Source organism: Haemaphysalis longicornis, unplaced genomic scaffold, assembly GCF_048455015.1.
Source record: "Haemaphysalis longicornis isolate Haplotype H1 unplaced genomic scaffold, Haemaphysalis longicornis Haplotype H1 scaffold_12, whole genome shotgun sequence".
In the NCBI taxonomy this organism is placed as follows: domain Eukaryota; kingdom Metazoa; phylum Arthropoda; class Arachnida; order Ixodida; family Ixodidae; genus Haemaphysalis; species Haemaphysalis longicornis.
The window spans coordinates 87,024,218-87,094,364 of NW_027526225.1; the positions used below are offsets into that span (position 1 = coordinate 87,024,218).

General features: G+C 48.4%; 2 protein-coding genes across 3 annotated transcripts in view; both read right to left on the reverse strand.

Annotated features, from left to right (window-relative positions):
• The window catches only part of Pur-alpha (Purine-rich binding protein-alpha), a 138,845-nt gene extending 122,113 nt beyond the window's left edge, over nucleotides 1-16,732 (reverse strand). Inside the window, exon 1 of the mRNA XM_077693659.1 lies at nucleotides 16,430-16,732. Coding sequence (XP_077549785.1) covers nucleotides 16,430-16,472 — 43 coding nt within the window. The 5' untranslated portion in view covers nucleotides 16,473-16,732. The remainder of the gene's footprint in view (nucleotides 1-16,429) is intronic.
• Nucleotides 16,733-18,137: 1,405 nt separating this feature from the next.
• On the reverse strand, nucleotides 18,138-44,252 carry LOC144162932 (large ribosomal subunit protein eL32-like). Of its 2 annotated transcripts, XM_077693662.1 has the most exons (5): nucleotides 44,088-44,252; nucleotides 43,860-44,017; nucleotides 31,353-31,453; nucleotides 27,361-27,513; nucleotides 18,138-18,312 (listed from the first exon to the last, which is right to left on the reverse strand). In XM_077693662.1, exons 4-5 carry the CDS (start codon nucleotides 27,364-27,366, stop codon nucleotides 18,154-18,156), a joined length of 165 nt encoding a protein of 54 aa, XP_077549788.1. In that variant the 5' UTR covers nucleotides 27,367-27,513; nucleotides 31,353-31,453; nucleotides 43,860-44,017; nucleotides 44,088-44,252; the 3' UTR covers nucleotides 18,138-18,153. The 2 variants fall into 2 exon arrangements, with proteins under 2 accessions (XP_077549788.1, XP_077549787.1); XM_077693661.1 differs by lacking the exons at nucleotides 43,860-44,017; nucleotides 44,088-44,252 and adding an exon at nucleotides 37,148-37,334.
• Nucleotides 44,253-70,147: the final 25,895 nt, after the last annotated feature.

Consider the following 70,147-nt stretch of genomic DNA (forward strand, 5'->3'; position numbering starts at 1 on the left):
TTTCGGCTTCCTCGTAGCTCGTAGACGTGTGAATACATAGTGAAGAAAGCAAATCCTTAAAACCGCTTCCGAATCCAATTGTCATGCCAAGCCCAAGCCAAAAAGGGGGGGTCTTCCCATAAACCCCCACGATGACATGGATTACCAGGCGCAGTTTCCTCTCTACTATACTTACTAAGATTCCTGCCTGCGGCCGCTGCGAGGAGCCGGCGCTGCGAGCCCACTCTGTTGATGCGCGCGCCTCCCACTCCGCGGGTAGAGTGTCTAGAAGCCTACCGCGGGCAAGCTATGCGCTGCTGCTGCTGCTCTTGTTTCCTTTTTCGCTACAATGCTGGCTATACGGGCCTACGCAAAAGAGGGGGAAGTGGGGCGGGGCAGGAAGCAACCGGCGAAGACAACAACTCCATGCTCATCAACGAATAATGACTTCCGATAATTATTTTTGTGTCGCACGCTACGCACCGGCCATACGCGGCTTGGATTCATGTATGTAATTTCTCTGAAGAAATTATTGAAACAACTGGAAAATGAAACAGCACGGAATCACTCGTATAAATTGTTGCCTTCGGCTCTTTCTGTCAATCTAGAAACGTTGCTTTCTGTTGTCTTGATTTATATTAATTGGTCAGATTTAGGGGAAAAAACGAAGGCGGAGTAAGTTTCCGGGAAGAAAAATTTGACATCCACCTCACTGCAGCAATAAAATTTTCCTTCGCTTGTTTTGTTTTATTTACTTTCGTGGTCCTTCAGGTCCCCCCTCCCTCCGAACTGAAAGAATCAACTTTCAGTTCGCCATGTCAGCGCCTCCTCGCCCTTCCGCGCGCGCAGGCGCAGACCGGTCCCGGCAACCCGGTAACAACGGAACGGACGGACTGCTACAACTCTCTAATGACGGTCTTCCGTAAAAAGTCGCTCCCCGGCCGAATTCGGCCTCCCTTCCGCAAACCTGTTTAAGCGGGATTCACACGACGGAGAAACCCTCTCACGGAGGCGGACGGATATGTGACGTCAACAGCACGTGACCGGATTATCCGGCCTGGCGGCGCATCCACACGTGCGGAGCTGCGCGGAGTGACTAGCAGACGACAGCGCCGAGGAACAGGTTCCATTCCCCGCCGAGGGCCACCGCCGTCGAGCGAAAACATGCGGAGGCATTTTCTTTCGCGGAGCCACCGCGGGCTATCCCCACCGAGGGGCGGAGCCTAAAACCGGTCACGTGAGCGGGTCCCGCGGGCCAAAACGAGAGGGTTTCTCCGTCGTGTGAATCCCGCTTTAGGGGGTTACGGAGATCCGTCCGTTGGAGAACCTTCCGTTGGAGCTGCGCACGCGGCAGTCGAACTGTCGAAGGCAGACGAACAAGACTAACCGCACATGCAGAGCTCCCCCAACAGAGGCATTTTTATAACGTGGAGGCGCCGTCGGCCTTAATCCGAGCTTCGCAACCGCCGATGCCTCATCCGACGGCGCAGCAGTCACCAGCGTCGCAGGGAGCACCGCGCGGCGCGCTCCTGTGCTTCCTGCGCGACGCTGCGGCCGCCGAGGTTTTGGCAGACAGTGTTAGGATCGGCCAACACGGGCCTGGGAAAAATTCATCGCAAGATCTCTAGCGAGGTGTACGTGGATGAATCACCCAGAGGCACGAGGCGGCAAGAAACGCTGGCGCCAACGGCGGCGGCGGTTTCAAGTGGCGGCTTCTGCCCTCGGTTCGCTAGACGCTGCGGGCCACTTTCCTTCATACTCGTATGATAGAAGGGTCCACCAAAAGGAAGCTGCGGTTTCAAGTGCCCAAGCTCTTCGGTTTCCAACCGTCGGCGAGAGCAGGAGGTCACTCGTCTTCACGTGCTGGGAGCCGAGTTGAAATTTCGTTCTCACGGGGCCTCCAAAATGAAGACTTGCGCGAAATGGTGCAACTCCGGCACAACACATGATCGATGACGTGGTCATTCACCCTTTCCATCGACCGAGTGGCCGTGTGCATCAGTCCCGCCTCATGTCGTGGGCGGTAAGTCAAGTGTCATCCACTGCCCACCTGATAGGACAACTTGTGTGAAGCTAAATTCCCTAGTCAGGGATCTGGGGAATACGAACTCTATTTAAACGAATGTATTTGTGTCATTCTTGTTCTCCTGTCTCGACTGTCATCATGTAGAATAAACCTCCTGTACAGTTTCCTCCTAAGCAGTCATCTCTAGTCTCTAGTCCGACACCATGCCGAACTGGGACCTGCGGGCCTGAACGAGTCAGACAACCCAAGGGCCCCTCATCTCTAAAAACAGAAAGATGGGACGCCCACAATACCCGTAGAAACAACTTTCATACATCTAGTAACATTCGGCGAAAACATTTCGCCCACGAGACTATAATGCTTTCAGATTCTTTTTTTTTTTTTTTTTTTTCAAATTAGAGCATCTCAAAACGCCCTGCATGCTGAGAGCCTGAAGTCCCCCCCACCACCACCAAAAAAAAAAAAAAAAATGAAACACACCAAACACCACAATGACTCCAGAGCCCACCTGGCTCCTCCTTCCTGGTCTGAGTAACCATGCACTGATTCAATGGCAAACGAACGGCCCCAGATAAATGTCCTCGACTATGTCTTCCAGTATGCCAGTGCCAAAAAGTATTGGAAGACTCTGCCCATGCTAAGGATCTGTTTCGCAGCCAGCTATTTAACACTACTTGCAGTAGACTTCATATCTGTCTCTAAGTATGTTGCTCGCTCTGCGCCAACCACACAACTTTTTGCTCGCTGTCATCTGCAGGATCAGTTAACGCAAAGCATCACTAGCAAATCTCGAGCTTCCTAAATACTCCTCACTAATTAATATCCTAAGATTTTTCGTTCTAGTTTCCAAAAAATGCCTTTCAGGTGCTAATTAACCCTGTAATGCCCAAACAATGAAAACAAGAGATAAAAATTCTAATGCTTTATTACATTGTAGTTTGTGACTAAAAACAAGAAGCACGAATAAAATTTTTTTTCTCCCAGGGTTATGAAATTACATGCATATAACTTACATATATATTGTAGCATATACCCATTTATATGCAGGTATATGTTGATTTGATTTGATTGATTGTAGGGTTTAATGCGCCGACGGCAGGCAATGAGGCGCGCCGTAGTGGAGAGCTCCGGATTAATTTTGACCACCTGGGGATGTTTAACGTGCGCCAAAATCTCGTACACACGGGCGTTTTTGCTTTTCGCCTCCGTCAGAAAAGCGGCCACTGCGGCCGGGAATCGAACCCGCGACCTCGTGCTCAGCATATGCAGGTATATGTATGCCTACATATAAAGTAGGTATTAATGTATCATATACCCCATAAAAAAGTATAACATACACCCTCTGAGGTACGTGTAGACCCGCCGGGTGCGCTTACGGTGGACGAATACATCTTTCAAACTGTATTTGGAACTCCATGCGGCCAGTTATCGAGCTAGAGTTTTTTGAAAAAAGGCTTAGAAGGTGTCCGAAACTATAAAGTGGGCATTTCTCGGCGGTCAAAAGGCCCAGGTGCAAGTTAAAAAATGCGAAAGATGGCGTATCTTATAAGATGCGTTGCGCATTCCAAGGTTAAGCCTCTCCATGAAAGCTAAATACAGATTTGTTGCACTGCTCACGTCTTTTATTACTGCATTGAAGATATCCATTGCGGTATATCTACAAGTGACCATTTCTCAACCATCCACTATGTTATTCATGTTGATCAGAGTCTAAATGGCTTATTATATTTTTGGTACCTTAAATGACTTGTGCGCAGCGAACAAAATATTTCTGTGCATGTAATTCTTTGCTTTTTCAGATTTGAACCTTGTCTCCGTACCGAAATGATGTTGGAAGTTTTCTAGGCCACTAGTTAAAAAAGCCATGAAGACAAAATACAAGTTTGGTTTATTAGAAAGACTGCTTACTCCCGATAACAAGGATAGCAATATCATCGCAACCCTCGAACAAATAACGGAGATATGAAAGAAAACGTGTGCAGCAGTCGCGACCCCCAAGCCGATTTCCCGCAACTTTTCTATGACGTCATGGAACCTTGTTTGTGCGATTGGCGGCCGCCTAACTGACCGGTTGCGACGAAACATGACTGGACCTCTGTAATGGGGCCTCTAGTTCCATTTGACCGCATCACCTGAACGCTAACGTGCAGTTATCGCACTGAAAATGACGTCTTATTGTTGGCCCGTATGACGTCATTCTTGCTCATAACACGTCACTGTGGCGCAAAATTTGAAAGTTTTTAAATACTTCTTGCTTTTTCGTTAAAAAACATCTTTTGTGGCTGTAATGAAGCTGAGTGAGATACTGAATCCTTGTTCTTTCAAATTAAACGAAGATGTATTTTCTCTTCATGGCTCCTTTAAGGTACGTGGGCATTCGGGGCACAGTTTTGCAAGATCATCTTCTCGTACTTGTGAAAAGTGTTCAAACTGAGATTTTCTAATTGCATTGAATACAAATATGCTAAAAAGGAAAGATGGCTTCGAATATCAAATGTTTTTCCCCCCGCTATATTGTTGCACGCATCAGAAAACACAACACCAGTTGCAAGTGTAGGTACTTTCGAGTTGCAGCAAATGTGAGCTAAAAAACACCTAAGACTACTCGTAAAGCATCATAGTTAACGTGACCACATTCATCTGACCCCAAAGTGGGACATGGGGGGGGGGAAGAATATGGCACATAGCGTGACAAATTGTATTTTGTATTACAGCATTCCACAATGTGACCTTCCTGGTATTCCAGGTTTTTTCCTGGCCAGTAACTGCCACTTCTTGCTTGAATGCATTGCACTTAACGATTCTTTATTTTTTCTGTTGTGTCTGTGGTGCCGCTCACGTCATGCACAAATTCGCCTTATGTACAACACCGTTGATTTGAGTGTGGCTAAATGAAGCTGTGTCTTATCTGCAGTCCACATCTTATTCATAAAAAAAACACCCTTTCCACTGGTGCATCTGTGACAAACAAGCACACGTTGTACTTGACGATTGTGTTGATATGGTTGCAAGGCACGTCATTTGTTTCAAAGTCCTGAAGCACACCCGCCCACCACTCTTCAAACGCAAAAGGGTGCGCTGAGCGGCTTGTTGGTACACCCCAACTTCCAAGAAAGCAGTCATGTTGAGTTTAGGCAAGAAGCACAAACCACAGGCGCTGTGTTGTGCATTCCTTGCTATGTCCTGTTGTTTGCTGCGCTGTTTTCTTCAAGTTCCTCGAACGGTTTCTTTTGGCTCTTCCAATCCTCGAGCTTTTTAACCACCACACAGGGCCTGACACACGTCTTCCACACTTTTGGCCAAAGTCGGGACCCACGGTCCCGCATGCAGGCTGCCGGTACAGCGGGACCGGTACCACAGCAGCAAAACTGAAACATGTCCCGCCTAAATTGATATGTCTGGTCACTTTAATATACATAGTTCATGGGGAAGTGTTCCTACATGTATTACCTGCTATCTGAGGCTGCAACTGCAGTGCCATGCTTCGCAAGTGGCACACCTAGTGCTCTAATGTTATCTCCAAAGCCAACCTGCCCAGACCAAACTGATTTACCCCCCCCTCCCCCTCCTTTCACAGGGCTACGTGCAAGCCCAGGCATACCAGGCAACGAAACGCCCACTTCTTTTGCGCTTTACTTCTGAGGCGTGGCGCGTGTTTGTAGATGCAATTTTATGACCGGGCACCGCCACCGCTTTTCATAACAAGACAAGGAAATTTGCTTTCACCTTAAAACTGAAAATGTGTATTTGCATTTCAACGGCCACCGGTTTGAGACACTGTCGTAATACATCATCTGACTATGGGTCCGGTAGACGTGCCTGCACTTGACAACAACCTGACCGCGACAACAACAATCATCAGTAGCTGCAGAAGAAAGTTAAAAGTCAGTTGAAGGCAGAGAAACTTTTTTTTTCTTCCAGAAAACAAGAAGACTCACTCATAAAATGTAGGAATATGAAAGTGTAAAGCATGAGGGCGCTCATGGAGATCGTAGAGGTGTCGAAATTGATGGAAAGAAGCAAAGATAGTGACACTGATGCCCACAAAAAGTCGAACGATTGGAAAACAACAAAAAGGGAGGAAGTTAGGAAGAAACTAAGTTGTTATTGGCAGACATAGAATATACGCACAAACACATCAAACTGCAGCGTAACGAACAACACGGACAATATAGGGGAAAGGTTATCCATGGATTTGTGCGCTGGTAGTGATGGGGCAGGGAACCGAACTTGACACGAGGTGCAAAAGGCTCTCAGGTAGCTGAAGACTGGGCAAGCTGCAGGAGATGGCGATAACCACAGATCCACCAAGGATGGAGGAAATATTGAACTACGGAGCGCACTAAATTACTCTCGTATTTCTAGACTTCAAAGATGTGACTAGCCTAGAAAAATGCCAACCTATGTACAAGTCATTAAGCCACAGAGACTAAGAATTACACATCCAGAAACCTAATCTTCCTTGTACACCGATACCTTATCAAGATGATAATGAGAGACACGCTAAATTCCTATCAACCAAGGGAAGAGGCTGCATTTAGAGAAGCTGACCGATCAACCATACCAGGTAATCAAGATATCCACAGAATATGACAAGTGGAAACCCAGCTATAATGGAAGCGTAGAGAGACCAGGAAGTTCAGTTGACTAAAATGGTTTTTGGAGGACATACAGATGGGAAGTAAAGGCACAATAACCCTCAGTATAGTAGAACCCTGCTTGTAAATTCATCATTACATTTTCCCAGCTACTACGTCACGGTAGCATGGTCTCACTAAAATTTCCATTGCATGGTTCGTACAGGCTTGAAAAGCAAAAATTCAAGGGTTTTCAAGGACTTTCAAGGACCAGAAAACACATTTTCAAGGTCCCCATCTAACATTTTATATGGGATTATTTATAACTTTTCCAACACAATGCAAAAGTTTTTTATTGCACAATACCTAAGCACATTAGTGCACAATTAGATAGTTGCTAACGGGTTCGTAAATGCTTCCCCAGCTTTATTTTTTATTTCATGGCTGGTATTTAGAGGTTTTTCTTTTTTCCTTTGTGTTTGCTGAGGCTGTTCGATTTTAAAACTTAGTTAATGTTGCCTGCATCTCCTCCTTTGTCAGCAAAAGTATCAGCTAAAATTAAATCCGCAAGTATTGCTGCAAGGCAGGATGAACAATGTACACGTCCACCATTTGCACGAAAAAGCAAACGCAGATGGAGCGTATGAGGCACAGGAAACATGCAACGAGCATGCGTCCACAGACTATATGGAAGATGCAAGACAGAGAACAGAAGCTGGCTTTCACTGGATTGTATCGTGACATGGATTGGATTGACAAGTGTCTGCTCCCACCAAACTTGTAATTTTACGCAATACACTGAAACTTGATTGTTACGATGTTTCTTTACATTTGTTAGCACCTAAAATCCACGACAAACACTTTGAATTCTTGTGAAAAGGCAGGGCCATTGATTCTCTCCGGAAAAATCAAGGGTTTTCAAGGACCATTTAAAAATTCCAGGACTTTCCAGGCCTTGAAATTGACACTTCTAAATACAAGGGTTTTCAAGGTTTTCAAGGACCTGTGCGAACCCTGCATTGACAACAATCCAACTTAATACGTCGTGATACCATACCATGACATTCAGGCTTTATACGTTGCAATTACAAAGCATAAATAATGAAAAAACATCGCCAAAGTGATAAAAGTGATCATTATTCTCACCACCACAGCTGTCGCTACCCTATTCGCACAGGAACGTGCGAATAGGGTACAAAACGTGCAAAACACCCCCTTGCAAGATAAACTTAATATTCTCTGGGTAGTCAACAAGGGACCGGCACGGGAGAAAATACTTATCGCGAATGAGTTTGGACTGCCACTGTTGACTCTGAACTCAATTTTCGAACCTAATTGAACTGGACATTACACAAAGCTACTTGAGCCACTTCGGCAATGAGGACAAAGACAAGGCAATCTAACAATTGGTGAAGGGCAATGTCATTCCACAGGACCAGAAGAAGCGCCAAGCTTGTGTCACAGATATTTTTAAAACTTGAAAATGTTAACTTCACTTTTTTTGTGTCTGAACCATGGCTTATGTCATTTTTATCATGTTTAACAGCACGTTCTTGCAATACTCACGGCACGTTTATGTGATACGTCTCTCAGCCACTACGTTTTTTCCCTCCCCCTCTCTGTCTCCTCCCTTTCTTCATTCCCCACACACCCACACCAGCAGGCGTTCCGGTGTCCACCCCAAGGTGAGACAAACTACGCCTGCTGGTGGTCTCTCCTTTACATTTTGACAATAAATTCATTCAAAACATATAAGTGAGGTTCTACTGGAACAGTGAGAAGTTCACGATCACAAAGGGCACCTCTCAAACAATGTACGATTTGTATAGGGAGCATCTAGGAGGCTGAATTGGGAGAAGTCAAAAATACGAGTTAACAGTGAGTATTCGACCAACTTGAGGTTTGCGGGCGACCTCGTCTTGTTCAATGAATCGGGAGAACGTTGCTTCAAGAATGCCTCAGGACCTGCACTCGGAAAGCCACGCGCAGCAAATTATGTGCAGATAAATGTGCAGAAATCAAGATGAGCCTGCCTTTAGACCAAGTAATGAAAATCTACCAAGGATGGATGAACGCAAATATCTTCGATACGTTATTAGTGCTAACCTAAGTCATAAGATGAAAAAAAATCAAAGCCTCTTTCTTATGAGAAAGACAGTTGCAGGGTTCGTACGGGCTTCAAAAGCAAAAATTCAAGGGTTTTCAAGGACTTTCAAGGACCAGAAAACACATTTTCAAGGTCCCCAGCTTATGTTTTATCTGGGATTATTTATAACTTTTTCAACACAATGCAAAAGTTTGTTATTGCCCAATACCTAAGAACATTAATGCACATTTAGATAGGTGCTATGGGTTCATGAAAAGATAGGGCCATTGGTTCTCTCCAGAAAAATCAGGGGTTTTCAAGGACCCTTAAAAAATTCCAGGACTTTCCAGGCCTTGAAATTGACACGTCTAAATTCAAGGGTTTTCAAGGTTTTCAAGGACCTGTGCGAACCCTGCAGTTGAAACGCGATGCTCTCTCCCATGCGAACGGAGTCAAAGTCAGTCAAAGTCCAAAATCCAAACTGCTTCAGCCATTTTGGAATGGCGCAATCGTATAGACCTGGGCTTCATAACGCGAGGGACCCAGGCTCGATTTCAACCGCAGGAAGTGTTTTTCTTGAGGCGCTTGACGTGCCTTTGTGAAACCCATCGTGCGAGTTGGCTTTCCTGCCGCGCATTTTCGGCGCAACGATTCGGATTTTCGACCTTGAAGACCTTAGCTTTCAACCAGAGAAAGCTTCGCGTTTAAACCATCTTTCCCTTCTTCACCCATGATCCTTACCATCACCAAAGAAAATTGGCTTTCCTGCAGTGCGTTTGGTGTCGACAGGTGCTATCAGAGGCAAAAAAATCTTCACTTTAAAAATCAGGTGCAGAGTTATACGGGCTGGGTCGCATTCGGGAAGCGCTTGGAAAGGTCTACAACCAATGCAAATTTCCAAAGATGATTTATGGGGCAGACAAGACACTGGAGGCCTTCCTTGACACCCCGAACGGCCAAACCAACGTGCCAAAAAAAGATGAAGGATGGTGAAATTAACGCTTATGGATGAGGAACAAACTCGAGCAGAAGACATCCTAGCTGTAAGTTAAAGAAAGAAGTGGAGTTTGACTGACCACTCATGACTGGACACATGCCAATCGCCAAGGAATATCATTATAAGATCATCTTCACACGGAGGACAGGTAGGTGGTGGACGGTTGCCAGCAAGAAACCGCTTCCCTTTTCGCTGATGACAACAGGTTGTTACAAGTTCGGGTAAGAGTACCAAACAATTTCTACGGAGAACAGCTCTACACACAGGCAGGGCCTACATGGAGGAGTATGAGACCCCCTGACCCAAGTTTGCGAGAGGTCCTGTATACCACGCTTTCATAAAACAGTAAAAAAAAGACATGCAATGTCGTTTCCTCTGCCAAAGACTGCGCTCAAAGCCCACAGCTCGAGAAACACCTTTGTTACCCAAAGACCAACAACCAAGCATTTCCCTTCTCTGTAAGCGGAGTTGGTTTTGCCGGGCTCTTGTACTTTGACGTGAAAAGAAGAGGCCAAGGATGGGCGTGCGTTGTGCTATTCTGTTGCACAGTTATAAGAACTGTTCATTCGGAGCTAGTCAAAGACCTAGCAACGGAAAACTTGATTTGCACACTGCATAGGTTTGTGTCCCGGCATGGGCTGTGGAATTTGATTGATTGATTGTAGGGTTTAACGCACCGACACAACGCAGGCGATGAAGCATGCCATAGTGGATGGCTCCGGATTAATTTTCACAACCTGGTGATCTTTAATGTGCGCTGAAATCTTGTACACACAGGCTACGTAAAACCATCTACACAGCAACGATGCAAGAACTTATGTGCGGGTTTCAAAAGTACTTCAAAGGCTGTGGAAGACTATCAAGCACCCCAACGTCCTCACCTTTCTTATGACATCAAGCATACAGTGGATGTGTATCTACCCATGTTCTCCCTGGTAGGGAGGCTTTTACGACAGACTGATACGGTATACCAAAATGTGCTTAAATACGTCGTTAGGAATGCCCCTAGTTCATCACACAGAGTTACACTTTAACAGAAGTTGAGGCTTTTTTAAACTCTCAGCCCCTGACCCACGCCTTTAATAACATAAATGAACCTTGACCACTGCCTCCTGCGAGCTCTTTTGTAGGGAAGAGATTTACAGTATTGCCATGATACAAAGCAGCAGATGGCACAAAAACTGAATCCTTGGGAGAAAGAGAGAAGACGATACAGAAATGCTTTGGGCCCGCTGCTCTAAGCAATATTTGAGTGAGCTCCAAAGCTTTTCCACCAACCAGGTAGTGAGGGTTGATTCATTGCGGAAAAAAGCTTGTCCTCAAAAGCAATCGATATTCAAGACAGACATCGCCTGAGGTGAGAAGTTTTTAAAACTGAAAAATCAGTGGAGGGATGAGAAAATTCGGCGGAAAGGAATGGATTCAGACAGCGCACGACAGGAGTAGTTTGAAGCTATTGGAGAGCCCTTAATTCGTCTTGCAGTGGACTTACAAAATCGGTCAATGATGGCGGTGGTGATGATTGATTAATTTACAGTTTTAAAATCAACATCCGTTCTTAGACAGAAAACTACGGTTCTGGGAATTAAGATACATGCAATGAAACTGCCTTTGATGCAAATTTTCGCATGCAAATTATGGCACAGCTGTATGCTAGGATAAAGCAGTACACTTCACCCCGGTTTTCTGAACTACATTACAATTATGCTAATTACGATTACGCCAAGTGACGACACGTTTCAAAACGTAAGCACCTATCCCGACAGGAAGGACGGGGTTTGGAAAACGGCTATGGAATCAAACTATACGTGCATTTCAAACGTAAGCACCGGCCCTGCTGGGAAGGACGGCGTTTGGAAAACGTGTAACGAATCAAGCTATGCAAGCGTCAACATAGGTTCGAGCAGTCGGCCCATAACACAACTCCCCCCCCGCCTCTGCTTCGTTGTATCCTGCATGGGATGTAGACTATGTTGGTATGCAGACTATGCAGACTATGTTGATATAAATACCGAATTATCCATATTTCTTGACGACTTTATGGACAACTTTCCCACGCGGTCGTTAGAGCGCAACTGGTGTCTATTCAGAGACACTGAATTATCCGTATTTCTTGACGAATTCATGGACAACTTTTCCACGCGGACGTTAGAGAACAACTGGTGTCTTTTCAGAGAAAAAGTAGTCAATCTAACTAGTAAATATATCCCGCTCTGTTTCATTAAAACTAACCGATTCCCTTGGTTCAACAAATATCTTCAGCGACTAGCCAACAAAAAGAAGCGTGCATACCGAAACGCGAAGCGCTCTAATCTTCCAGAAAAATGGCGCACTCATCATGCTGCAAATCGAAGCTATCTTCACGCGCTCCGTGAGGCCAAACACATACAACACACAAACTTTGCCCACTATGTTTAAAAACAAACCACGCTAATTCTGGAAACTTGTGAATGGTCATAAGGAAGACACTATCACCATTCATTCATGTGATGGCGTCGTGCTATCGGATGAACGATGTGCTTCAGTGTTTAACTATTTTTTTGTAACCTCTTTTTCGAAATGCCAGCAAGCACCTCATCCATCAGTTGATAGCAGTGACTTTTCTAACATGCCTCCCGTATTTATTAATCCATGTGGCGTCGCTAAAATTATTGATACACTTAATCTTTCCTCAGCCTCTGGTATTGATAATATAAATTCCAAGTTTTTGAAAAACACTAAAGAGTACTCAATTATTTTGTATAAAATTTTCGAGCAGTCCTTGCTCACAGGCACCCTGCCGAGTGACTGGAAGGTAGGCAAGGTGGTTCCCGTCCATAAAAGTGTTGATAAACGTACTGCCAGTAACTACCGCCCCATTTCATTGACTTGCATTTTATGCAAAATTTTGGAACATATTTTATCATTGGAAATATCTCACCACTTGGATTCTAACACCTTTTTCCACGATTCACAACACGGCTTCCGTAAAAACTTTTTGTGTGAGACTCAACTAGCATGCTTTACGAACTCCCTTCACAGAAAAATTGACCACGGTTCCACAGTCGACTGCATATTTCTTGATTTCGACAAAGCTTTCCACAAGGTATCACATGAACTATTATTATTAAAACTAAGTAAACTCAACCTTGATCCTACCGTCCTTGCCTGGTTACATAAATTCCTCTTAAATCTCTCTCAGTTTGTCACTGTTAACCAAACCACATCGTCTTTTTCTCCAGTATATTCAGGTGTTCCCCAAGGCTCTGTCCTCGGGCCCCTGCTCTTCTTAATTTACATTAATGACCTGCCTAGTAAAGTTCAGTTTCTATTAACCTATTCGCTGATGATTGCATTCTTTACACTGAGATTACATCTGATAATGATTCCACCATACTTCAGTCCAATATTAACATGATCTCTGCATGGTGTAACGACTGGTTGATGACACTTAGTACAAATAAATGTTAAGTAATGCAAGTAACTTGAAAAATGCCCCACAGCACTAATTAGACCCTTAATGGGAATATTCTTGAGACCGTAACTTCCTATAAATACTTAGGCGTCTATATATCATCCAATCTGTCCTGGAAACTGCATATAAACTACATAACAATGCTAACCACACATTGGGCTATTTAAAACGGAACTTTTCTGGTCTAACATCTTCGCTGAAACTACAACTGTTCAAAACTCTTATACGCTTGAAACTGGAATACACCGCTTCTATATGGGACCCTGGCCTTGCATATTTAGCTTCATCTGTCGAGTCCATCCAAAACCGCCCCGCCCGCTTCATCCTTTCCAATATCATCGCACAGCTAGTGTAACGACCATGAAATCACAGTTGCTACTACTTGATTTGTCTTTACACCGCCAGATACGTTTGTGTTTATTTCATAAAATTTTTTACTTAGACCCTTAATGGGAATATTCTTGAGACCGTAACTTCCTATAAATACTTAGGCGTCTATATATCATCCAATCTGTCCTGGAAACTGCATATAAACTACATAACAATGCTAACCACACATTGGGCTATTTAAAACGGAACTTTTCTGGTCTAACATCTTCGCTGAAACTACAACTGTTCAAAACTCTTATACGCTTGAAACTGGAATACACCGCTTCTATATGGGACCCTGGCCTTGCATATTTAGCTTCATCTGTCGAGTCCATCCAAAACCGCCCCGCCCGCTTCATCCTTTCCAATATCATCGCACAGCTAGTGTAACGACCATGAAATCACAGTTGCTACTACTTGATTTGTCTTTACACCGCCAGATACGTTTGTGTTTATTTCATAAAATTTTTTACACGATACGCTTTATGATTTGTTCCTATCAAGTCCCTTTTTCATATCTCATCGCTTAGATCATCGCCATAAAATTGAACCTATTCATTGTCATGCAAATTTATTCTATTACTCTTTTCTACACCAAGCAATCACCTATTGGAACCGCCTTCCCGAACCGCTTGTATTAATCCGTAAAAATAAGTTGTTTAGATCAGCTTTGACTACCCACATTTGTAATAATACTTGATTCTGAAATTTTCTTTAGCGCTGTTGTGCCTTGTCATTTTCTCGTTGGTTTCTAACTGTTCACCGACCTCGCTATTTCTGCCTCTGCATATAAGTAGCCAAATCTTTGCCAAATATGTATCGCATCATGAACAGTTTTATGGTGCCTTTTTCCCTTTTATGTCCCTTAGGTATCGTTTTTCAAATGCTATCTCGCTATTCTACACAGGCTACATTATTGTGATTTTTTTGCGCCTTATGTCTTCATTTTGTTGTTTTCTTGTTCCTTCTTTATTTTGCCTTGTATGCTTATTATTTTGTTGTATATCTGTACCTGTTATGCCCACTCCCCTCTGTAACGCCCTGCCCGGGCCTTGAGGGTAACCTTAAATAAAACAAATAAAAGGAAGAGCTGCGGTCTACGAGTATTTATAATACAGCCGAGAAATCACGCCGTGTTTGCAGACGACCGAAGGAATTCCGGCGTGCAGCATCAGCTGTTTACTGCGACAGGTGGTGGCACCTTGTGGGTATTACGCAAACTACGAGGCCAACAAAAAGAACTTGCGCTGTGGCCCGCTCCGTCAGCTGCTGTCATATCTCGTTCACAAAAGGGATAAAACGGCCCACGCCGGGACCTTGAAAACGGGGACGACATCGTACCCCAGCCAGCGCTGGACAGAGCGGCACCTTCAGCGAGTGCATATGCAAAGACGAGAGCTTTTTCGAGAGCTAGCACCCGAGACTCGTTCTCCGGCATTCGCCGACGCGATAGCGCGCGGCTCTGAAGGCCGCCGCAAGCTTCGCATATGTTGCTCAAGATTGCGTCCGGCGTGAACGCGATACGGGGAAGCAGGACTGCAGGAAGAAGCGATACTAGCAAGCGTACCAGGGGCCGAGGAAAATAAACGAGAAGTAAAAAAAGAAACGACCCCACTTCCGGCATGCGAAGTATTTCACTCAACGCAGCGGGACATTTTCAAAACCGGCAAGAGAAAGCGCAGGCGGCTTTCCAAGAACAAGCAAAGGCTCAGTAGTACCACAGAACAGTAGTACCAGAGTTACCTGGATAAATAGGAAGTTAAGTTAGTGCACTCGGAACGCGACACGAAATTCCGCGCCGGTGGCGCAACGATCGATCTCCGGCGAGACGGCGTCCGGAGCAGCGTATGAATGGATGCTGCGCGCGAACGCGTGTTGCTATGCGAGCAGTGTGCGAGCAGCTGTGAGCGCGGCGCCAGTCGCGTGCCCAAACTCTGAGCCAAGTCGCGGGGCCATGTGCAGTGACCGCATCCGTCGAGCAAGCAAGACGCCTAGGAGAACGAACCGCAACCCGAGACGATTTTGAGCGAGAAGGACAAGGGGGGAGGTGCCGTGCCATTCAAACGCAGCCGGTGCGAGCTAGCTCTGCACGACTACGATGAGTCGTGCTACCCTGAACGCCCGTATACAAATCATGAAATGCACGTTCTTTACACAGTTTTAGTCAGAATAAAGCAGCCAGATCTGGGCGTCGACTCCTCATCACGACGATGTGCACAGAACGACATACAGCTACACGTACGAAAAAAGTAAGTTGCACCGGAGCTCCCACAGAGACATTTTCTGAAGTTCAGGTCAAGTGCTCAGGATGTCAAGGCAAAGCTTAGTTACTGCATCGGTCACAAAAAAAGCTAACACTGCATTCGAATCGCGAGCGTGCAAGACGCAGCCTGAGAGCGATTGTAAACGAACGCAAGCCGTAGTTTTCACTACCGGCATAGGCATTATTGAAGTGGTTCCCAGCACTTAACCGCCCTTGGTAGCAGTAATAAGAGCGCTCGGGAACATTTAATACACTCGTCAAAGACTTGATACGGCCAGGAGCAAAAATAAGACAGCACGCGGTGAGACGCCGATGGACGCGAACCTCAACTCTGGTGAGAAACAGTAGTTTTTTTTAGGCTTAACGACGTCAGCTCTCGCCACAACTCCGCAGCTTTGTGACAATCACAGCGTGGAAGTCACAGGTCGGTGCATTTGCGGATCCCGAAGCCCGGGCAAGCAGCGGAACCTGTCAAAATGACACCGTCCAAGACTGCGTCGCTACCCGTGCGCCGACTTGACACGGCCATCTTACCGCGGCGAGCTCGGGAGACACTCGCGAAAAAAAAAAAGAAACGCACTTCGCACTCGGCACGGGAGTTTCGAAGCGGCCCTGCCACGATGTCATGCAGACAAGCGCACAGACACAAAAGAAATGCGTGCGAGTTGGGCTACGTACTTGTGGACTGATGTTGCTCATCGACGCTTTCTCGATCCGACATGATGCCCTTGCAAACTACTGGCGCTCCCCCCCGGCGGCGCTGGGGCACGGGCCTCGTGTGAGCCTTATGAATAATTAAAGCCTTTCGGCCAATCGGAGACCAAGGTAACGGTGTCCGGTCTCTCGGTGTCGTCTGCTAGCAGCACAACGTGCAGACATTCAAAGCTGCTCTTCAGACGCGCAGTAAAGTGGGCCTGTCCGGCAAGAGATTGCTCCCGCGGTCAAAAAGAGCAAGAAAACTGCCGACACGCTCGAACCTTGGCCAGGGAGCGTCGCTGCCGACCGCTTGCGCCGCGTAGAAAGAAAAAAGAAGCTCGAGCACGGAGCGATGTTGCAGACGACAGCCGCTCACTGCTCTTCGGCGACCGTTTGCGGAAATAAGAAAAGGTGCAGGCTGTCTCCAAACGACCGTACCTGCTATTTTTAAACGATAGCGCCTCTACTTTGCGTAAATTCGGCGCGTGTATTCTCAGTTTTGTCGCGAGTTAGACATAACCAGAGAATCACTAAAAAGAAATTCCTTCCGTTGTATACCAGCGCCGTCACCAGCTGTCATGAGGTTTGAACATCTAGTCGTCCTTGAATGCAGACACACAATACTCCGAGCAACTGCCTTCTTTAGGAAGTTTGATAGAATTAATTGATTGATTAATTGTAGGGATTAACGCGCCGACGCAACACAGGCGATGAGGCGCGCCGGAGTGGAGGACTCCGGATTAGTTTTGACCACCTGGGGATCTTTAACGTGCGCCGAAATCTTACACACGGGAGTTTTAGCTTTTCGCCTCCATCAGAAAAGCTACCGCCGCGGCCGGGAATCGAGCCCGCGACCTCGTGTTCAGCAGCGCAACGCCTTAGCCACTAAGCCACCGCGGCGGGTAAGTTTGATACGCGCTACGACATTTACATGCGAACTGCCTGGCAAGTCAAAACGCGCACCCGATACCATATACCAGCGATTCTGATGTACCTTTGAAGCAGAGGTGTAAATGTGGGCTCTACCATTGGAAGTAATAGAAATTCCATGTAGCAGGGCACCTCTCCAGCACAAGCATTTGTCATAATTGCCACGAAAAAAAAAGCTAATTTCATGCAACACTTCGTCGTAACCAATTTAAGAGCTACATCTGACGTTGTAAATCACGGGGCAAGCATTTTCAATCCACTGCTGTTTAACCTAGCCATCATCCTTGGCTAGAAAAGCAACGTTTGTCAAAATGCCCCGGGCACTACTTTAAAGCTAGCCGACCCCCTTGAATTAGGGAGGCCAAGAGTCATTTTTTAAGTTTGGGGGTTCCAGGATATTGTTTAACGAGCCATCAGCAAATACATTACATTCAGATCATGCGGTTTAACCCACCTCGACTTAGGCGCAGCACAGAGGAGGGCTCCAGAATCCCAGCGTGCATTTTCACCTAAATCTGAAAAGCAGCCGATCTGCCCTGCGACTTAGGGCTCAACAGCACACCTCAGCCACAGTATCAGGTATTTTGATATACTGAAGCTTTTGCTTCCAAAAATTTAAGTATCTAGAAGTTCAAATTATGATTGGCAATCATTCCCACTGCATGCACTAGCTCTGACCAAAGCCATCATCCCAACAATGAACAGTCATTCCCATTGCCCACACAACTGCACCAGCAGAGAGCCAGAAGACACCAGAAGGGAAGCGGGTGAATAGTTTATTCGTTCTCTTCCGAACGGAGCCGCGCGTTTGCGTTTGTCACTCTGATGGAGAGCTGCTGTGCCCTTTTGACGAGAGTCTTGCGCTTCTTGGAGGACACGCCATGCGCCATCTCCGCACAGAACCTCCGGTTCATCATCATCAGCATCTCCATTTCCTGGAAAGGCAAAACAATCGGTTCAGACATTTGCGAGACACCTACAACAAAGTGCACAAAGCTGCGATCAACCACACAGGCGACTCAATGTTCCACATAAGCGTTGTCAAATTGGACCCCTTCCCAGGAGGGAAGTGCGGCGCCAATGATGTTTGCCCGGCGGTAATAATGTTCGAGCACCAGTAGCACCGCCGGCGCATGGGAAGAAACGCACAACGGTGACTCTTTTGGCTCGTTCCAAAACATAGAAAAATTTCTGTGAGCTGATTGTCTCCTCATGGCTCTGACTGTAACCCACTGCTGTTAAAACGAGCGTCCTTAAACTTCGACTATGAGAAATTTTTAATTTCAGCGCTGTGCATTTCTCCCTGTAATGCAAACCAACATTTAACAGAAAACCGTAAAAGCCTGTGCAGAATTGCAAACCGTGACCCCAACGCTGGTCCAAAATTCATAAAGTGCACTTAATATGTGCAACTGAACAAAAATAGCCACCAAAGAGGTGGTGCACGACCGAGCCTGGACCAATGCACATGGAAATGTTTACCGTAAAAGTGGTATATAGGTCAAGGTTTTTTTTTCCCAACAAAATTCATAACAAGTCACCCCTCGTCTTATAACGCACTCACTGGCAGAATGTAGATTGTTGTCTGGAAACAAGGTGCAAGTGTAGCATGGCAACAAAGTGCACGCATTTAGGCGACATGGTCCATCGGCATCATTCTCTTTGTACATGCTGCTAGCTCTTGTATTTTTCTTTTCGCTATTCCCCAGTTTTCGTTTTGTACACGTGTGTGTGTGTGTGTGTGCGCGTGCGTGCATGCGCGCGTGCACGCAGGTGTTTCTGCACGTGTCTGCTCAGAGGTGAGTGACGTAACTCGACACCAGTTCACTGCTACGTTTCAGATGAAAACGACAAAAGTCTGCTGAGGAGAACGGTAATATGGCGGCCCAGCCCGAGTTCGGCGATTTGGAGGAAGAGTGTGCGGTACTGGCGAAGCCAAAAAGACGTTATCAACGGGCAACCACTAGAAGAGATCATTCCGTGGATGTCACGTAGAGCACCCCAAACTGGAGAACAAAGTGGAGGACTTTGTTCGGGAACTTCACGGACAATCACTGCCCATTACAGCAGAGACCATCCTTTACAAAGCAGTCGAACTCGCACACCAGGACAGGCTTCCTAGGCAGGAGTTGTTCAAGGTTGTGGGTCCGTCATTTTATAAAGCGCAAGAAATTTGCTCTCCGTCGGCGGACATCCATCTGCCAGAAACTGCCGGACTCGTATGAAGACAAGCTGATCTGCTTTCAGCAATATGAGACTCGTCTTCCAGGGCGGGGGGGGGGGGAACGCAAGCTTCTCCTGGGGCGAAAACCCGGCACAGACGAACCCCGATTTGGTTTAACATTCCTTCAGCCCCCACAGTCAGCCAACGCGGGGATAAGGAGGTTAAGCTTATCTCAACAGGCAGCGAAAAGACCTGCTTCCCTGTAATGGTGGTGTGTACAGCCGATGGAAGAAGCTGCCCCCGTTCATCAGCTTCAAGCACAAAACGATGCCAAAGGAGTCCTTCCCTCGGGATGTTACCGTCCATCACAATGAAAAGGGGTACAAGGATAAGCCCTCATGCTAGAGTGCACTCCTGCCGCTTCCACCTACCGTAAAATTCCGAGCAAGCGCCCCCACCCGTGCAAGCGCCCCCCCCCTCCCTCCGCGCAGTTATCACGCACCACAAGCACGCAACACTGGCTTGCTGGAGCCAGTCTAAGAATCCAATCCAATCTGCTTCAACCGAATGCTACACGCCATTTGTTTCTTTGTTTTGCCGGTGGTAGGTCATGCATTCCTACACAGTTGCAAAGAAAATCGAGGTGATCCGATGGCGCCGAGAGCACGGGGAAAACGTGCACCAGACCTCTCGACAGTTCAAGCTCGACTGAAAGCGCATACGTGAATAGGTGAAGAATTTCGACAATCTCCTGCAGCAAAACTTCGGAAAAGCAAAACTTCGACGGAAGCTAAGCAACGGTGCCCCACTGTTCAGCGAGTACGTGGACGATGCGCTGTTCGAGTTCTTAGAGCGCGAAAGAAGCGCGGGACGCGCCGTTAGCAACCGGCTGCTGTCTGAAGAGGCTGTGAAAATAGCAAACAGCATGCAGTTAGGTAACTTTGTAGCTTCCAGCCACTACATAAGCAGGTTTGGAAGCAGCGGTTCGGCGTTGCAATGCGCCGCGCCATGAACGAGAGCCAGAGGACGCCCGAGGAATCTGCGGAGGCATTAAGCGCCTTCCGGACTTCCACGAACTTCCTGCGATGGCGCAATGACGTCAAAAGGCAACTTTAAGAAGCCGTCGCGGCAGCAGGTCCTTGTGGCGCACTGCTTCAAGGGGTGCGGCATTGCAAACACAATCGATGGCTCCGAGGACGGCGACCTGCACGGCGGGCTGGCAAATGTCGGAGCCGTGGTGCCAGAAGACCGGGGCGGACTGGAAGACGAGTGCGCCGAACTGTTTTTTGCTACAGACTCTGAGGAGCCTTTCGATGGTTTCGAAAGTGACAAACAGCAGTAAGATCAAGCCGTGGCACCCGAAGACTGAGGCAGCAGAGTGCTGCGAACTTTTTGTTTTGCTGCTAAGTTTTCCAATGGTTTCCAAAGTAACTAACAGTAACATCTTTTGCGTAATAAAGTTCATCTTCCTAATGAAAGTTTAAAACCATGCGCACTGCGTTTTTTTTTCGTAAAAACAATTGTCGCCGCCATCTTGAATTTCGGTGCCGTTCCGGGATAGCGCCCCCCCTTCACTTTGCCGGTAATTCCGCCTTGCTGAGGGAGGGCGCTTGCTCGGAATTTTACGGTATACTTGTTTTGAACGCCTTTCGAGGACAACTAAAACTAAGCATGAGCGTCAAACAGGCCCTCCGCGACGCGACGACAGACCTCACAGTGATTCTAGGACGAATGACCTCCACCCTTCAGCCATTGTCCAGAACAAGCCTTTTAGGACCGGCTCTGGGAGCTATACAAAGTGGATGTCGGGCGACAGCCAAGACACCTACAGGCCGGTTGCGAAGACCATCCCTTGCGACCGTACCCTGTTGGGCGTCCTCCTGTTGCTTTGATTTGATTGTAGGGTTTAACACTCCGACGCAACACAGGAGATGAGGCGCGCCGTAGTGGAGGGCTCCGGAATAATTTTGACCACCTGGGGATCTTTGACGTGCGCCGAAATCTCGTAGACACGGGCGTTTTTGCTCTTCGCTTCCATCAGAAAAGCGGCCGCCGCGGCCGGGAATCAAACTTGTGTCCTTGTACTCAGCAGCACAACGCCTTAGCCACTGATCCACCGCGGCGGGTGGGCGTCCTCTTGGCAGTCAGCTCCTTATAACGTGTTTTCACGAGCGTTTAAAAAAGTGCTCCAGCAGCGAAGCGCTTAACGGCACCGAAGATGACTCAAAGGACTCAATGTTCCACATAAGCATTGTCAAATTGGACCCCTTCCCAGGAGGGAAGTGCGGCACCAATGATTTTTGCCCGGCGGAAATTATGTTCAAGCACCAGTAGCACCGCTGGCGCATTGGAAGGAACACTCTACGGTGACTCTTTGGCTCGTTCCAAAACATCGAAGGCAATTTTTGGGAGCCGATTGTCTGCTCATGGCTCTGACTGTAACCCACTGTCACTAAAAAGAACTTTCGACTGTAAGAAATATTTTATTTCAGCGATGTGTCAGTGCACTGCAATGCAGGCCACCATTTAACAGAAAACTATAAAAGCCTGAGCAGAATTACAAACCATGACCCTAACACTGGACCAGAATTCATGAAGTGCACTTAAAATGTGCAACTGAACAAAAACAGCCACCAAAAAGGTGGTGCACGACCGACTGGACCATGCCACACGAAAACGTTTACCGTATCAACCGGTATATACACCGTTTCATCAAATGACCTCCACCCTTCAGCCATTGTCCTGAACAAGCCTTTTAACGACTGGCTCCGGGAGCCATACGAGTGGATGTCTGGCGACAACCAAGACACCTACGGGCCGGTTGCGAAGACCATCCCTTGCGACCGTACCCAGCTGGGCGTCCTCCTCTTGGCGGTCGCTTCCTTATAACGGGTTTTTACTAACATTGAAGGATTGAAGGGGGGGGACACGGGTCTTAAACCTATTTTCTTTGTTTTTTCGCCAACTGCAATGAACCTTTGCTCCCTGGTGCTGTGATGATCTCAAATCTACACTTATTTTGTTTCTGTGCCAATTAGTTTTTAGTATAATAGACATTATTGAGTGATTTTTTGCGTAATCAGTAGAAAATAGCCTAACTAACTCAATGTTGCATTCTGCACCCCAAAACATACTAGAAAGCTCAAGGAACACAATGGTAGGAGTACTTTTTTGATCGGGCCACAAGTAGTGATTTTATGGCAGTTTAAAGTTTATTGTTCAAAATTTGGCTACCATGAGGTCTGGTTCGGAGCAAAATAAAAAACTTTTGACACATATAATAAACATTCTATTCCTACCATTGTGTGCTTTGCACATTCTGCTCCATGGTACAACAAAAATTACTGTTGTGTGTACCCTGAGAGCTGAGACAGGTCTTCTGCAAGTGTGCGAAAAGGCCAGAATTATAGTGTTTTGAGAAAATGGGGAAAGAAGCAGCGGATTTGTGCTCAGTGAGAACATCAAAACTGCAGTGTATTTACACTGGTATCGGGTCAGTAGCCACCAGGCACAATCTATTTGACTCGAGGAACTGCAGCGGCGCTCCTTGAAAGCTCGCTGCATGCCGTCAGCTGACTCGTGCTTGCGTGCAGAAGCAGATTGTCGACGGCGGTCTTTTTCAGCCACACGCTTCGTGCTGGGAAGCCAAGGGTTGAGGTCAAGTTCCTTTAGACTGGCAGCCGAGGCTCTTTCGTTGCCTGTGTTGAACTTCAACACCGCCTCAGCCACAGCAGCTTGCACGGTGAACAGCGACGTGTGCTTTTCCCTGGATGCCAGGGCCCACATCATGCAGTGGAGGGACTTGTTTGAGCTCTGCGTTTTACCTTGCAGGCAGCGCTCCAGGAGCTTTTCGTCCGAAAGGCGCTCATACACAGGGAGAAGAGCCTTGCACACGTGAGGTGGCAGGTTGTATCTGTGTTTTGGTGCGGGCTCCCCCTTCACATTGGCAGCGTTCTGCCGGCACCACAAGTCTGTGCCTGGTGGGCACAGGCTGTGGTTAGACACGGCGTCATTTGAAGTGATGTGGTGGTAGGTGGCCATCACTGCTTTGTGCATGGCCCTGACGTCACTACTGTGCCATTTCAAGGTCCAGCCATAATAGGAACTCAGCTTAGTGACAAGGTCGCCAGTTAGCCGACCCTTGCCACCGATCCTCTCAGATGCCGAGCTCGTACCTTTTGCAAGCAGGTTGCGAAAGAAGGTTCCCATCCTCTTCTTCACTTGATTTACGCAGTCTTCCTTTGTGATTGGAATAAAACCGTACACTTTGGCAATCAACCAACGCCAAGTAAATGCGGCTGTTGCCGTATGACTGAATTGTGGTGCACCTCAGGTTGTGCCGATGCAGTGACCTCTCAAAGAGGATGAGACCGGCCTCCACCTCCATCTCACCAGCCTTCTTTTCAGTGTTTTTTTGCCAGACGTGATTGTATTTCCAAGCTTGGAAGCAGGGTCACCTACCTTTGGCCCGCGCTCGCACCCAACACAAAAGTTGCTCAGCACGACAAAGTCTAGAACTAATCCCGTAAAGAGTTCGATAACCACGCCGATGTCGATGTGAGACGAGTGGCCTCGCGTCATCCACGACTTGTCGTACGTAACAGAAATGTTACCGGGGTTCCCCAGTTGAGGTCGTCGTACAGCTTTCTGACTGACCGCGCGCACTTGCGGCCATCACGTTGTCGGCAGCACGAGCCGCAGCAGGCGCAAGCTTCTCCTTCACACAGCCTTGCCACATTTTGGTGTGCAGCCCTTGGTGAGAAATGTTCATTGTAGCGAACACATCGTTCAGCGCGGTTTGGCAAATTCCTGTCGTCTGCATTGCTTGCGCGCCGAGAACGTTCATGACAAACGGATTAACCTTCTTATCACTGTTAACTCGAGGAGAGCTCCACTCCGAGGCAATATCACCACATGTTGCACACGCGATTACCATCTTTATGGAAAGACCGTACGCCTGCTCGCCTGTTCTAAATGTCACGCTGTCACCGCAAGCTCTGCACTTCACAGCCGACAGCAACACGTTGACGCAGTCCAAACTTGCAATCACGAAGCTGTTCTCGTCAGATGGGCCGGGAGGAGCGTCGTCGGCGCTAGTGACCAAGTTCGATTTCCATTCAGTTGCAGGAGTTGCAGGAGAGAGCGCTTTCAACTGTTCTCGTGCAAACAACTCTCTCTGCAGCACATCTTCGGGTTGCAGCATCACTGCGTCGGGCCAAATACGGCCGCTTTCCGACGATTGTCCGCTGGCTGGTGGGGCCGTTAGGCCTACTTCGTCGGTGCAAGCAGCGCGTCAGGCCCGGCGCTTTCTTCTGCAACTGCAGGACACTTTTGAAAGTTGTACACTGACCACTTCCTTTATTTTCTAAACTTGTGCCTCGTTGCAAACTTTCGCTAAGCGTTCGGCATCGCTCTAGGCTTGTTGTGCGAACACGCTAAGGAAGATGGAGCCGCCTCGGACGCGCTCGCTACCACAGCAGACGACGCATGTACCAGGCTTTACCAATCAGGAAGCAGCATTTGGTCCCGTGTCTTCGTTCAGCGAATAGTATTGCCCGTTGCTGGGTTCTCTTGGCGCCATTTTTTATTCGACCAATGGTTGCACAGAGGCGTTTGGGGCAAGAAAATAAAGAAGAAAAGGTGCTCTTTCAAACGGTACTGATGTTGCCGTGATCCGCCCTGCTGATCGACCGCCACGCGAAGTGAAAAACGCAACGTTTTGGCACCGTCTTCAGTGAAAATTCGGCTCCCACACGCATTATAAATCAATACAGTTGAACACGAATATATCGAACACGGGTATATCGAATTATTGTCTATATCGAACAGTGCAAACATCCCCTTGAAAATCCCATGCAAAAGTATAGGGCTGTTGTGCGCGTGTATCGAACTCCTGATCACGGGCAAATCCGATATATCGAATTCCGCGCTGAAGGCTCCCCTGAAAGTTTGCGTCCTCTGGTGGTGTGGAGTTGATAATTTTGACTCATCGCAGGCGCTGCCTGGCTCGGTGAGACAGAGGCGGCGTCCGCGGCATTACGTCGCTTCGATGTCCTTCAACAGCTGTTGTCACGCTAGCACGAGGGGCAGCTCCATGATAGCTAGAACGTGGATAGTGGTTGGGGCGAAAGGACATAAAGGAGCAAAAGAAATTGACCGGAGGCACTCTTTTTCTGTGACTGAGCTGTTTGGTGGCTCGTGCAGGGGAACCGATGTGGCGTTGTGTGTTTGTTTTGTACAAGGCATTTATTTCGGAGCAATGAAGGCGGGAATTCGTCGGGTGCAGGCTGCTGAAAAGATGTTGGTTGAAACGTCGTTCGGAATTCCTCGCAGTAGTTTTGAGGGCGATGCACCCATCAACGTTGACGTAAAGACAAATGCAGCACAACCCACCCCGGGTATTCCGGAGCGTGTCGGGTGCAAAGCGACTTCGTTGCACGCCTCCAGATGGGGGAGGTGTTCGGTTTGGATACTGAAGATAACGGCATGCAGTGCCTGACAACGTTCCCAACCGCCTACTGTAGCCGAGGTTACGTCAGCGTTATTCGCCTCTGTTGTGGCACAGTGTACAGCGTTGATTATCTCATTTGTGTGTTTGTACTCTTGAAGACAATTTGGCGAACTCTACGATGCAGAAGAAAAAACAAGCGAAGCTCAAAGACATTTCAATGATAATTAAAGTGCGGTGGTCATCATGCTGCGGTTCGAATTTTCCGTGCTTTGACGGTCAAAGCGGTAAATTACCGTTTACCATGACTTCAGAAAACTCTCAGTGATGTGCGGAGTTGTCAGGTAATCTTCAGATAGGCCTATTTTATATATCGAATTATCGATATATCAAATTCTTTCACGATCCCCTTGGAGTTCGATATATCCGTGTTTGACTGTATTACGTTGTAAATACTGGTTCACGAGGCACGAAATTTCGAACACAAGTAGAATAACAGTTGCAGAATCCGAAAATCTTGTTTCCAAAAACTCGACTTTTTCGCGATTTTTTGGCCGCTAAGACCCGTGTCCCCCCTTAAAAAAGTGCTCCAGCAGCAAAGCGCTTGACGGCACCGAAAATGACTGTGAGACGCTGACAGTGAAAAGCAGGCATCATTGGACGACTCTGCCAACTCAGACAAGCAACTCCACCGGACATACCAGTGACAGGTGCTTAGCGAAGATAAATATCCACATTGTGGGTGCGTTTCTCATGCGCTTCTCCAAAGAATTATTTTTTGTCAACTTTTTCCACTTCCAAGGTAGGTTTATATGGTAAACTGTCATGCCTTTCTACTGAAGTAGTCAGTTTTGAACACAAAACCAAGCCATGGTCCACCACAACGGGGCTGTGGAAGTCTTGTTTGGATTTATTACACCGCAACTGCAAACCTTGTTTCCAAAGCCAATCGATGATCCTTCGCCCATGAAGGGATTCATTTGGACCTTTCAAATCGCAAGACAACACCAAGCCAATCTGCAAGGAGGATCTTCAAATAGACAGCTTGGAAGCATTTTTCGGACAATTACTTTCAAAATGCACCTTTCCTTCACTTAAGCCTACAGCTTGTGTTCCCTTGGCATCAAGGGGCCAGAACGATTTCTGCTTTACTGACGACGTGAATAGATCCAGGACTAGTAAAAACGAAACGGGAGGCTCATGAGGTGCTTTGTTTGTTTCAAAAAATTCATACCACCAAGCTTTGGACAAAAAGGCCGCTGTGGAACCAAATATCTCCTACAACTTCTACAAACCTCTACGTATGCACCTAACAGCGTGCGTGCAGAATATTGGCTGGACTTGAACAGTAGGCAGCGCACGCACACTCACCCGCATGTTGTGAACGACCACCTTGCGGAAGCCATTGGGGAAAATGTGCTTGGTCTTCTTGTTGCCGCCGTAACCAATGTTGGGAATCAGGTACTGGCCCTTGAAGTGCCGCCGCACCCGGTTATCAATACCTTTCGGCTTGGGACAGTTGGACTGCAAGGAGGAAAAACACCAAATGAGCCGCACGTTCCAATACGAGCCAAGCCAAACCGGTCTGTTTGTCGCTAGACAAGTGCACGGACACTTTTTTTTTTTTTATTAAAACGTAGGATAAGCTTTTAAGCAGCAAAGGTTTTGCTACAGGTGCTGCCCATTACGCTTTCAGTAACCTGATAACGCCACTGAGACAAGCACTGTCACTGAAGCAATGGAAGTGTTTAGGCTTGTTGGTTCCTACTTCATACATAAAACAGCACTCGAGACGAGAGACAAGGAAGGAATCTACACACACATATAGCGCTTTGTGTGTACACACAGCGCTATGCGTGTGTAGCCTCCTTCCTTGTGTCTCGTGTTGAGCCCTGTTTTTTTTTTTTGTATGAAGCTATGTCACGCCACAACACTTGTCGTAGTGTTGCACATCAAGCAAGCAACCACTTATAACCGTTCTGGCTACGACTATTCCATCACAGCATTATGAAGTCCGTGCCGATCCACCTAGCAAGCTCACCAGAGCCCAAAAAATACGAGGGTGATGAATCCGCCACATGCAGGTCTCTCCAGACATCGGCTGCCAGACCATTGACACTCTGATTAGTTTATTTCTGTCCCAAAGCGGTAGCAGCTGCCAACACAAGGACTGATCAAGGGAGTATGAAAGTTCACTCGGATTGTCACCGCAAAAGAAAAGTTCCTTAAATAGTGTTAACCTGGACAAAGCAAGCTACAAGAGAGTGCCACATAGTGTCAAACCTCACAGCCGCCACAGCTTTAGCCAAACAAATAAATTCCACCTGTTGCAGAGCAGGCATTCCCTCTCGTGATGTTTTAGCGCGCATTTCGACCGCATCCCATTTATAATTAATAGTGGCCATAACATCCCTTAAACTGCCCCGTTTAAACTCCCTTATTACACCCCCACAGCCTGCGCGGGAAAACATCTGAATTTCAACAACCCATATCCAACGGCTTTCAGTAAACGAGCCCATCTAAACTTTAGCTATGTGGTTGCTGAAACAGCCATGAGGTGTTTGTGAAGTGCCCATGCAAACACCTCAAACAACTCAACTGCTTGCGATTCCACATCGCAGGTTTCTGACCAGTTATACAACTGCACTCTTGTGCAAGCTAAATCCAAAAGCTTGAAATTCTTTTGCCTGTAAACACTATGGCATCGTCTATCCCTTCGGCACAATACACCAGTCCTGCTGCCTCCTTCCCTAACAGAAACCATCCGTAAACCTTTAGAAAGACAATGAAACAGAAGCTTACATGACAAGTTTAAACTTTAATTAGACAAAAGCACACACAACATTCTTAAAGGGAGCCCAATTCTTTCCACACTGGAATAAAGCTCATGTTAAAGGAGTACTGACACGAAATTTTCAGGTTACATTTTTTTCACTGCTATTGGTGTCTAGGCCACTAATCATATAAGGGCACAATAAATGGTGGATTGCAGCGCAAATAATTAGCTATGTCACGGGAGCCCTGACGTCGGCAGTTTGGGGCCAGGTGCAGATGTGTGAAAGGTTATCTATTGTGAGCTTTCTTGTGCGTGCAAAGATTAAAATAAATTTAAAATACGTTATACTGAACTGTTACTGTTGAAACTTGCTGGGAGATACCTCTATATACAAAGGAAGTTTTTTACATATAGTTATCGTAGCTTTGAAATTTCGTGCCAGTACTTCAACACAAACCCAATGGAGCCAAAATCTTTTCACACTCCAACAATGCTCGTTCCACAACCAAGCCCAATGCATTAAGAGAACATAGGTAATAATATGCGGTGCATGTAGGCCGTTTTGTGATCGGCAGGTCAGTTGATCGACGGTGCCGACGCATAAGCGGGCCATTTCGTCTTCCGAGCATTTAAGCACCCACTAGCCACACGCAGCGCATAGGCGACTCTATTAGCTCGGGCAAAGTAGTGCTACAGCATTAACACTGTGCTACTGGGTCTAACAACAAGATAGACAAGAGATCCGTACTACTGCAGTTCACGTGCCTACGCAGCAATGACGACCGCATTGGTCAAACAAGAAAAGATTGACATCCCTTGTGACATCTGACTACTGTGGGTACAAGTCGACCGACTCCCCACCACTTAAAGGAGCCATGAAGACAAAATACAAGCTTGTTTTATTCGAAAGATTTCGTGTTTTATAGCGTCCCCAGCGCTTGTGCGGCAGCAAATGATGCCATATTCACTAAGAAATTAATCAATTTAGGTTAAAATTTTGGTTCTCCCGCCAAATTGTGTGTTTTGGTGACGTCTACAATGAAGTCATAACGGCGCGTATACAAAGTTCCACTGCACCATTTGGCTCTGCAGCCTTGCTCGCCGTCAAACCTCCCAGGTGGCACTAGCATACTCAGCACTCCGCCGTTGCTTTGTTCTTGACCGAATTTACACCTGGCTTGTTTTTGTTACTGTAGAAAGTAATCGCATCGTGAAACGTGGGGTATGCTTGACAAAGAGGGTCACGTAATGCAACGTCGCTTACGCCAATCGGCCAGCATCGTATAAGTCAACTTTAAAGCGTCAGACTGCTGTGGAGCTAAAACAAGCATAGTGCGCCCAGTACCAACAGCAGTGCGCATCGGTACTTCTATGTTTACGTGTATTTTCATAACTTTTGTGGTTTACCACACATTTCTTACTGCTGTAAAATGGATATGCATTGCATTTAGGCGCAAATATCTCATTCGGCACGCTTATAAGCTCTTCCTAAATTGCGTTTGCTTTTGCTCGCTTCAGCCAATCACACAGCTGGGCTCATATGACATCACAGGTTCTGTTGCGGGAAATGAGCTAGTGGGTCGCATGGCCATTCCCTTTTTCCCCGATTATATAGCTTATTTGAGCGAAGAGTACGTTAAAAGCGGCGTCATTATGATTCCAACGAGGCAACCTTTCGAATGAACCAAACTTGTGTTTTGTCTTCATGGCTCCTGGGGGGAGGCTGGTCTTAGACAAACTTTTTTATTTTTCAAGCTATTGAGATGAAAACTTCCAAACAGATGTATTTCAGCATTCTGATTTCAAATATCAATTTAGATTTTGGATATCACAAGTAATTCTAATTTCATACAGATTTCATTGTTAAAAGCCTATCCCCAATTTTAAAAAAAATCTGCTTTAATGATGCTTCTAAACTGCACTTCTTTGCATTGTTTAGCAACCAGGAAGTGCAATAAAAGTATTCCCATGCTTCTAGCCTTCCTACAACCAATTGTATGAGGGTTAAAACAGCAAAGTTTGAACCCTCATACAACGAAGTTTGTTCAAACAACGAAGTTTGAACCCTCATACAAGTGGTTGTAGGAAGGCTAGAAGCATGGGAATACTTTTATTGCACTCCCTGGTTGCTAAACAATGCAAAGAAGTGCAGTTTAGAAGCATCATTAAAGCAGATTTTTTTTTAAATTGGGGATAGGCTTTTAACAATGAAATCTGTATGAAATTAGAACTACTTGCGATATCAAAAATCTAAATTGATATTTGAAATCAGAATGCTGAAATACATCTGTCTGGAAGTTTTCATCTCAATAGCTTGAAAAATAAAAAAGTTTTGTCTAAGACCAGCCTCCCCCCTTAATAGTCATTAATATGAAAGGCTCATACACACCACCAAGTTGTCTGTCTTTTTCCCACTTTGTAACGTTCGTTCCCATTAACGTTTACACTGGTATCAAACAACCACCAATGGTCGGTCCCTCCTGACCTTCATTTTCAAGTTCTAACGCTTCTGTTATCGTAGGAGCTGACTACAACACGCTGAGGGGCTTGTTCTCGACCAAACTCAAGCTTACACATCAGCACTCACCCTTAGCTTTACTTATCGGTCACTCCGGTGGCGGATGAACTTCTTCACCTGCTTCTTGACCACCGAAACGGTCCTCAATGGCTTGATGGCCATTGTTTGAACTGAAAGGTAAATGCGAGAACCAGTGAAAATCACATCAAGCAACACGATACCCCACACGCATGCGAAAGCCCAACACCGAGCCAATGCAGGGCATAGGACACCAGGAACTCCTTGAGCTGCTTCCTGGTGCCTTCGCACAAAGCTTTGTGGGCATCTGAGAAATGAATGTCGGCCGTTCCGTGATCGGCGGATCAATCAGCAGACGCTGCCGACGCATAAGAGGGCCATTCTATCTTCGAGCATTTGAGCACCCGCTAACCACACGAAGTACATGGACGACTCTGGCTAGCTTTAAATGGCCTATAAGCATTCAACTGTATCTCATAAAGCGATTACGTTTAAACATGTATATAACGAAGTTGACAAAACTTCATAATTTTTCGTTATATACAGGTTTTCATTACATGCAGGTTTTGAGTTGGGGCTTGCGAGATTGAAGTTGAAACTAAACCAAAATGCTAGATATCAGTGATGGTGAACTCGCCCTTTGGGAATTCATTTCACAGTGGGAAGCTGCGTGGCATACACCTGCTGCTTTTCCACGAGTTTAAGTTTAACCACTACACAGCACTTCAAAGAAGCAAGGTCACCTACTCCTGTATTCACAAACGTAACCTAAGTATCACTTTTGCTTTTGACACCTTTCGTTTCCCTAACGCTTTTCAAGGACCAAACATACGCTGAAGTGACGTTTTTTCACGAACTTGCTCTTTTCGGCCCTCAAAAATAGTGAGAGGGTGCTAGCTTTCATACTGTATACCCAACGTTCTTTTTCTCGCTGGCCAAGACAGCATTTAAAAATGGGAGTGTCTTAAAAGGACAAAAAGTTTCGTTTTCTGGCAGCAGAAATCATCACCAACGAACCGACCACACTGATAGCAGTGAAGATGCACGGCTACGCCCTGACAGACAGGCCTAGCACCTAACCGGCACCGCACGCACACACGAAAATGCACGATAGATTGCAGATCAGGCAAAATCCGCTAAATTAGGGCACTTCTCCAGCCGATTTTTCTAAAAAAGTGCGAAAAACAATGGCTCATCAGCGTAGCGAATTCGTTACATCCAGGTTAATCGTCACAACGCCTGCATTACATAGAGGTCGCGAAAACATCGGTTTCAATGGGGCTGGCAATGGGGAATTGGAAAACTTCGTTGAATCCAGGAATTCGTCACATAGAGGTTCGTTACATCCAGGCTTAACTGAACAACAGTCGGCATGCGACTCATCCTAACACCCCGGAACGCCACAGTCACGTTAACCAGCACACACTGGTGCAGTAAATACAAGCGTGTCAACAGCGTACCGCAAAAAAATATCGGCTTAGGACGAGTCTCCAACACCGCGTTATTTATTCACCCACATCGAAATGTTAAATCACCCACCACAAGTTAATACAGTGAAACCCCACTGTGTTACGTCCCCCGGACTTACGCCGACCCACTTCTTACGACGGATCACCACCGTCCCGGCTTGGGTGCACGCCCCACTTCATACGACGGATCTTGGCACGGATAAACCGGCGTTTTTCCAATATTTTACACCACTTCGCCACCTCGTCCTGACCTTTCTGTAGTTTTAACCCCCGTTTGACGCTGCTTGATGAGCAAAGGTCCCCATGCAGGCCAGTCCACTCGCTGAACAGATGCAAGCACGCGGGCGGGTACTTGCGAGCGCGAGTTAAATTTTCGCCAGCGAACGCGAGCAGTTTGCTAACGCGCCTACTGCGATAAGTCAAAGTTCAGGTGGCAGGCAAACCGTGAATTCGAAGCTCCCACTGAGCCGCCGATGAATGCAAAAACACATACGACGCAACCCCACGGCGATGAACGACACCCGCTTTCTTCGCCCGCTCTATCCAAGTTGCTTTCTTTCCCGATGCTCTCGCTCCCTATATCTCTGCTTATCAGTGTCCTTCAAAGCCGCGTTGTCACTCCGCTCCTTTCTTTGCTAGGGTGCCTCGATTACGCGTGTCCGCCGCAAGGGTGGAGACACCTATACGTTGGTGCCGCCATTTTGGGTCACCCGCTGGCCGCCACAGCAAGTCACTTTAGCAAGACCCCGCTATAATTTTCGCCGCAAAGAGGTTTACTCGCAAAGTTCGAATCATCTTATCTATTTCGCATTGCTAGATCTTGGGGGAAACGAAAACAGCTATATGTTGAGCACTTTGACCCGACAGCGACGGCATGGGCCGTTCGAAGGACGTCTTCACCTTGTACGGGAAATCCGTTTTTTGTTTGTTTGTTTTTTTAATCCACCTTTCACTACCGTTCATTTCGCTTAGCCTTGGCAGTTTAACACTCGCTTTTTTTCCTCTCAATTTGCTCGACCACGTCGGACTTACCTAGCTTGCGCAATGTGCGGGGCTGGAGGGCTATAAATAGCACGGGATGGCACGGGTGTCGTGTAGCGCGCGGCGCTTGGCTGGCATGCTAGCTTGGATGCCGTGGAGGGGTGTGGGGCACAACATAGGCTTTTCTTTTTTGGTTGAACTCGTGATTTCAGCTAAAGCTACGCGAATCACACGAGAACGCGCTAAATATTGTAGTTTAAATAAGTTCCTAGCCCACTTGTCGCGTGAGACCGTTTACTAGGCCGGCATTTACCCGCACCCCGGTCGCACGACACCCCGGTCATACAACGCTTTCTCGCAGTCTCTTGAAAGTCGTATTATCGGGGTTCCACTGTAGATTTGAGAAGATCAGAAGGCACCAAAATACAAACACCTACCAGCAATCGCGGCGAAGACATGTGATTCTGTGCAAGCATTATAGTTTACGCAGTTTCCCATATGCTACCAGCCCTACTGCAGCGAGTACTTCCCCCGTGGCAGTTCATGCAATTGAGTGGCAACAAACCAACTGATTTTCGTCATCCAGAGTCCACATTTCAGCGTCTGCCCTCAAACAACGCATCACTGACATGGATAGCCACCTTCCACCCGGCTCCACCATATTATATACCGACACCAAAATTCAAGATACTATGATTGCCACTGCCATCCATTGCACTATCCATCCAGCCCTCAGCAAGACGCCCAGATTTAAGGTCCCGGAACCTCCATCATCGTTCTGTGCGGAACTTGTAGCCATTAGAGGCTCTGCTTGTAACCGAAATCACTTTGCAGCCCGGGGCGCACATCGTAGTTCGCACCGATGCTCTTCAAGCAGTCCGCTTAATACAGTTAGTTAGACGTAGCCCTGTGCTAGCTTAGAGTATTAACCAACTTTTTCCCCAAAATGCACCTAGGAAGGAGCCAAATGAGCTAGCAGACGATCAGAAAACTCGCTTTGACATTTTCTGATCGTCTGCTACACCATAGAGTTTCTCAATATTACCTAGAGCGGAAAGTGTCACTGTGATCGCACGCCGACATGGGAATTGTGGGTAGTGTGCGAATCGGATTGGCAGCAAGTGGCTAGTACAAAGGGCTATGGATTAGGTTTCTCGGCTCGGAAGTGCATGTTAGTTCTGTTTTCGGTATGCTTTACCGTTTTCGGGATGCCACTTTCTGGCATTCAATGGCTATCACATATATGTCTAAATAACAGCGTGATTAGCACTTAACGCATGTGCTCGCGTTAGCGGCGAGTTTCTTAAGATGAAGGGGTGACCACATGCAGTGACGGCGACAAGCGACGCCGAAAACGTAACTCAAAAGGTACAACAGCAGAGTGCACTGGGTGACAGCGACAAGCGAAAAAAAAAATTAATACGTTGCCGCCAATGTACTCTGTCGTCGTCGCTCGTCGCTACAGTTCACTGTATCACCGCTGCCGCTCGCTTGTGGGCTGCTTCTCGCCAGCAAAAAGCGAGCGAGGGTCCCAGCGGCCTGTTATATACCGCATCATACCGCTTGCCGCCGCCGCCCACACTACAGCCACAAAACAAGCTACGCTAGCCCACACTATCCGTTTTCCGCACACATTCAGTTACGATTTTCGCATCGCTCGTCGCCGCCGCTGCGTTTACTTACTCCTTGAAGCATGCACTGCCTTGGGAGGCGCAATGGGGCAACATACATACCAACTCGACAAGCCAGTATTTATTTGCCATTTGAAGCATTCATGCAATTTCATAATGCTTTGCGCGCGTACTTGAAGACTTACTTGCGGTAACAGGCTTCACTTCTATGTTAATTTATACCTGCTTAGACAAAACAAATAAATACAACGGGATTATATCATTCTCGCATCTTTAATGCTGCATCGCCTGCCAAGGCGCGTAGCATACGATAATGATACTAATGAGAGGGAGCAAGAACACAGCTTTAGACAATATAAATAATTTTTTTTCAGCTAAATATTACAAAAAATCGAAGAAAATTTCACCCAGTTTGAAGAATGTAATAACTTAAAAATATATCCGAGACGGCCCGCTGTATCTGGCAGCGTGAGCCAAAGGCAGGACTGCTACTTTTTTCTTTTCTTTGTAACTCTCTAATTTGTTTTGCAGCATAAGACTTCGAACACAGTGCCTTACACAAAACAAAATTTGTTGACAGCGGCACTTTCGGCAGCAATTTTTTTAAAGAAAAACTGAATTTGCGTAGCCACGAAGCCATTGCCGGCCATGCCATGCCGAACTTTCGGCCGAACTACACACTATGGCGGCACTCATGGAGGCGTAGAGCGCTTCCGCCGAATCACGTTGACGCTAGCGCCAGATTCCACTCTAGGTAAGCTAGTGAGAAACTCTATGTGCTACACCATTTGGCTCCTTCCTACCGTGAATCCCAAATGTGCGTTTTGCTCTCCATACCGCAGGTGGCGCCGTCGTTCCAAGATCAACTTGCGCTGGCTCGCATGTCCAAATCAGCCGCCATTTTCCCATAGGCGAAAATCGTTCTTATTTATTTTTAGAATAAACCGGTAAGTACCATCGTTGTTCCCGGTGTCAAACAAAATTGACCACAAAATGCGACCTTCGTGTGAAGTTCGAGCCCGAACAGAGAGGTGGTTAGTTCAGGAAAAAATTTTAAAGTGTTGTGTATGTGCAAAATACAGCCCCTGTACGTGCAAAATACAGCCCCTTAAAACTATGCCCTCAATACATTCGGCTGGCTGTTACTTGTTTTTTACCGTATTTGAGAGGCCCTCGTAGTGATACCGCTTGTTCGTCACTCGCCCATCTTGCAGACGGGCCCCATATTGCTGCTACAAGTAATGACGCCGGATCGCCTCACAAGCCACGACAGTCGGGTCGGGACCGTGTTTTCCCCTTGACGTTTTTTTCCTCTCCCACCTACTATCCGGGTGCGTGCCGCATTCCAATGGCAGGTGCAGTGGCCCTGCCCCCGCATGCTCCCAAGTGTTCTGCCCCCTACTCCTCACTGCACGACGCCACCGCTCCTGCTCTCTCAATGGAATTCGCCATTATGCTGGATGAAGCCACTCTCCTGGTGAAGAGAACAGAACACCTCCGGCGCCGCACACGTGCTCTAATTTCACCGCGTGCTGCTACCCTCCCCCTGGGTCGAACCCATGCCGAGGAGGTTGAGCTTCGGAGGATTCGGGTGTGGGGGGTGGCCTTAACGCGGTGACCCGCCAATGGCCTCACTTCCGAGATTCTTTTACAAACCCTGGTTGCCCAGTTTGCCACCGCAGCGACGCGATCGCCGACCTCCACAACTTGCTGTGGTCCTGTGGTTCTGCCTCACCATAGAGTTAATACTACTGACTTTCCTCACCTTGCGTCCGTCAAGACTGCGGCATCTTGCGCCGACAGGCCTCCGCGTAGACGACGCATCCGCATACGCCGCATGGATACATGGGCGCCATCATCGTTCACTCCTACATTGATTAGCCACCCTACCTAGACTTCATCTGCGAAGCGAAGATTTTCATGCCCATCTAATCACCCTTCGTCATCGAACGCATGCGCGAACGAAGCTACCGGAAAAGCACGTATGCCCCCTGTTGTGTGTCGTTCACACTTTAAATGCGCGGCTCATTTGAACAGTGGCTAGTAAGCACTAAAGTCCCTTGATCGGCGCTAAAGCAGATGAAGGGACTTTAGTAAGCACGAAGAGAAGAGAAGCTGGTTTGTTTTCTTGCCCATATATCAAAGGAGCTCAAGGCACCGTATCAACACTGTTTTATTGATACGGTGTTTCAGTGACAGCTGTTTTATTGAACGTCGCTTTATCGATTGGCCTATCTCAGCCGTTTTACTGAATGTTGCTTTCTGATCGATTTATAATTGCAGTTATCTACATATCTAGCCATATATATATATATATATATATATATATATATATATATATATATATATATATATATATATATATATGTAGCCATTATTTACCACGAGGCATTTCTTTTATTTTTAAAGCCTTTTAAACATCTTCACTAAGTTATTATAAGCACAATACTATAACAAGCATCCCTTGTAAAGAACCTCCTCTCTATTAACTTCTCCCTTTCTCTTAATCCTTTTTTCAATTGCATATGTACCATTCCACTGCTTTTACAATACTGTTTCTCACCAGTCTTTTTTCATCGTCGAACGCATTAAAATTATTCGACTTCACAGCAACTTTTTCACCACTCGGCGCTCCTCTCGTTAGTGTTATGAGCCGGTGCGTAGGACTACACAGCCTCCCGTTGTTCTTGCCGTGATTGCTTCGGTGCTTTGAATGTTTTGGTGGTGTTGCGAGCGGATATGTGCGGTGAAACGAGACAGATGTGTTGAGTTCTTCGGTGCAGTAACGGCTACGTAAACTTGTCGGCCGCTTCTAAAGTTGGGTATCGGCTACAATGACATGAGCGCTTTTTGCATCGATCTACCCTTGGCTCGACCCGTTCTGAGTACGAATAAAACTACTATTGTTAGTATTCATTTCTTCTTAAATTTACTAACGGCTGCGTAAACTTACTTGACGCTTCTCAGATTGGTAATGGGCTGCATTGACATGAGCGCTTTTTGCAGCGCTCTGCGCATGGCTCCGCGCGATCCGAGTAGGAATAAAACTACTAATATTAGTATTCATTTCAGCCACCTTAAATTATCTTAACTGTTTTCAATGACTACGGTTTCCACGCCAGCCTTAACGTTGGGTACCTCAATACGTGCTCTTTGAAAGAGAAAGACACTTGAGTACGAGATAGATTACAGCGTAGCCGTGGAAATGTCGTAGTAGTTTACACTTTCTCTAACCGTGAGCTTTATGCCTTGGGTTTTGGTGAGCGACACTGTGACAGCATGGGAGCCTGAGAGCCGAAGTGGAACTCCCACGTTTGTAGTGGTCATTTTAGCCCCGGATACATGAGCCCTGGATACATGGACTCGACAAGAAAGGGTCGAGTCGACTGGCAGGTTCAGCTACCTCGACCCCTCCAGGCTCCGGCGTTTATACGAACCCCGTTCGAAGAATCGAGGTGAGGGGAGCGGAGGGGTTACCGGAAAAAGAGTTACCGTATTTCAATGCACACCCTCTTTTGCTAAAAGGTAGCCTAAATATTTGTGTGCGCGTTATAATCGGGCTCAAAACCGAAATCGGCTTTAAAGCGGCCAGCAACATTGCCATGCGGCGGACACGAAGTCCCCCCAAAATCAAACTCAATCCAATAAAAACAATCCGTCAACCCCACGTGAATGAATTTCGGCGCGCTAATTCCTCAATGACATGCCGCGTACCTTGGTCAGCTGTTGCACTTTTTTTTTGTGCTTCTGAAATTAGGCCATAACACCAAGAATTACGAAGTTCAAAACACTTGAAATCGCAAAGAGCTTCAATGCTCCCCGGTATAACTTTATATCCTTCCACAGCTGCATACGGCAAATAAAATCTCCCTCTTCTAGGTGTGATGTCTTTTTTATCTGCGCAGTACCGTCAGTGTCAAATTATTATTATTTTTTTAATTTTCCTTCGCGAACTTAGCCGCGCGTTACGATGGGGGGCGCGTTAGAACCGCGCAAATACGGTATTCTGCTCCCCGCTGCCCGTCGACTCAGCCCGACGAAGGAGCCAACCCACCCTGCAGCTGCCTCCGGGTCGACTGCACTCGCCGCGACGGCTCTCAGAACCAACCCGTCCGCTTATACGTGGGGGTGTCGAGTTCAGAAAACCTGTTTATTTCGACTCAACGCGCCCTCGTCGGGTCAATGTAAACGGGGCTTTTATCAAGAGCCAAAGTTATTCAACCACCCAACAGCCCAAGCTACAAACCATCCCTTCTCCCCTTCCCGTTTTACCAACTGCGTGGAATAACGGACGAGTTAAAAATGTGACAGTCTTAACTTTAGCCTGTGTGTTTTTTTAATGCTTAAGTATTCTTTACTGAGTACCTAAAAAATCGCGTAATGCTCCCCTTCCCGTTTTACCAACTGCGTGGAATAACGGCCGAGTTAAAAATGTGACAGTCTTAACTTTAGCCTGTGTTTTTTAATGCTTAAGTATTCTTTACTGAGTACCTAAAAAATCGCGTAATGCCTTTATTTCGCAATTTTATTGACTGCCAACCATTATTTGTCTTATTTCAACGAGCCCCTCATATCCTATTCTGATTCGCTACATGCATAGTGATGGGCCTCTGTTCTGGCAGTCTTGGTGCCATAGGGAGCTTAAGAGGGTTCAACGCCGGTCGACCACTCTCGACATGTCGTAGACACTCGAGTCACGACCCGGGGGTTAAAAAGAAGGTCCCCTTCACCCCGAGTAGTCAGAGTGGCGCTGGCTACCACCCCCAAGCGCAGGAAACAAAAATTCCTTAATATAAATACCCCAGAAAGTGGAGGGGAATATAGACCCGCCGGTAGCGTAGTGGTCATCGCAACAGACCGGTATTCTGGAGGTCGTGGGTTCGGATCCCACCCGGCGGGCATTTTTTCTCCACTTTATTTGTCTTGTGGGTCCGTGTGGGTCCGAGCTAGTTGGTAATCATGGAGGAAAAGAAGTTTAGGAAAGAGCATCACGTGACAATCGTGAAGCCTAGTCATAAAAAATAAAAAGAAAAAATTGATGGGAGATGCACCCCTCACGTGACAGGCAAGCGGTAGTTCTTGGCGCCTCATGCGGCCGCCCGCCCGCCCGCCCATGCGCCCGCCCACGCTGCGTGCGTCGTTCCGTTCCGTTCAGTTTCCGGGTCCTCCAGGTATTCGGGTTTCGGCGACGAGTCCCCATCCGGGCGTTGCACGCAGCGCTGCCTGCAACCCGAAACGCGCCGCGGGCTGATCGTGCAGGCAAAGCGGTCGGACGGGAGCGACAGAAAACGTCTTTATTTATTGAGCTTTGGGATCCGTCGAAGTTCACGCCGCAGTCGAGTGTTGTGTGCCGCCGCTGTGCAGAAGTGGAGAAGACAGAGTACGACATCCGTGCCTTATATTTTATTTCACAAAACACACAGCACTTTCTTGGTTCTGGTCATTTTAGCCTTTCACCGCCCAGGCGTAATTTAGCATTCGTTACCCATATACCTATCGCACGGATTGAGCAGTCCTTGGTCAACCAGCCCGCGTACTGCCTGCGAAGCGAGGCGGAAAATGATCCGTTCTTCCTGCGCCCGCACCCAACCTCAGTGCTTCTGCATCTTTTGTTTTCTAATGCACTGAAGGAGACAGCAACGTAACATAGACGTCACCACGACAATTGTGGCACGTACAACGAACCACCATGCCAGAGCACCGATAAGGCGAACGTATGCAAATGTGCACGCAAGCAAAACCAAAGCTTCTCGCACCACCTCTCAGCTGACAGGACACTCGTTACAGGGCTATGATGTAAAGGGAAGGCGGCGCGATAACTCCCAGCAGAATTCCAAACGCAATCGCCAAAGCACACCTGGCAAACACCACGCACCCGTGAGCCGCTCCATGCTTGTGAATGTTTACAGCGGCGTGTTCGAGCAAAGCCGGTCGTGGTTCCAGCGGTAAGCGTCAAATTCGACTCGCAGCTCGTGAAGGTGCTCCCTGAACATGGGATCTACGTCTCGTGTCGCTTTGAACAGCGACAGTACTTCCACGATACGAGGGCGGGAGCGCAACGCTGGCGAAAAATCTCGTACGGCGCCTTCGGCAACGCCACTCGCCTCCACCTCCACCGCCAGCCAGCCGGAGCCACTAAATGCTACCGCGGGCTGAGCTGAGAGTGGTGCATCTTCCATGATGCATTGCGCGGGAGGAGCCCGAGGAGAGGAGAATGCGGCGTCAGAGGAGGTTGGCTTGCCAAAGCTGGGCCGCCTGACGTCATGCTCCCTCCTAACATTTTTCTTCCTCCATGTTGGTAATCCATTGTACGAATTTCAAGCGCAAAAATTCAGATGGGGCACGAACGGGACCACTGTGTAGGAATATTTTTACACCGTGAATGGTACCGTTCCTCCCCTGTGTGAATTTTTGCGCTTGAAATTCGTACTAAAAAACGGATTGTAAATCGAAAGAGGGAAATGGTGTTGCAAGAAGTGAAGTCCGCGCTTTTCTGATAGCTCAAGCCGCAAGCGCAACACGGTCCCGACCCAACTACCGCGGCTTGTCTCGTCGAGACAGGCAAGTAGGATAGCTTTTATTAGTTTAAATAAAGGCGATCCGGTTACATAACTTGTGTTAACAGTAACATGTGGCCCGTTTGCAAGATCGGCGTGTGAGGAACGGGCGATATCACGGCGGGGCCTCTCAAATACAGCAAAAAACTATAAGCAGCCAGCCGTACGTATTCAGAGCCGGGCTTGACATGCTGTATTCTAGGGTGCCTTGATGCTCGCGCGCGCGCATCGAGGCACTCTACTGTATTCTGCACCGAAACGCCATCTGGCGAGATGGAGTAAAAGTAGAACGCCGATTCATGTTCTGAGAGTCGCTGGTTGAGGAAAAGATCCTCAACGTATCTTTTCCGTACGACCACCTAATTCCGTCGGGTTACCCAGGAGGTGCTGTCGAACAAGTTAACCAAGCCGTACGAATTAAACCCGCAATGGACGCGAAGCTGCGCCAAAACAGGTTCCACACCGTCGCTAAAGCAGACGACAAAGCCGACGGAAGGGTCCCGCCGACGCGCCCGCCACGGTGAGCACGGGGAACGCTGGGTAACAGCGCCCTATAGCCGCGCCATGTACGCTGTGCTCCGTGAGTGAAAAGCGCCCTCCACCTTCCCAGCCGCGTTGGGAGCTTCTTGTCCCGCACGCCACGAAAGAACCGTTGGCTGGTAGAAAGCTTTGCTTTAAAATAAAGCTCGTTGGACCTCTTGGCACGTCGTACCTCGTCACGCGTTGTACATCTTTACACAATGGACCTTTTGACTCGTTGGACCTTTTGACTCAAATTGGACCTTCGACTCGTTGGACCTCATGACTCGGCTGTCACGTGACTATGAGACCTTTTGACTCGCTAAACCTTTTGAGTCGTTGGGCCTGTTGACTAGAGGCGCTGTGCGTAGGACAGGCGTTGAGTCGTGAATGTATCCAATAGCGGCACGTCCGGAGGATGTGCGCCTTTGTTCACAGGCGACGTACCATGCAAAACAAGAAGCACGGCGCCGGACGAAAAAATTTCGAAATGTGTGTGTGTGTGTGTGTGTGGGGGGGGGGGGGGGGGGGGGCTGAAGCCCGCTCAGCCCTGTTCCCCCCCCCCTGGCTACGCCGCTGTTTGGCGTTGCATTACTGAGCACAAGGCCGGAGGCTTGATTCCCAGCTGTGGCAGCTGTTGTCCTCACGTTTTAAAATTTCTGCCCACAGTAAAGGCGCCCAGGTGGCCGAAATCCGCAGCGCTCCGCGAAGGCCGGTCACCTTTCAGCCGATGCGCAGGAACAGCATGTAAAACCTCTGAGGAGCAGCTCAGCTACTGAACTGCTAGGGAGGTACCTGGAGAAAGCTTATCTTAGGAGTTCATCCGCGAGTGTGATGGGGTGATAAGCCTCAGTGCTTCCAACTACGTAGGAATCTTCCCCAGAACTAATGCAGCATAACGACGTATTGACGCGTGAAATTTGGGCCGTAGCAGAAATGAAACGTGAAATTGCAGTTACACACACTAAGGCAACACCTTGTCAATGAGGCATGTCGTAGCGAAAAGCTTCAGACCAGTTTGGAACACCTAGGGTTCTTCGGGCCACATGGATATTGTATAACCAAAAGAATTACGTTTTTTCCTCCACCAGAAAAACAGCTGCTGAGCTAAGAATCAAACCCATGACCGTACTTGGCCGCACAACAACCACAAGTGGCACAGCGAGAATAATTTCCATTTGAGGTCATTATACCCCACTGAGTTGACCTTCATGAACACAGTGATCATGGCCAGTTGTTACGCAACAACAGCCAATGAGACTGAGTGCCGAGTCAATACAACGGATTCTCCGCTCTCCTAAAGGTTACGGTGTACATTCTCCAACTTCAAAACTATTTTGATAGTAAAGCAGAGAGAAATTTAACCCGAGCAGTCAGCAAAATGTTGCTGAGCAAACTTACCGCATGCCAGTGTGAGCTGTTTTTCGGCGGCTCTGCCTGCGTACGACTTAGAAATGAACATGACGGCTCCATGCGGATTCACTGCCACCAGGTACTTCAACGTTGTGGCCTGCTTATAGTGGCTCCAGACAACCTGCTCGCCATCCAAGTTCAGAGGTCTAAAAAGGAAGCACAGATTAGTACATTTGATGACATGTGTATAACACGTCAAGGTTAGAGAAAACGTGCCTTGCAAGCCGCACTTCAGTGCAGTCGGTGGTGGTGAGGGAAGTTCTTTTCTTTGTCAGTCAGCTAGCTGCGGCAAATTTCTGGACTGGAGAAAACTATTACAGTAAAGCCCGCTTATATCGAACACGGATATATCGAATTATTGCCTATATCGAACCCTTGTATATTTCTGGTAAAAATTACATGCATTTAAAACATTATATATCTAACGCAATTCTGCTCACAATGGATATATCGAACTCTCCCGCGCCGGATTTTTCGCTCCTTAGGCATGCGGCAGGCTTTCCCGCAATACATCGGCGCGCAGCTGTGGCGCGGGTGTCGCTTGCGACTCCCGCGCGAGCTCGGGCAACGTTACTAGAATAAACTCAGTTTGAAAGCTCCGCCGGAGAGGCGGGCCGCGTGGCGGTCGCGAGAACTAGCGGCGCTGCAGTCAAGTCTTGCGTAATTTTAGGGACCTTAGTCTTGCGCTACTCCCGGCGCGTCGTCTGCTTCGGCGGCGGGCGGCCGCTGCAGCCGACCGCGGCGGGCCGCCGCGCAGACGTACCGCGGCAGCTTTCTAGTACTGCTACTGCTAAACTTAAACATCTATCATCTTTCCAGTCGACTAGCTTAAACGCCTTCGTCCTTCTAGTCGACGTTACCGCATCACATTTGTGCACTGTTTAAGTGGATGAAAGTGGATGAGGACTTGTATGCACTGACCTGCAAGCGCAGCTCATTGGCTAGCTAAGAATCGACGGCCGGCCTATATTTTAACTGTCTACAGCGTTTAACTCGATTGATTGTGGGGTTTAACGCGCCGACGCAAAGCAGACGATGAGGCGCGCCGTAGTGGAGGGCTCCGGATTAATTTTGACCACCTGCGGATCTTTAACGTGCACTGAAATCTCGTACACACGGGCGTTTTTGCTTTTCACCTCCATTAGAAAAGCGGCCGCCGCGGCCTGCGTTTAGCTTCATGTACGGTAGTTTCTAATTCAATTACCCTTTTCAGCGTATATAGTTTTTATAACTACTGCGTAGTCTTACTTCGACCAAAAACGACCCAAGGAGTTTGTGAAAATAGTGCCTTTATAAGTGCTTTTATCTCCACGCGGCAATAGGACAGTGTTTCTGAATTTCGTCGGTGCAACGTCCCGTTAACCAGCTTCCGATGTAGAGTTCTTATGCTCAAATTTTATATTCTGCCGGGCTGGTCCCACCTCATCTCGCCTTTGTGCACTCTGTAGTGCATATGAGCAAAAAGAAATGGCGGCTAAAACAACAGCCCTACTGCCTGTCAATTTACAGCTGCCTACAAGCGTCTTTTTATTAGAACATAAGTTGCATCATCAGATACTAGAAACTCCTCTCGCGATATTGTGACTGATCTCTGCCCCTCAGGTGATGAAAACCTCGTTGAAACGTCAACAGCTTTCGCCTCGTTAAGAAGATCATCGCTGTTGCAGGTACTTAATGATGATAACTATAACACCCAGCGGGTCTACTTCAACACAAGCCTTTCGCTTGTTCTCTGTGCAGTAGTGCTATATACAGCAGTATTTGGGGCACGGAAAGTATATGCAGGCACATCCCCCAATGAATACTGCACTACACTGATGTCCACTGAGCTTCCAGAAGTCGTTTCTGCGAAAACAAACGGTGGTCTCGTGGCACCATCGAAATACTTCTTGAAATTGCGCCACGTCGTGGAAAAAGGGTTTAGTGTTTACAGGTTTAAGTCAAGGGTTAATGTTCGACACGTTTAATGCAGCCGTTATATGCGAATAGTGAGCGCCAACAGTGGAGGTGTTGACATTATTGTTTGAACAAATATTACTTGCTGAGTTGGAGGCTCATCTGTTGAACTGCGATGCATTCGACAATCACATTTACGTTTTGTCGAAGAAGATTGCCAACGTGTATTCAAGAATCAGGTTCAGCCCATTCCGACTGAAATCAACCGGAAAAACTTGCACGCACAACGGTGTATGAACAGAGCAGACAGTCTATTATTTCGTAAAATCTGCAAACGACAGATAAGAACTAGAATTAAAGGAAGCTGGCTAGCTAGTATGCCTTCGTATTTTTTGCGGTTTTTAAGTGCGTGCGCTTTGTATAAGTCGCCTCATAGCCTACGTTGTGATAAATTAGGCAGTTTTTTTTATTTGGTTACTCTTTTGTCGTGTGTGACTTTTTTCTATTGAAATTGTGTAAACCCTGGGGTGAATAAAATTTCTGTACCGTTTGTTGCTTCCTCCGGGTGCCTCTCTTCTGGAACGTTTCGAGCAAATATGCCTTACACCGTGAACGGCTGAATGCGTATTGGCTCATATGTAATCGCGTACGGCACATATGTAATTCTGTAAACAGCTGTATTTGGAGGCAGTAATCTGTTGTTTTAGCCACCCTTTTCTTTTTACTCAACCAAAAAATTTTCGATGTGGCATTGAGTCGTCTTGAGCATGAGCCATCTCGGCAGCTTCCCGTCGCCACAAACACATCAAAAGGTGCTGACACCGTGCATACATATAAGGAGTCCTGCAAATACAGTGTTCTTAAGGCCCTCAAACACTGGTTTTTCTTGTGCATCCTTGTGCCATGTTATGTACAATTCAGCCTTTTTCAAAAAAAAAAAAAAAATAAAGTCCTCATTGAAGACTGATTCGCCTTTCGAAGAGGTGTCTTGTATGACCCGCTGAACGGATTTGCTGAGTACAAGACACCAGAAAGGTGGTAAAAGATCCTTGTGAATTCAGGCGTACCATGAGCACCTTTAAATTGCGGATTTAAGCTTTAATGTGAATTCACCAAATTCGAGTGCGTTTGTCACAGATGAACTGAGCGTAAGAACTGTAAACCGAACTTTCATCTTTGGTGATCGAATGCTCGTATGCACTACAGAGTACAGAAAGGCGAGATGAGGTGGGACCAGCCAGGCAGAATATAAAAGTTGAGCATAGGAACTCTACATCGGAAGCTGGTTAACGGGACCTTGCACCGACGAGATTCAGAAACACTGTCCTATTGCCGCGTGGAGATAAAAGCACTTATAAAGGCACTGCTTTCACAAACTCGTTGGGTCGTTTTTGGTCGAGGTAAGACGGCGCAGTAGTTATAAAAACTACGCTGAAAAGGGTAATTGAATTAGAAACTACCGTACATGAAGCTGAACGCAGGCCGCGGCGGCCGCTTTTCTGATGGAGGTGAAAAGAAAAAACGCCCGTGTGTACGAGATTTCGGCGCACGTTAAAGATCCCCAGGTGGTCAGAATTAATCCGGAGCCCTCCACTACGGCGCGCCTCATCGCTTGCGTTGCGTCGGCGCGTTAAACCCCACAATCAATCAAGTTAAATGCTGTAGACAGTTAAAATATAGGCCGGCCGTCGATTCTTAGCTAGCCAATGAGCTGCGCTTGCAGGTCAGTGCATACAAGTCCTCATCCACTTTCATCCACTTAAACAGTGCACAAATGTGATGCGGTAACGTCGACTAGAAGGACGAAGGCGTTTAAGCTAGTCGACTGGAAAGATGATAGATGTTTAAGTTTAGCAGTAGCAGTACTAGAAAGCTGCCGCGGTACGTCTGCGCGGCGGCCCGCCGCGGTCGGCTGCAGCGGCCGCCCGCCGCCGAAGCAGACGACGCGCCGGGAGTAGCGCAAGACTACGCAAGACTAGAGTTCCTGTATATAGCTCCCGCAGGGAGCTAAGAGTTGCGCGACCGACCGCCATCTTTGTTATCCGGATTGCTGCGGGAAAGCCGCCCGTCGCGAGTGAAGGAGCCTCGCCGCCACGCTTCCGACGGCGGCCGACGCGCGGTGGGGGCGCTTCGGTCGGCGGCGCCTTACGGCGGGTACGCCGGATTCCTGCGGTGCCGCCCGCGTCGGCGGCTGCGGCGCAGCCGTAGTGGGGGCTTCTCTGCGCGGCATGGATAACCGGAGTGTCGCAATCACGGCGGCGCGTGGAAAAGGGTCGCGCAACTCTTAGCTCCCTGCGGGAGCTATATACAGGAACTCTACGCAAGACTTGACTGCAGCGCCACTAGTTCTCGCGACCGCCGTTTGGCCCACCCTCCTCCGCTGGCGGGGATGCGGAGCTCCGAAACTGAGCTTATTCTAGTAACGTTGAGCTCGGGCGCGTCCAAACCGGCCGTGGCAGAGTCGACGAGCTCCACGCATGCATGCCGTTGGAGCCGAAAGCGCCACATTAGGCGCTGCGGGCTGCGGTGTCACCGAACTTCAAATCCGCGCCACTCGCTGCCCGCACTTGCTCGGTTCGCTGGATTCGCCGTTATTCGCTTGTATCCATGCTTGTCTCCGCTCTGTCGAAGATGGCGAGGACTCCGTACCGCTTCCGAGCACGAGCGAAGCCGTCGCTGCCGTGGCCCTGCTACGGCGTTACTGCAGTGCCATTGAGGGCAGCAGTCTTGCGCCTAGATACCGTGGAGCAAGCAGTCACCAGCAACGCGTTGTGCTCCAAGAATCAGGCTACACTCACGCAGTTCTTCCGCCCCAAATAAATTAATGTTTTCTTTCCGAGGTGAGAGCTCAGCGTTAGCTCGTGACTCCGTTGGCAAGATTGCACTCATATCAGTTTTTTTTCTTCACTTTCTATATCGAATTTTTGCTATATCGAACTATTTTACAATCCTCGCGCTGTTTCATATATGCAGGCTTTACTGTAGGCCCTTGAAAAGGTGGTGCACAGCTCGTAGCACCATCCTGAAGAGCTCCGGCTGGCGGTCTTGCGTGTCACCCCAAAGCGATACCCCAGGTCCTTGATCCAAAGGCAAATTCAGGCGCAACTTCATCAAAAAACATCCCCCTCGCTAGGGGCACGATCAAATGCAGAGCATTTCCGCTCTTCTCTTCCAGCGTAGACATTGTCGATGAAGTCGATGGTGAAACGTGAAACGTGCTGTGAACCCCCTGCCGCGGCTATGACGCAACGTGAAGCGGCTATGACGCAACGTGGCGCGGCTATGACGCAACACAATCCAACCCAATCCACTTTAATCCAATCCAATCCAATCCAAATCCAATTCAAGCCAAGCCAATCCAAGCCAAGCCAATCCAATTGAATCCAATCCAATGCCCCTCGCGAGAGAGTGCTATAGCGCCGAAATCGCGCCACCACACGAACGCGTGATGTTGACGTCACGATCACGCCACAGATGTTAGCGACCGGAGCGCGCGCGAACGACATATGTGGTTTAAGCGCGAACCGACCGCGGCGAGAGAGCGCGATGCGAGCGCATCAGCAGCTTCTTGACGTAGTTTGAATGAGTCAAGGATATAATGCGCGTTCGTAGCCTCCCATTCTGTGTCGGCTTTGTGGCGCAGTGGGTAGAGCACCATGTACATTGCGTTCCGCCCGCAGGGTCGAGGGATCGAAACCAGGCGCCGGATAGTATTTTTTTATATATAGTGTAGGGGGAGGGGTGCGGACAACGACGGTGCGGACTACGACTACGGACGTCAACGCGGGTGACATCGTGAGTTACTGAAATGCTCTGCATTTAAAATGCGAGAAGTTGCGTCTCGTGCCGAAATGCCCTTTCCGCCTTAGGGAGCACCGGAGCAATGCCGTCCAGGATGGCAAAGAAAAGTGACACTGTAAATAAATATGGTCGGTATTAGCCTTTCAACATGCAAGGCAAACGATTTGAAGTTTGTCAATATTTTGTACGTGTGTAGAAGTGCACTTTGTCGTCGTCCATGACACGGGCGCTTCCGGCTTGTTGAAGGCTTTCAACATTTCCCTGGAGGTGCCTAACCTGGGCTTCCAGAATCTTGCTGTGCTCCGCGTCGCCGGACCCAGAGGGCGGAGCCTCGCCCTAATGAAACTTTGAAAGACGCCAGATAGAGCGACACCACACCCTTGAGGAACAAACACAACTGTATTTATTTCGATAGTGCTGCTGCCGATTCAGCGAGCTCGAGGCAAATTTATAGTGTTGCCAGACGGCTAGAAGAAAGAAGCCGAAGCTGGGGGTTTCTACATACTCCCCCGGGAATGAGCTTCAGATCATTCCAAGGGAGATTCTATCAGGTACAAAAGCTGAATCGGTCTTCTGAAGATGGTTCCACTTAGTAGGCGCACCATACATGCTCTAATACGTCCATCTCGTCTGACCAGCACATCCTCGACCACTCCCGTTTTCCGCAACAGTCCCGCGCAACATGCACCCTGAGTACAACGAGGGCAGGCGGCCAGCACGAGCTAAGGCGCTGGCGGAGCTACAGGCCGGGGTCGCTGGAGCCCGCTACGTTGACGCAGCAGAATACTACAACGAACGGATCTTCGTGGTGATGGTGGTCGACGCCGAGGGCAACCTCCGAGCGGCGGCCAGCGTTGCGAGCGGCAGACCCGAGGAAGCAGAGGAGGTGGCGATCGCGCTGGCCATCAAAGATCCCGGCTACACAAAGGTCCTGAGGGATTCCAGGCAAGCCGTCAAAAACTTCTCCAGAGACAGGGTTTCCCCCGTAACGGGGAAACTACTGCGAAGACAACCAAGCCTCATGGGGAAGACAAGAATTGAGTGGTTTCTGGCACATGCACGGACGGTGCGGGCACGTGCTGACAACCGCACACGCTCGTGCGTGCGAACTCTATAACCGCGCCGAGCAAAGTGTCGGAGAGCATATGTGGCACAGCGGACAACACCGGATGACTACCTACAAAGAAATCACTCAGGCCCATCGACTTGCCAGACGCACGCTCCGCCGCCCTGCAAATGGTTAAGCAGGGAGCAAGCGGTCATCTATAGGCAATTCCAAACAAACACGGTCCAGAGCCCCTACCTTAAACACAAGATGTACCCGGAGACATACACTGATGCCACCTGTAGGGTGTGTCGCAAAGCCCCAGCAAGACTCGAGCACATCGTCTGGGATTGCCTCGCATACCCGGACGAAGCAAACATAAGAAGGATGCCGCCTGCCTTCGAGGAGGCGGTGCGGACTGAAGATCAAAATCTCCAACTCCAGACTGTCCAACGAGTCATCGTGGCGCTGGCAGTGGCCAAGTAGGGCAACCCCGGCGACCCGGTGACGGGAAACGGAGGGCCCCTAGCCGGGTTGGCTACATCTGCGGTGATGACTCCGGTCAAGTCATGAAGACCTAGCAATAGGACTTTATTCGCAGGCCTCAATGAAGTTTTACCAATCCAATTGGCAGATGATGCTCATGAGCTAATACAACGGCTCCTTTCTTCAATGCACTGGATGCACTTGGCACAGCAAAATGCGCGGAGCGCAGAGAAGTCAGGGTCGCCATCTTCGCCAGCAGTGATCAGCCAACCTTTGTCGGTATCGCTAGCGGCGGGTCAACTGATCCTGCGTTGATGAGTGTGTTTCCTGACCAGCCCCACTGGTGAGGCAAGTCAAACGTCTTCCAATAAGAAAATGTGAGGGGGTCAGCGGTTCTGGTTCGTTGGATTCCGCGTACAGGTAGGTTAGCGGTCTTGAGTTTATGACAGCTTCGATTTCGGTCACAACCATAATGAGCTCCTCGAAATTTCAGTAGCAGTCGCCCGACACCTTCTTCAGAGATGCCTTTTCGGACCGGACCAACCTTTACCAGAATCCGCCCCACCAGGCGGCTCTTTCGGCGATGAATTTCCACTGAATCTGATGACCTGCGAAATAGTTCTGGACCTCCTCTCCGCGCAGTGTTTCCCACAGTCGCTTCAAATCCTTTGATGCTCGTTTGAACGTTTTGGCGTTGTCCGAAAAGATGGTTTGACAAACTCCTCGTATTTCTATGAACCTTTTTAATGCCATGAGAAAGCTGGAAGGAGTCATGTTACCTACTAGCTTCAAGTGCACAGCGCGTGTAAACGTGGAAACCAGTACGTATGACGTCTTATTCTTTCCTTGGTCCTTTGTATTCAATGGTCCTGCGAAGTCGAGGCCAGTCACCTCAAACGGTGGAGCCTGGGTCACACCGTCACGTTGCAAAGGAGCTACTGGTTCGATGGCAGCGCGGCTACTGAAACGGTTGCACGTGAGGCATCTCTTCAAGGCCTTTTTGACCATCTGTTTACCACGAACCACCCAGTACCCTCAGCTCCGTGAGCGTTTCAAGCGCGCCAGCATGTAGAAGCCGGCGATGGGTGGCGAAGGTGAGTAGCTCGGGGAAATTATGGTGAGCAGGGAGAACGAATGGATGCTTCGTGCATTAGGAGAGGGCGGAGTGGCCAAGACGTCCTCCGACTCTTAATATTCCGTCTTGGCCGCAGTAGACAGTCAGGTCACGCAAAGGAGAGTTGCTTGACAAGCAGGTTGACCTTTGAATACATTGCAGCTCTTCGGGGAAGGCCTCGCGCTGCGCCTCCGCTAGCACAAGCTTCTCAGCTTGTCGTCTGCTGTAAGATGTCCCGTGTGCTTCTCGTTTGGGTTTCTTGAGTTGTGCAAGGAACGCTGCACCCACGCGACAACTCGAACAAGCTTAAAAAGAAAGCTGTACTGCTTCATTGGCAGGACCGTTTTTTCTACTTGTGAACGTGAACTGGTATTCTTTCTTCTGCTTCGGTCAGTTCGACATCTTCATGTCTTGGCCCAGCCGCAGCTGGTTCAGCAAGCCAGCTTGGTCCATTCCACCAAACCATGTTTTCCTTGTGGGCCAGAGGGCTCACTCCTCTCGTCAGGAAATCGCCCGGATTCCCCGCGCCGGGGCAGTGATTCCACGTATCTGGATCAGTTCGCTGTTGTATCTCCAGCCCACGATTGGCCACAAAGGGTTTCCAGAGTCGCGCTGACCCTCGGACCAAGTGTAGTGCAACATTAGCATCTGTCCGTACGCACCACCTACCAACCGGTATGCTGAAAGATTGGGACAAATATTCCTTCATTTACCACCAGCCTTACCATCAATTAGTCTCGGAAGAGGAAGATTCTTGATTGGCGCAACACGTGACTTCGATAAAATCAAAGTAACGGTTGATTCGCTTGTTATTGTTGCACGCACGTACGCTACAGCTCCGTATGCCTTGCGGCTGGCATCTGTGAAAATGTGGACGTCACCTACTTGGCCGTCCTTGAGGCCACCGTATTTTCTGGGTACTGTGACCTCCGTTAAACGATGGATCTGTGTGTACAGACAGCTTCCAAGCTGTCTGTACGTCTTCAGGCAGAGGTGCATCCCATTCCAGTCCTAGTTCCCGGAGTGTCTGAAACAGCAACTTCGCGGTCACTGTTACTGGGGAAATGAGTCCAAGCGGGTCGAAGATGCGCGCCAATGCCTGAAGGATGAAGCGTTTTGTATTGTATTCTGATCCAAGAATTAAGTCCAGAATGGCATCTAACGACAAGGCCAAGTAATCTTGGTCCTTGTTCCACACGAGTCCCAAGACCCGTGAGCAGCTGGCCGTGGGGCACTCAACTTGTCTCTTGGCACATCCTGTCCTGTCATTGTCCAGCAGTCGTTGCAATATATTAGAATTCGGGTTCCCCTTCCGTATCGTCATGCTCGCAAGATTCATAACAATTCGAGGGCTTTACGATAGAAATCTTCCGCCTCTTGCTCAGGCTCCATTCCGGTGATTAGATCGTACACGTAGAGGCTTTCCGCAATCTTTTTTGTCATCTCGGGGTGGACGTCCGCCTTCGACAGGCGATGACACAAAGTTGCGGCGAGAATTAACGGGCTGCTTGTCGCTCCAAAAGGCACCCTCGTTATTCTCCAGACTTCCATCGGTGGACTTGGGTCTTTCTTCGTTGGCCAAAGGAATCGCACCGAAATCTGCAGGAATGCCTTTTCAATGTCAGCAGCGAGGCCGATGCCATGAATCCTGAAGTTAAGTAGTACCTTCAGAAGGTCCGGATTCAAATTGGGTCCTGCCTCCAGACTCTCATTTATGGCGGCACACCCTGCATCACTGGACGATGCATCGAACACTGCTCTAATTTTTGTCGTAAGACTATCAGGTTTGAAGACTGCTCGATGCGGCATGTAGTACATTCGTCGTTCGGCTCGACGTCAGCCTCTGCAGGAACTCGTCCCGCAAATCCTTGCTGCAGGTAATGACGTATCACCTCATCATACTCAGTCATCGTACGCGTTCATCATTCACCAGCTTCTTAGTGAGGTTGACTAAACGCTTCTTTTCTACAGCTTCGTGGTCAGCTAATTAGAACTTCGCCTGCTTCCAGGGCAGTCCTACCTCGCAGCGTCCGTCGACGTGCTTGATGGATGACCTAAATGGATTGGCAACATGGTTCTCTTCCCATTTTTGGGAGACTGGGTTGTAATGCCCGTACTGTCGTGCTCCCAAAATGACCTGAGCTCGGCGGACGGGCTCTGCGTTTCTCCACAAACGTGGTTCCGGAGAACAGCAGCTGTCGAACAGCAGGCAGCTGAGCTGCAGGGGGGAATTGGTCCATGAAGTGTCCACCCAAACTCAGTGTTGACCACGACCAGAACTCCTTGCAGTTTCTGCACGTCTCCAGACACGAGAGTCCAGTAGTAGGCAGCTCCAATGAGATTGTCGACGCAAGTTCTCTTATCTTCGCCTCGGCTCCATGAACGGTATGCCCAGGAAGAATAAAATCGTCACTGCAGATCTCTGGTATTTTTAGAGCTTCGACAGAATGCCCATTTCGGTTGTATTGGCTCCTGGGCCAAATTCGCACTCGCTTGCGTTTTTCCTTGATTATGTTTCCGGCTCCTCCAAAGGCGCACATCGTGACGTCCTCTTCACCAAGAACGTCCAGCTGCAGTTGGCGAGAAAGTTCTTCGGTCACAAAGGTACGCTGACTACCTCCGTCAAACAGGAGGCGGGCCACTGCTCTTCGCTGACGTCCTTGTGACCAGACTTGGGCAGTTTGTAGAAGCACGGAAGACGCCTTCTTGCCCGTTGCAAAGTGCAGCTCTGCTGTGTTCTCACTTTTCTTCCATCCAGGGTAGCACATCTGAGTCAGGTGCCTTTTGCCGCAATTATTGCACTTGACGCTTTTGTTGGGACAACTGTCTCGAAACGCGGCCTTTGTCAGCGCAGCGGAAGCATTTACCGGAATCACGGAGGGTCTTCTTTCCTTCCAAAGAAAGTGGTGCTTGACATCCGACGCTTTCGAACCTTTCGTCTTTTCATTTTCGAAACGAGGTTTCATACTGGGGTTCTTCTTGCGTTCTTGTCGACCAACTTTCAATGCTTGTTCTCTACTTTCCACTTCGGTTTTGAAGAAATCAAGCAAGGTCTCTATCTCTATGCGCGATCCGTTATCTTCCTTGTCTGCGGAACGACGCCTGTGATATTCGATGAGTGTTCGCAGCAGTGCGGAGCTAAGCACCGCTCCGTAGCTTTCGATCTTCACACCCTGCAGAGCCTTGACAACCGACATGCTGCTCTGCAAGTGATCGTAGAAACGACGTATACCTTCGTATGGTAGGCAAGTACAGTAACTAAGTGAGGTGCTCCTGGATAACACCCATCCGATCGGCCAAAACGCTCCTTCAAAAGCTCGATGACGGTGCCGCATAGTTCGCTCCGGTCACCTGTATCCCAGCCACCGCCGATGCAGCTTTGTCAGTAAGCGCTGTCTGTAGGTACAAGAACTTCTCCCCGTTGGACAGAGAACGGAAAGCAAGTGGGCTGGTTGGTGCATGTTAAAAACGCAAAAAACAGCGCAGCTTAACGGGGCGCAGAGTAGAAGACACACACACGGCGCTGACTAACAACTAACAATTAGTCAGCGCAGTGTGTGTGCCTTCTACTCTGCGTCCCGTTAAGTCGCACTGTTTTTTTACGTAGGACAGAGCTTCGTTGTCGTGAATAGCCTGCCGAAACCGCCCCCAGAACGGCTGCCCCTTCGTGGCAGCGCGGCTAAATCGTTGTAGCGCGAGCTTCGGCAACTTCACCCTCAAACTCGCAAAGCTCACGTTACCGTGGGAAGGCGCCGGCGTCATGTGTACGTCGCTGTGCGTTGTCCTTTTTAGATGCAGAGCATCTGATTCACTCGCCTTGTCCCTCCGGCGTCGTCGTCGTCGTTGTCGGCGTTGTCCGCCCCTCCCCCATTCTCCTCGCCGCGCCAGCTGCGCTCTCCGCCGCTCACCCCCTCTCCTCTCCGATAGCGAACACTCTCTCGCGAGAGGCATTGGATTGGATTCGATTCGATGGGGTTGGATTGGCTTGGATTGGATTGGATTAAAGTGGATTGTGTTGGATAGTGTTGCGTCATAGCCACGGCAGACGCGCTGGGGCCGGCGCATGTGCAGTACTCTCTCTCCCGCGGTTTCCTCTCCTTCGGGCGCACTGCGCATATAACCGGTGTGCCGTTCTCCGTCGAAGCAACATCCGCGCTTGGCTCAAACACCTAGAGTCCACGCCGCTTTACAAGTACGCCAACGTCGTCATCGACTGGGACCGGCTTACGCAGTCCCCTCAACGTTTATAAGCGGCGGAGCGCGCGTTCGGAATTCAGTCAAGGGCGTCTTTGCTTGGCTTTCGCTTGACGTGACGCTTTGCTTGACTCGAGTAGATGCGACGCATTTACTCGAGTTCCCCCCGTGGGAAGATGCGGGCGGCTTTTTCTTAATAAAATCAACACGAAAGAAGCTTCAAAGTGTTTTTTTGTAACTGCGCGTTGATCAGACTGAAGATAGCATTGTAATGTAAACATTAGCCTTTTATTTATTGCGTTATTGAGTCGTGGAATATTTCCATATAATGGACGACCCGTGCTGACCACTAGTTCAACCTCATTCCACTGCATGTGATAATTATATGTGGTTTGCCAATGTGGCAACAAAATACGATATAGAAATGCTTAGCGCCGGGCTACAGAATAAGTTTTGATTTCGTAGACCTTTGGGTAAGCCGATATAGTAAATGTATGTACTTCATTTTTTACATGTTTACAGCGCAGTGATACATTCCTAGTGCGTCTTTTGTGAACGCGCCTTTGATAACTTGTAAGAACTATACGCCTGCACTAAACCATTGGTACGGAGATGGGAGCACTTTTTTTTATTTTTTCGTACAGGCTCTGCACAGTTGCTGCCGTTTGCAAGCTGTGTTTAATCTTTCGACATAATACAGCGGTAAATAAATGCGTTATATACACATAACGTATTAAAAAAGCGCCTGAAAAAGACATTTGGCTATTTTTAGCTTCTTGCTGGATTTTTTAGCTACTTAAGCGTTCCAGTCTAGCTAATTTTCCTCGCCAACATTTGGCAACACTGGGTGCAAGCGTAATTCTGCTCGGCTAAGGTGGCTTAGCTCGGCTTCGTGTTCCAAGTTCCAACACAAGTGGCCGAATGGCGGCATATCTGCTTCGTTAAGTTGTATTTTTAGGGGGCTAAGCATAGCCGTTAAAACGTTTAGGGCCTTTTCGTTCCGCGTGGCTTTCAAGCGCTGAATCCGCTTCAAAAATCAGTTTCGTCACCTCAGTTCGTATGCTGCTCTTTTTTGCTTGAGCCGGTCCATAGGCCTCCTGCGCTGGAGTTTTGGCGACATGCAGCGCCCCTAGCGGCCGACGCCTCTGGGTAGTACAAAAGCAGACGACCCTCGCCGCCCTTCATGTGTTTTCAATTACAAGCCAGAGTGAAAGTTGGTTGTGGCGCTTTGTGGCGTGTTTAAATGACTGCATACTGTATGAAATAGCCCTTAAAGTAGTTGCAGAGGCCAAACAAAATAATATCCACTAAAAGAAGCCGATTTGTCGGCTTTCTCTTGAGCGAGCTGTCGCGGTGGTCGCGGCGTGGGACAGTATCGCCATGTCGGGTGGTTTAACTGTTTGACGACAGCAACAGTTTTTTCTTCTTGCGTGCGGTCGACAAAGGAAAGTTCACGAGTAGCATAAACATGGAACGCTGCTCATCCTATATCCTGAGGTAACTGCAAAAGGTTGCTTCAGCGGGAGCATGCAAGCGAACGCAAGAATTGCGCAGCCGACTCAGCTGACACTGCTGGCCTGGCAGTGCTGGCACCGCCTTTGAAACGAGTGGAAATTTTGTTTCGTATTTTCGCAAACTAAATGATTCTTGCGTAACGTTTTACGCCGCACGATTTACGAACGGCAGGGTACATGTATACTAGCGAGTAGGTGGGGCAATAGCGCCAAATAAACAAATTAAGCGCTATTAAAGGACGCAAAACATGCACCAAATCACACGCCCGCTGCCTGCAGAGATGATGTACTTCTATAACATCACATAACAGAGCCGCATACACGGCTCGGGGCCCCGAATATTTATATGCGATCATCACTGACTGTGTTGGTTTTCTAGTGCAGGGCCCGTCGAATCTGAACGCCGACTCGCCGGTTTTGACTTCAAATGGAGTTAGACAGCGAGACAAGAACAGAGAAATGGCGTCCTCCAGTTAATTGCCCCCCCCCCCCCCCCCCCATCTTCACACTTCGCCAGATTATTGTCAAATATTATTAAAAATTCGCTGAATTTATTCTCTTTGCATTCTCTTTGTCACCTAGAGTGTTAGCTTAAACTAGAAATTTCACTTAAAATTTCACTCGTGCGACCATCGATCGGTGAACTTGCGAGTAGCAGACGCCGTCACGGTCCCGGCACTTTCGTCGGCGCTGTAAACGTGTTTAGCGCTGCAAATCTTTTTCCCCTAATGCGAAGTTGATCGCTGAAATAGATCGGACGCGTCGGGGATGAGCTGGTGACCACGTCGCAAAATAATCGGGAGCGTCGAGCTCATTTTGCTTCTGTCAACACGGGATCCTATGGGACCCGCCGAGCTTTGTACTACCCGGAAGTACTGCCCGGAAGCCGCTTGCGCAGCGCCCCCTGGGCAGCGCAGGAGGCCTATAGCCCCGTTATGGCGTGTTAGGCTTCGTTTGTTTCTTCGGCTTCGTTGGGACGGCGTCTTTATCTTTTTCAGTCACGAATTATTATATTCACTGCAGAAAAATTCCATACTCTGAGGTTTAGCAGTGTGATTAAGTGTCTAGAGCTAAGAAAAAAAGGCTCAGTCTCTCTAGAATACTTATTGCGCAAATGGCGTTGCGTCCTCATACGGAGACACCATTACTCAATCCTGCTTTTCCCTATAAAAATAATAAATATCCTGAGGCGGTTTACAAACAAGGAGGTGAAATAATAATTTCTGCACATGAAAGAGGTGTTTTTAGCCTTTACAAATGATTTACGCCACAGTAAAAGAGAACTTAGGACGGCAACGCACCGGAGCTCCCACAAAACTTGGTGGCGTCCATTTTGAAACGATGTTTATGAGTGCGGTTCCGCCATTTCACATCACATGGTGCTACCTTTCACTTCCGTAGGTTTCGAACATCAGCCGCACCGCTCTACAGCATGAACTCTTTTCGTTTTCACGAGGAAAACGACGAAGAAATGCGCGTCTCCATATGGAGACACGGTGAATTAAAGGGTTATAGGCTCCGTGCGTGGGCGCGTCAACGTCAACTCGCGTTTAACTTCCAGGGCTGTGTGGGGTCACCATGTCCTTGTATTTGTCGTCTCGCCGCCGCCCGATAGCCTCGTTATCTCACGGTAAACGCTGTTACTTCCGGGTTTCGGCACCAAAATAATGAAACTTTGAAAGACGCCAGATAGAGCGACATCACACTCTTGTGAGCATGCTTGTGAGAAACCATGGAGGTGAGGAACGAACACAACTGAATTTATTGGCTTATGTTCCCAGACAGATTTAGTGAGGACTGTTTTCAACGTAATGAAAAAGCCACCCTTTTCCACACCATACGGAACTGCCCAGTTATATGGCAAATCGAAAACAATACACCTCATTCACTAGAAACGTGGGAGGCGACCCTGGCCAGCGAGGCCTTGGAAGACCAGCGCCAGCTGATCGACAGGGCCTGGGCCGGGGCACAAGCTTCTGGGGCCCTGCAGGAAAGCGGACTCCACCAAAGTTTCTCCCTTTAATCCCTTCCCCAACCTCAATAAAGTTTTACTGAACTGAACTGAACTGATAGTGCTGCTGCCGACTCATCGAGCTCGAGGCAAATTATAGCGTTTCCAGAAGCTATAGAAGAAAGAAGCCGAAGTTGGGGGTTTCTCCACGCACCTATCAGTTTGAACTTCCACCGTTCTGGCCAGAAAATAATTTTAAAAAAAACGCGTCGGTGCAACATTCTATGAACATATACAGACAGCACAGCTAACCTGTCGTCTTCGTCGTCCAACGATTGCTCCTCCTTCCATTCTGGTGTTCGGCGGCGCTTCCGCCCGCGTCGAGGCAGCGTTTCCTTGGCTTCCTCGTCACTGCTATAGGGTTGGGATGCGTCAGCTGCGAGCTGCCTGCGTCGACCCGTTTCTTCCCGATGGTCGCGTGCCTTTCGTGGCTGCAAGACAAGTACAAGCAAATGCAGAACAACGCATATTCTAAAATGCTGTCTTTTACCATTCTATTTTCTTTCTTGAAGACTCGGTCGCTCTCTCGTCGTGCCAAAACAGCGTGTAGTCGATGTGTGGAAGGTCTTTGTTTGCGGCACAAATATGAGTCGCATACTAACTGTTTCCTGTCATTGTTTAAAATCTAGTCTGCACTTAAGTGTGCCGCAAACACCTGCCTGTTACGAAATGGTATTGGCATAGCCGCGCTCCGGGCATCCAAACAGCACCGGTAGCGAGGCCCCGCTACATACTAACAATTAACTCATTGCAGCTTCCGCGCTTTGTTCCAATGAAACTATCTTTTCTCCTTTTCGCGTTGGTGCATCGTAGTGCGGCGCACCCAACCTCATCGCTTTTTATCGCGTATATCAAAGGCGCGCTCGTTGGCTTGCAACACGCTGAGGTGCCGCACAATCGCTCGGACAGTGCCGGAAGTGCGTTGCAGACGACGTACGTGTCAACCGTGACGAAGTCACCCCGTCTCATGGACCTCCAGTCCTGGACGGTCTCCGGGCTGTCCGAGGACTGCCCTCGGACCGGATGTCGCATAGGAATACATTTGAAAATCGAGCGCCGGATCGCATCTCGGGCGAAAGGGTGGGCCGATAAACTGCAGCACCGCACCCATGACTGATGCGTCGGACTCGTCCGTGTTAGGAGTCGTCTTAGGGGAGAGAGAGAGAGAGAGAGAGAGAGAGAGAGAGAGAGAGAGAGAGAGAGAGAGAGAGAGAGAGAGAGAGAGAGAGAGAGAGAGAGAGAGAGAGAGAGAGAGAGAGAGAGAGAGAGAGAGAGAGAGGGGGAGGGAGATCAGAGTCGCAAAAAAAAACTGCAAAAACAGTGGCATGGGCTCGCCTTTTCTTCTGGAAAGCCCGGTCAAGAGTTCCTCTGATGGAAGAATCAGGTACTCAGGCGCAAGCAAGTACAAATTTAAGGAATACAGTGTAGAAACACACGGATATAGTGTATTATGGCAAATACTTTTACTAAAACAGAACAAAAAACGCCATTTATAGGATACTACGCATACATATATGATAGAGCTTACGAGAACAAACCAATATGCAACTTTTAATAAAACAAAGCTAACGTTATACTCTCACGATTGTAGTATACATACTTCATGCCATAGCACATTCAAAAACATTATAGATATAAATACAATTATGAATGATAAATTACGAGTATAAAGTTTAATACATACATAACTCACCCAAAAAAAATCACACATGCAATATCTTACACTGCTCCCACAAAAAAAAAAACGAAAACGAAATTTTAAAATTTTTTGAAAAGAATGAGTGAATCGCGAATGAAAAAATCATGAAAATTAATCAACCGTCAAACGCTTCGCATTTGCACTAATATGCATACCTGGCAGAGTTAACAAATTTAATCCTTATAATAGCACACGTGAATATAATTATTGGTCGAATGGAATTTTGAAAAACCCAGAAATCTTCAAAAATAGACACATTAAAAAATTATTATAGTGAGCTGAAGAAATAAAAAAAATGTGGCTCTTATACACCTGCTCTCAAAAAACGAATACAAAAAGAAAAAGACCGGGAAATAACGACTGAAACAAAGATGAAAATAATAGAAGACGAACCACCGTGTGACGCCCTGCATTTACTTTGTTGCACAAAAACGCTTAATCGGCGGCATTAACACACGTAAACGGAGATAGCTGGTCGAACGGAACTAAAAAAACTCCAAAACAAAAAGTTATGAACGTTAACTTATGTAATCAAAAATGTGGATCTTATGTCCGTGACTATGGCGGCTAAGGAAAACATGTAAACTTCGCGTATGCTAAAACAAAGACTTCCAGCCGACGCCGCCGTTCGCCTTCTCACGCTGACGACGAGAGCTCGAAGATTGGTGTTCAATTGCAAGCGGCTCAGCCAGCATCCGTTGAAACATGAATCACGCGCTTCAGGAACTGTAATTCTGGGTTTTGTGGGCGACATCTTATACGCTGCAACAATGAAGGCGAAAATTTTAAAAAAGTAAGAACGTGGGAAACGAGAACAAATATCGTGAAAACAGACAAGGCGTTCCGCCCTGCGTTCGCACAAAAATGCTTAATGTAATCGCTATAATCACATAATTGAAGATACTTGGTCGCACTAAATTTCAAGAAACCAAATAGGGCGAAAAAAAAAATAAAAACCAAAAAATTACAAAAGTTAACTTAATTACCAAATCAAATGTATGCATCTTTTTCATCTCCACACAGAAAGCAGACAAAACGGGTCCAAGACATTTCGGTGGAGGACGTTTCAGTGCGGACATTTCGGTGCACGGACATTTTTGTGCACGAACTTCTCAGCCAACAAATTGTCGCGTGCTTGATATACCTGAAACAGCCGTTACACTTTTATTTCCGCGTAACGTGGGTTATGAAAAACAGTCCACTGATGGCATATTTAGATTGATGCCTCGTTCAGGAAACCTCGTTCAGAAAACCCCTGTTATTCAGCCAACTGATTAAATTCTTTTGGGGATATTCTTAAGTTAGATTAACCCACATTTGTTCTCTTTTGCAACACGCAACTCAGCCGGTGCTTACGGTGGTATGATGCATTCTAGAACTTTTTTTTTAAAATAAAAACACACTCCAACTATCCAATGAGACCAGCTTTTTTAAATAAACACGCTGTTGCTCCCGTAATGCACAAAATATTATGAATTGCTTTGTATGGGCTGCTGTCACCGGCTGTTGTCACCAGTTTCTTTTTTAAGGACGAGTCTAGAATATCCTCGTGTTGGTACGGAGAGTACGTGTAACTTAGAAAAATTGCGGCGGCTTGATTGTCTCACACGTAGTTGTATTCCTGGGTTGTTCCCATCCCCCCTCTCAAGACTTCATCTGTACAGATAGGTCTTCTACACCAACCTTCAATGCATATTTTCACACTTATTTTCATCTCATCACGATTGTTCTTCCCTGCAGTCAGCCCCCTTCTTCGAGTTTCTATCTCCCCAGATTTCTTTTCAGTGTATTATTTTCGGTTTCCCCGGTAGAGCTGACAGACCGAGTGGAGAACGCGAGCGTGTGCAAACATTATGTTCAAACAACACAAACTGCTTTACTAGTCGTAGGACAAAGTAAAAGAATAAAAGTTTTATTTCAGCGCAGTCCACGCACCCTGACTTGTAAGTGGTTGCTGTGTTGTCCGGAGGTGCTTTTTCTTTTTCTTTTTTTTTCTCTCTCGCTTGGTTAAGTTACGCGACTATTGACAATTAACCAATCATCGTACACCTTGAATACCAATATATTAAGGTTCCCCGGCACTGCGTCGGTTCTTGAAAGGTGAAAGGGGAAGGGGGGTGCGCCTGTCCGAGTTACTGCAGCGACAGTCTAAAGGCCATCGATCTGACATGTTTTCCCCGGGTTCGTCATCGTCGAACCGGTCGAGAGGGCGTACCTCAGGGGGTGCAGCTCAATCCATCGTCTCAGAAACTCGGCATTGTAATCGACTTCGCAGCCCACACTCCGGAACCCCGCACCGTGCGCTTTCTTCCGAACAAGGTAGTTTCGAGAATTACAAAAAAGAACACTACAAATGGCGTTAAACTCAACCAACTCCTGGTGCGCCAAGGTAGGGCTTGAACTTTCAAAAGAAAAAAACGGCATATATGTCAGTGGCTAATAACAACGGGCGCCGCCGACTTGGGAACCGACCTGTCCGGTTGTTTATTGATCAGCAACCACTACAAGCAGTTTTAAAGGGCTACTGAAGCGCTATTAAAACCGGGCAAAACTCTGCTTTTTACAATTATTACATTGGTCAGTTTATGCCTGTAAAGTTTTTTTCGTCATTTTTAGCTTGGGGACAGCGGTATTCGTCGTTAAAGTTGACCCTACGCCCCGCCCACTGCTCCCTGCCGCTTCGCCGGAAGAGCGAGAAACTCAGCGGCAGCGACCGGAAGTAGCGTCATATTCGGAAGACGGCCAGCGATGTGCGCCGCCGCTTCGCTGTGTCCCAGTTTTCTGGGCGAAGTTCGGAGTTAAGCAGGCGTGTAACCTGCACTTTATTAATCATCATTGTCTAGAGTTGCTTCCGCGTCGATTTTTAACCGTAATGCTACTGTGTGATTCCCTAATGCGACTCCTATATTAGAGATTTCCTACCCGAGCACCCGTGGCTACTACATTGCCTTCACGAGTATTCGCGGGGCCGGTCGTATCGTCGGGTGCTCTGTGCTTCATACGCGAAGCGAAGGGCTCAAACAAACACGGAGGTACCCCAAGTTCCTGACCCATTATTATAAGGGAATTAGAAATTTTTTTGGACCACAGGCTTCCCGAACTTGCTCGTTTTCCCGATCAACGTTGTTGGCTGTGACGACAGCTTAGCTGAATAGCTAGATTTTAAGATTAAATCAAGCAAGCTGAAAACATGAAGCGTTTTTCTGCGCGCGGAAGCGCTCCGCTCACTCGCCGTTCGTGCGCCGTACGGGCATGCACGACCGGCGTGCATGCCCGTACGGCGCACGAAACGGCTCGCACCACACATGCCGCGGCAGCGACCGCTCTTCGCTGCCGTCCAGAATCAAGGCCGTCGCGAAAAGCAAGGTAAACGTGCAAGAGAGGATGATAGTGTGGTGAACAATTGTGTTAGGGATTGGCATCCAAGGTGATTTCGAAAGAGGTGATCGAATTTGTATCACGATGCGGAGCGCCGACCGGTCGCGGAGGCTCGTCGACGGCCGCAAACGAACCTACCCGAGCACGAGTTGCGGTGAGAGGCCGATGGATGGCGTTACCTGCGCGCAAGAATGACCACAGCGCCGATCGCTAGAATGACTATTAACGTAGGAATAAGGTTCCACATGCGAGAAAGGGGATGATAGTGTGGTGAAAAACTGTGTTAAGGATAGTCGTTCGCAATTGTAGAGATAGCAGCGACCAACTATCTCCCTTGGTGCTAAGCCTAAAGTTCCCAACATCAGCGGCGACTCCGTGCAACCTGAGCCGGCTTGAGCTGTTGGGGAAGGCGTTCTAAAGCTCGTCGGGGACCCGCGTGCTGCGCTTGGGTTCCTCTACCTTTTAGGGGGCGACCGACGTTCGGCTCCCCTATTCTAAAACATGCGTATGTGCAGCAATGCCACGTTCCGCTGACTGGCCGAGCAGCGACTCGACACCAGCACCTCTGCGCGACGCAGCGACCGGCGGCGGCCGCACTGCCTGTGCGCATCGCAGGCCGCTGCACAGAGCTTGTTGCCGCCTGTCGAACTGTAAAAACAAAGTTCCACATTCGAGGATGGGGATGATAGTGGGTTGAAAAATTGTGCCAGGAATTGTGACTAGCGCAGGTAGTGAAAGCGGCGAACCAATATCTGCGCAACTTCCCTGCACCCGAGAAACAAGTCGGCCATGAGTCGTCGGGGGAGAACCCCTTTCTAAAGCTCGCCGCGAGCGAACTTGTTGCGTTTATACTTCCATCAGGCTCTCCTATTCTAAGGAAAGATTGTGTGAGCCCTCCATTCACCAGAGGACCTTCTGGCCCGTATCTGAACGGTAACAGAATGAGATCTTCAGGCCGAGCGGTCACCGCAGCGCCGGCACTTCCGAATATGACGTCATCTGCCGCCAGCCAATCGCGAAAGGCAGGCAGGGCTCTCGCCGCGCCCGCGGGCAGGGGTCGTTTGTTTTGACGAAAAAAGATGGTTTGGTTGTATTTACACATAACATGTTTTTCGAATTCAGCGTCAAGAAAACCATAATTTAATGCTCCCAACAAAATTTTTTTGAAAAGCTCTTCACCAGCCCTTTAAAGGAGCCATGAAGAGAAAATACAACTTCGTTTAATTTGAAAGAACTAGGATTCAGTATCTCACTCAGCTCCATTAGAGCCACAAAAGACGTTTTTTTAACGAAAAAAAAGCAAGAAGTATTTAAAAACTTTCAAATTTTGCGCCACACTGACGTGTTATGAGCAAGAATGACGTCACACGGGCCAACAATAAAACATAATTTTCAGTGCGTTAACTGCACATTAGCATTGAAGTGATGCAGTCAAATGGAACTAGAGGTCCCATTACAGACGTCCAGTCATGTGTCCTCGCGACAGGTCAGTTAGGCGGCCGCCAATCGCACAAACAAGGTTCCGTGACGTCATAGAAAAGTTGCGGGAAATCGGCTAGGGGGTCGCCACGGCTTCACACGTTTTCTTTAATATCTCCGTTATTTGTTCGAAGATTGCGATGATAGTGGTATCATTGTTATCGGGACTAAGCAGTCTTTCTGTTAAACCCAACATGTATTTTGTCTTCATGGCTCCTTCACGGGTGCTTGGCCTCGACGTTGCCTCGTCAGGATCTGCGGCTCCATGGGTGGAGGGGGCAAAGGAGAGTGCTGCACGCACAATCCACCTGATACGCAGAATAGCAACCAAGGCTGGCGGGTTGCGAACTAGAATTGCTCGCCTCCTTGTGCAGTCTATTTTACAACCCCGACTCGTGTATAAGGCCCAGTTCCACCATCTCACGATGAGGGACTGGTATCGCCTCGAAGCAATCAACCGATATGCCATGCGGGCTGTTACTGGTCTGCCCCGAATGACCCCGGTACCAACTCTACAGGCCGAGGCCCAGCTCAACACTATCGATGAGCTGGTACATCAACGCCGTTCTGCCCGCACTTGTAAGCTCTCGAACATCGGTGCAGCTGCTGCACTAGCCCATTACATGGGCTTTGTTGTAGCAGATACAACCGTGAAAGGGTCGGAACTCCCTCCATGGCAGCGAGTACAGTTGACAGAAAACAAACCCATCGGTCGTCTCCGTCGCCCAGTCCCTCGCAAGGCCACGGCACAGGTCTCTGGTCTTCATTGTACAGACACCGACGCAATCATTGCGTATGTAGATGCCAGCGCTCAAAATGGCATGGTACACACCGCACTGGTTTGTCCCCAGCTACCGGAGGTTGACCAAACCTGTACATATGCCGCCAATCCACTGCCACCCGTGTATCTTACTGAATTAGTTGCAATACATGATGGACTGGTCTCATTACTACCTTTTGTCAGGGCGGAGCCGTACTCACGACTAATCATCCGGACTAACTCTACGCAAGCCATACATGACATTCGTCGCGTGGCACAATCGAGATCCTTTTCCGATGCCATTCATCGCTTGGCAAGAAGCACGGCGCTGCGGAGACGCATCGAATGGGTGCCTCGCTCATCTGTGCCTGGCAATACGGAGGCAGACTCAGCTAGCCGCCCGAGCACAGTCATGCGGCCACTACTACCTTTCCCCGAAGACGCTCGCGGGCACCTGGAACGATAAAAGGAAAATTTTCGGCGCACCACACGAGCACTCATACCACCGTGTGGTTCAAACCTCCCTGGCGACTTAACTCGCCGAGAGGAGGTTGCGCTGCGGAGATTACGCGTTGGGGTGGCCCTTACGCCGTCCGTGACTGCCTCCTGGCCATCGGAATACCGCGGCCCATACGGATCCACCTGTCCATTCTGCACCACTGCCATTGGGGACGTGAATGTGCAGCACCTGCTCTGGGCCTGCCCGGGATTGCATCAAGTTCGCCTGCGGCACCTTCGTGCAACCGGTCTCCACCCTGGCCTCCCTCCTGACCTGCAACGCTGGGTGCATGGACCGTGCCACCGACAACTCCTGACCTCTATTATGCCGCAGGGCAAACTTTCGAATTAAAAAAAAAAAGTTTCGAGAATTAAAGCGGGATACCGCAAGGACGCGAACTGTCGCCGACGCTCTTCAATAGTATAGCGTTTTGTGCCTTTGCGTACGTTAAACGTTAATCTCGTTTGTGCGCAACAAAAAAAGCCACCGAAGAAGCCCTGAAGACACAATGACCATACTCGTTCGCCCCTTGGACACGATTCTGCTTCTGGTCAAGAGGTCCTATGAGTCAAGAGGTCCGTGACAGCAGAGTGAAGAGGTACAACGCGTCAAGAGGTACAACGCGTCAAAAGGTCCAACGAGCCTTGACTTTTTGTCTTCCCCATTTATAATTTACCCTTCAGCCGTTCTTAATACATTAACCCTTTCAGCTCCTTTTATAAAATGACTGGATCCAATAAGATGTCCTAGTAATATTTGGTCGTTTAAGTTATGCAGGTCTACATTGCGATTAATGGCTGCTTGTGATGGTTACTGATTTTTCTAGCTTCCGTCTCCCCTCGACCACCAGTCTTTCCGCACGAAAAGCGACGGTGGGGTTGTCTTCAGCTGCCTCAAAGAGTAACAAAGTGACATGAAAATTGCTCCCACTGTAACTGTAGCGCTGCCTGTCCTTTGGGTGCGCTTTCAAAGCTTGTGTCATCGGTTCCTTTGACTGAATTACATAAAACAACGACGGCGGCACGAGAGTAGGGGGATAACTGTAATGTAAAAAAAAATCACCATCTTCTCGTAGGGGAACCCTGAGTAGTATGCGAAGCAGCCATGGGGTTGAGGTTTCGTAGCTACCGTTATATTTACCGTTTGGTTTCCATAGTAACTACCAAACTTTTCGAAACTTACCGGAACTACGAAATGGGAACTTGTGTTGACCCCATGGCTGCTTTGCATACTACTCAGGGTTCCCCTACGGGAAGATGGTAGGTTCCACGCAAAGCTCCTCTTCACGGGTGAGGGCGAAACTCTCTCCCGTCTAAGCCGACCTCCGCAGGCGCTCCTTAGTGCGTGTCGGGCCACCTCTTCATCGACAGCAAGCGCCTAACATCATCATCATGGGCTGGTACTATCATCAGGAGAACACAATCTACCGGCGCTCCCCGACTGGCGGGCTCCTGCTGCCATTGAACCTCATCCCTGCCGCACGACCACATCGACCCCTGCATTAATTGGCGACCCGGGCGTAAACCCGGACGTCAACCTTAGCCTCCAACCTGCCGGAGCCTGGAACCCAGCCCCACGACGAGCTGAGGGCAGTCCTGCTTTGGCCGGTACCTAAGACCACCCGCGTCAGCCACCGAGCCTCCCACCACGCCTGTGGAGGACCACTCGCCTCGCGTGGAATGAAGACGTGGAATAGACGGGAGAAAGGGGTGGAACAGTACAACTTGTACAATTTGTTGGCGCTACTGCATGCACTTCGGCGCGGCATCGTTCGGCGGCTTATCTTGCCGCCAAACCACCACACGTGCCGGTGGGTGCGTTTACCCAAGGACTTCATCCACGTCGCTTTTACGTTGACGCGCCGCATTCTCCGTACTTTCGAGAGCTAATCGGTCATCCATCGCAAGAATGTAGACGCAAGCTCTCCAACGCGCTTGCGTCTACATAAACGTTACGGCTGCTGGCTGATAAGTCTAGCGAGATCAACATTCGCGCCATGTTGAGGGAAATAAACTCAAATTACCGCAATAGCTGTTTGAGCGTAAACAAAAAGTACTATAAGGTCGGACGAACCAATCACAATATTCGATTCAAGTGACGTGTTTGGCCCGACACTGCTGTCGGGGCCTGCTCCCGAACGCAGAAGAAAACGGCCGCCCGACACAAACTCGCGTGTCGGACTTGCCGGACGAAGAAACCCATCTCGAGTCTAGTCCGACAACCCCTTCATCTCTAACATGTCGCGAGTTCAACATAAACAACGAATCACGAGAAATTCCTTGTTAGATACCAGCGCAGTCACGTGCTTGGAACATCGTCATTTAATGCAGACAGACGATGCTTTGAGCTACCCAGTTTAGGAAGTTCGATACGCGATACAGCATTTATCTACCAACTTCT